The sequence below is a fragment of the Ziziphus jujuba genome, chromosome 9, assembly GCF_031755915.1.
Source record: "Ziziphus jujuba cultivar Dongzao chromosome 9, ASM3175591v1".
Classification (NCBI taxonomy): Eukaryota; Viridiplantae; Streptophyta; class Magnoliopsida; order Rosales; family Rhamnaceae; genus Ziziphus; species Ziziphus jujuba.
Genome location: NC_083387.1, coordinates 20,796,136 through 20,857,913, shown reverse-complemented (window position 1 = coordinate 20,857,913; position 61,778 = coordinate 20,796,136). Strand labels below are relative to the sequence as shown.

The window sequence follows — 61,778 nt, the reverse complement described above, 5'->3', positions numbered from 1 at the left end:
AATTTATTCCAATATTTTATAATAATCACGATAGATTATTTCATAAAATATTGCATCTAAATAAAGTGCCAAGCTTTATTTAATAACTATGAGACAATTCATTAATATGAGAACCTAGGATCATGTCTTCTATGAATGTATCCATATGATCATATACTACATAATTAATCTGGAGCTTATATGTAAAACAAAGTGTGCATAAGAATTTAAAAAATTCATACCATTAAATTAGAAAATGAAATTACAATTAGTCTTGCTCCCAGAGTATAAATGTAACCAACTCCCACTTACTCTAAAGTAAGCCTAGGATCCTTTTAAGACCCATACAATTTAAATGCTTCTCAAACACACATTCAAGAAGAGTCTTATAAAAGGATCTGCTAAATTTTTAGAGTTAGTATCCCCTTGGAAATCTAAATCTATATAACCAAGTGTTGTTCTAGACTCCCAGAGGAATATACAAGCATATAGTCCCTCATTCTCCTAAAATACTTGAGTATATACTTCACTGTAGTCTAGTATTATACTCTGGGATATGATTGACACCAGCTTAAGACTCTCACTACATAGCAAATATCTGACTTGGTACATAGCATGGCATATATGAGACTACCAATAGCTGAAGCATAAGGTTTGTTATTCATGAGTTCTTTCTCTTTGGGAGTTTTTGGTGATTGCTCCTTAGAAGATGAATTCCATGTCTGAAGGGTAGAAGTCAATTTTCAAATTGTTCATGCCAAACCTAGTCATTATTTTATCAATGTAGGAAGCTTGGGATAGAGCTAATACCTTATTCTTCCGATTTCATAAAAGTTTGATTCCTAAAATATAGTTAGCTTCACCTAAATCCTTCATATCAAACTACTCTTTCAAGTAACCCTTTACGTTTGACAATACATCCACACTGTTTCCAATTAACAGAATGTCATTTACGTAAAGAACCAGAAAGATTACCACTATACCTTGAATGTTACACATGGTTCATCAAGGCTTTTCTCAAAATAGTATGATTTGATAACTTGACCAAACCTGATGTTCCATGACCTAGATGCTTGCTTAAGTACATAAATTGACCTATGCAACTTGTAAACCATGGTTTCTTGACCATTTGTTATGAACCCTTCCGGTTGCTGTATATAGATGTCCTCTTTCAGCTCCCCATTTAGAAAAGCTGTTTTGACATTCATTTGCCAAATCTCATAATCAATAGCTGCTGCTACAGTTAAGAGAATCTGAACAAATTTAAGCATACCTATTGGCGAAAAGGTTTCATCATAATCTATGCCCTCTTTGTGGGTATAATCTTTTACCACCAATCTAGCTTTCTCTCTTTCTGTTGTAGATCCTTTTACACCCAATTGGTTTTATCCCTTTAGGTGCTTCTACAATAGATTAGACTGAGTTAGAATCCATAGATTCCATCTCACTTTCCATGACCTTTCTCTATTATTGCACGTCAATATCCTCCAGTGCCTCTTTGTATATGGTAAGGTCGTCATCAAGATTATCCAAAATGACTTCATAAGTCGCTCCTAATAAGGCATACCTTGTAGGTTTACACATCATTCTCCCACTAGGAGTTTGCTGCACTGGTTGTTTTACATGTACAGAAGGATCCAAGTTTTGTGGTTCAGGTGGATTACCAATCTCTTTATTATGTTCTTGTTCTTGAGTTTTTTGAATTTGGTCCTGAGCTGTTTCCTATGTTTGTTCACTTGTGGGTACATTTTATACGTTTTCTCCTCTTTGAACATTAACAGGAAATAGAGGTGGAAAACTAGGAGTTTCTGATGGATCTCGAATTGAGTCAAACTCTTCAAGAACCACTTTACTCTTAGGTTTAAATTGTTCATATAATCATCTTCTAAGAAAGTGGCATGAGTACTTATAATCACCTTCTTTTCCTTTAGATTATAAAATATTTCACCTCTCATTCCCTTGATGTAGCCAATAAACATACATATTTCTATATGAGATTCCAATTTTTGAGATTTCTGTGCTAAGACATATGCTGGGGCACCCCAAATCCGAATATGGTTTAAACTGGGTCTATGCCCTTTCCATAATTCTATAGGTGTCTTTGAAACAGATTTAGATGGAATCAAGTTTAGTATGTATACAGCTATTTCTAAGGCATAGCCCTAGAACAATTCAGGTAATGATGAATAACTAAGCATTGATCTCAACATATCTAAAAGGGTTCTATTTCTCCTTTAAGAGACTCTATTTTGCTGGGGCATTCCAAGAGATGATAATTGAGAAACTATCCCCTTTTTGGCCAAGTAAAACTTGAACTCTCCAGAAAAGTATTCACCGACTCAGTCAGATCGAAGCTGCTTGATTTGGACACCCAATTGCTTTTCTGCCTCAGCCTTATACTCTCAAAATTTATCGAAAACTTTAGACTAATGGCGCATTAGGTAAACACAATCATATCTTAAGTAGTCATCAGTAAATGTGATGAAATATTCATACCTACCCCTGGCTTGAATGCTCATTGGTCCACAAATATCAGTATGTACCAATTCTAATTGTATGGTGGCATGGTTTCCTTTGGTCTTGAAAAGCCTCATTATCATTTTACCTTCTAAACATGATTCACATATGGGTATAGGTTCAAAGATCAAGGAATCTAAAATTCCACCTTTAACCAAACCATGAATTCTGCTAAAATTAATATGACCTAACTGCAAATGCCATAGATAGGTTTTATTTGAAACCTTCCCTTTCTTAGATAAGGAAATTTTCTCATCATCAGTATTTTCAATGGAATTTATACTATAAGACAAAGAAGTTAAAAAATATAAACCATTCATCAATAATCCGGAACAAATAAAAGTATTATTACTTTTTATTAAAACTGAGGAATTAAACTATACTGTTAAACCATGTTCAACTAAATAACTAACAGAAACCAAATTCCTCTTAAAATCTGGAACAAACAAACAGACTAATGAACTTAAAATTTTGTTATTAAAATATAACTCCATTAGCCCTACTGTCATTACGGAGACATATTCCCCGTTTCCCAACTTGAAGCTTCTTTGTTCTTTACTGAGTGGGCTGCTTTGTTTGAACCACTGTAAAGAGTAACAAACATGGTTAGTGGCTCCTCAATCAATGATCCATTTATCATTGTAATTCTCCACTAAACAAGCCTCAACAACATTTAGATTATCCATACCTGATTTAGGACAATCCTTCTTCTAGTGACCTTTCTGTCTGCACTTGAAACACTTGCCTTTCAGCTTCTTCATTGTAGCTAGTTTGATAGCTGGACTTGTTCCCTTCTGCTTCTTGTTCTTCTTTCCACCCTTAAGTTTCCCTTTAGGTTTTGAGGAACTTTCAGCATGCTAAGCAATTCCTTACTTCTTGAGAGATCTTTCAGCACTGTCAAGCTCGTGCATCAGTTCAATAAGAGTAAGCTTTAGTTTGTTCATATTATAGTTCATTTTGAAATGACTAAAACTATCCGGTAGAGATTTCAAGATCATGTCTATCTTCATCTCTTGTTCCAGCTTAGCCCTCATCACTTTTGCAGTACTGATGTGCGTCATCATCTTTAGACAATGGTTCTGCACACTTCCTTTAGTCATATGAGTGTCCATTAGTGCCCCTATAGTTGCTTGTCTAATAGTACTGCTACTTTTAGCAAACATCCCATCTAGAGTCTGAATTATTTCTGATACACACTCTAGATTATCAAGTTGATTCTGCAGATGTTCTACAACGTTGGCAAGAATATAACAGCAACCTGTTGTATTCGTCCGTTGCCAGTTTGCAAATTGCTTCTTAGTTTCCTCTAAAGCATTAGTAGCGGGCTCCTGGGGTTTCAGAGTTGTTGTAATTAATTTTATTCTCTCAAAATCAAGGACAATGTAAAGATTGGTTTTCTATAGATTGTAGTTATTTCCATCCAATAATTTTTGATTCAAAATTGTAGTTAGAGGATTAAAGGATGCCATTTTCTGAAAATTAAAATGCATACATATTAACACGTAATCAACATAACAAACATACAAATATGTAGATACCTTAAACTACTTATTATTAATGTTTATTGCAACTATAATTTAATTTCCATTACAAATCCTTACGTTGGCCAAGACATTTGTAATAAATTAAACTTTGAACATGGTACGTTTTAATGTCCTACTAAGTTAGCTCCTAGGAAAGGTAAGGTAGGTCTCAGACTCCTTAAAAACTGACCTCTTTTGACAGAGCCTTCTTAGATAACATCAACACATACCACTTGAAATTAAAACTTTTTATACCCAATATGTATAGTGTCTTACCAAGTCAGCTCCTAAGAAAAAGTGAGGTGGGTCAAAGACTACTTAAAAACTTATCTCCATAGACAAAGTCTTCTCAGATAACACAAACACACATCATTTAAAATTAATTTTAGAAATCAACCATTGTTTCAATAATTTTTAGGCTTTTAATAACAATAGCAGAGCCTCGTTGGGAGGATTATTAATGTTATTAAAATTGAATGTAATAATCATTAATTTAATTTCAAAATTATCTTTAATATTTAACCATTGTCGACGTTGGGCCGTACAACCTCATTAAAATTTTGAAATTATTTTAGATTCAATCCAATAAAATCTAGTCAAGCTTATCCGTTGGGGCATCACATAATCATTTTATTATTGGACCCTTAATGGAGCCCGTAGGTTTCAAATTAATTGAATTAATTTTTAACCTTCACCCATTCAATATTTTAAATTAATTAATTAGGCTTTTCCATGATAATATTATCTAGATAAAACAAATATTATTATGCATTTGTATATATCAAATGATGCAATTATATGGCACCACCTATCCAAAATGGCATGTTAAGTACATAGCACATGTTATATCCATATAATTTAAACAATTATAAACATAGAATAATTAATAAGCCATAATCTATGGTTCCTAGAAAAGAAAATTACAAGCCCAAAAGAGCCAACAAGCCCAACTTGATATCTAGTCCATACTTCTACTTTTCTTTAGGTCTTGCAGTCTATAGGGTGTGGGCCAAGTTAGAATTGGTTTCTAGGGTTTTTAGCCCAAAAAACACAAAACCCTCACATGTCCCCTATTGATCGCGAACACCAAAACTGTCTCCAGCTGCTACACAAAACTCAGATCATCACGAAATTTTACAAGGAGGTAGATAGCAGCCAGAGGAACCAGCCCACCAAAAATTATCAAATTTCATCAATGCACATGCCTCCACGAGCTGGCTGAAGTGAGGCGCTGAAACTCACTCGCATCCACTTTAAGTGGCACATGTAAGAGCATGCAGCCGTCTCCGGCAGTGATCCTTATCCCACCGATCCTCCTCCATATCCTACATTTGATCCTGGTGTTGGTTTATCAAAAAGCGGCTTTAATCGGTACGAAAAATGATGAACAACAACATGTATACAATTTTTCTCAGGTAGTTTTACATATTTTTCCAATAAATCCAAATATATATATAAAAATTAAAATTAAAATTGTAGGAAAAATAAATAAACAAATCAATGAAGGAGGAAATCCAAATATTATAATTAGCCTTCTTGTTACATCCTAAAAAAAATACAAGCAAAAATCTACCATGGATTAAGGCCAAAACCAAGCATTCATTCATAATACAAAAATTATAAATAACATGAATAATAGAATTCTAGGTGGTATATATCTAACATACATCACATATACATGAAAAATAAAACAATGGATTTGATTTATCACACACCGATTCAATCAAGGCTCTAATACCAATTGTTGGAATCATATATATAGTGGAAGCCTGATCGAGATTGAATAAAGTATGTGATAAATTATGTCACTATCCATTATATTTTACTAGCCTTTTGCACAGGTCCTTCCAAACTATTCTCCAAGTGATAGATTTGAGTGTGAGCGTACTTGATCACAAAAGAAACAAGAAGGTTAATGTTTTTACACTCTGAAACGCACAATTTTTATTTTTCTCTCAAGGTGCTTTAACGTCTTCTGAGATTCATACTCTCTAGAAAATAATGCATAAAATCTTCTATCTAGAAGCTAGTAAGCAGTATATTTGTAGGCTACTAACCCTAATCCCCCCAAGGTTTCATAACACATTGGGCCCAATTAATGGGTTCCTTCTTGTATCTTAATAATTAGTTAAATAGGCTCTCTCATTTAATGAACTAGTTTGGAGATCCATGGCCCATTATTAATCAAGTTTCCTGATCATGAATTAGCTTGCTCCAAGAGCATAAATCCAACAAGTAACATGTTTTCAATTGATATGTTACTAAACACTATCGTCATGATGTTTATGCAATGCCTTCCCACTCCATTTTCGGATGAGTGGCATTGACAATGTCTCAGTCCAAAAAACAAACAAGCAGTGCCTCTCTGTTCATTCTGCATTGTCTTCCTGATTAATTTCCATTTTTCTGTTTTTTGAATTTGTAGTTTATGGTGCTAATCAATTTTGTAAACAAAATGAACTTGATGGTGTTTCTTGTTTCTTCTATTAAGTCAAAATTTTAGGCATGCTACCACTATTTAGAGTTATGCATTGCTCCAAAAAGTGTTAATATAAAAAGTCATAAAATGTTTGAACCCTGCCGTAAAAGTTAGTCATTCTGTCTACCAATCAGTGAGCAAGAGGCAAGACAATTTAATGCCAATTGTAATAAATTTTTCTTCTCATTATTTAGATCACCCTTTGATTGATTTCTTTGGGACATTTGAGAATCTTTATTGTTTGAACATTTAAATATTTAAATATTTAAATTAATTTTATCAAAAAAATATATTTGAATTAATGACACAAAAGTAAATATTTGCTCCAACAAATAATAACTCCTTTTAAAATCACTATAGTTCCACTGAAAGGACTCAATTTTAATTAATTAATTTATTTATTCTTTGGACTTCTAGCTTTTTACAAAAGGTCAAATAATAGTACAATCTTGAGATAGTCCAATATTAGTCAATTTGACTTTAAAATACTTTTTTAAGAACTTTTCTTGTTTATTATTGTAATTACTATTACCTTTTGCTACTTTAATGCCATGGATGTAGCGGTGATAGGTGATAGGTCCCAATAAGAAAGTTAAGCCCAAATCAACCGCATGAGAAGTGAAACTCTATTCTTTAGCATGTATACACCTAATCAACCAAGTTAAACCTAAGATTTCTTTATCTTTTGATTGATGAAGCAAGTGCAATGAATCCTTTGTGGTTGCAAATTCATTTAGATTTAGATTCTTCCTCTACTTTTCTAGTTGGCTGAATTATGTTTGGAATATCCTCTCTCAACAGGCTAACATTTGCAACTGCCTAATTATCCTTATTTATTTATTTCTTTTTTCCGTTTCCTTCACATTCTTTTACCATTGATTTAGGATAAAAATTTGACCACCTCGTCTTCTACGATTATAGCTCTTATGTGGACTCCTTGCATTCAAGATTATTTTTTCAATCCTGTTTAGAACTTGGCTATGCATACTGCTTGCATCTTCTTTGTTTATATTGAAAATGTGGTAGATAAGTGGAATCTCATCCTCTTCAAACTTCAATAGTTAAATCAGTAACATGTTTTTTATTTATAAAATAGCTAAAACAGTAAAAATTACTTTGATGCTATTTATGCTTTGTCTCCCTGCCACCATGCCCATATCACATTCATTAAAAAACATAGGACAAGTAAAAATAAAATAATAATAATAATAAGCAAGCATCTGTTTGCCATTGATAAATTGTCACCTAATAATTTATTCACTGAACTTGGTTACAATAAACAATATATATATATATATATATGTAGATGGTTGATGAGTTGGTATGCTGATGGAAGAGAGACAAGTGCCTTCATATTGTCAAGGGAAGATTTAGATCCAAATATAATTGCATTTAATTGAGTAATACAAAATATTTTCTACTTCTTACAATACAGAATTCGTCTGTATGCATATCAACAAGTGATATACATATATATACATACATATAAATATATATATCTATATATATATATATCTGTGTGTGTTTCCTTGTATATTACGTTTAAGCAAGCTGATATAGATTAAAATGTCCTTTACTTCTTCATTATTTTGATGTAGGTGGTGTCAACATTAGTGCACAACAAGCATATATTTTTAATGGAAATAAGATGCGTACCTAGGTGTTGGAGACACAAAAAATAACATCATAACAGAAATATTCATTTCCAAATTGAGAAGCAAGTTGCCTTCTTGAGTTTTGAAGTGGATGAGATTCTTTTTGTCTCCATTCTTCAGCAATATGTATTCAGAGTAGATGATGCCAAAGAAAGTAGGCAAATTTTAGATTGAATTTAATATTCAACAAGCTTTCTCCTTCTTTCTGTACAAAAATTAAACTAAAATGACATCTCACCATGCTCAATCTAATAGCTTTCCCTCTAAGCCACATCCATTTATTCCCAAATTTGATGAGGAATTGTTCAGACTTAGAGCTTCTGGATCTGCCTTTTCTTCTACCTCAACCTCAATAGCCTGCTAATTAAGCGGACTACAACCAGCAAGCTTAATGTCAAGAGAAGCATGAGAAATAGGCTGATCAAATTGTAGATGGATATCTCAGGTTATTGGATGTATGCAGTATAGTTAAGCATGCATCAGAGTATAATAATTGTGAGGATTTAGAACTAGTCATAAAAGAAATATAAAAAGGAAGCTTGTGAGCGTTATTACATTTGCATGGATTACAAATAAATTTTTTTGTTGATAAGACAGGTAAAGAAAATGAAGAAATTAAATGATCTAAAACTTTATTTGATGGATGACCCCAGGTGAAGATGCCAATCCTTGTAGGAAGTCTTGACACTATAAAAAGAGACAAATGATGGAGGAACATTAGAATGTGGAGGAGAAGGCCACTCATAGATACCTCCTTTATCTAGTTCTCGAAGCAGAGTCATTCCCATTGGTATATCCTTCACAATAAAACCAGTGGGTGAGAATTCAATTGTGGCATTATTATTATGGACAAGTTTAGAAACAAACACTGGATTCTGAGTCATTTTTGGCACACAGAGAACATTTAACAGTAGAAAAGATTTATTAGCAGCAGGAATATGAGCTGAACCAATATGAGTAATATGAGCTAAACCAATATGAGCATTACCATTGCCAACCATAATTGTATCAGTGTCATCATAGTCAGAATGAGCAGTTAGGTTGTGGAGATCATTGGTGACATAGTGATATGCACCTGAGTCAAGAAGCCAAGATGTTTAAGATGAGTTTTGGATAGGAATTGAGTGATCCTATTGACTTGAGTAATATTCTTGTGGCATTTTATTAATCTGAGGAGTGGGTAGAAGACTGCGTCAGGGGCTATAAGTCCACTGTTGCTTTAATTGTGGATAAAATCTAGTAGAGTGAACCTATTGACCACATAACTAATAGCACCCACGATAGCCACCAGAAGAAGAAAAAGAAGTAAGATTACGAGTGGAATGAAATTCGATACCAAATATTTTTCTGAGGATTGCAAGGGAGGGTGTTGTGTCCATTGTTTTTATTAGAAACATGAGCAATCATGGGAGAGTCTTCTAGAGTGTGAATATCATACTTGTGAATGTAGGCTTTATATTCTAGCAAACATTCATGAAGATCTTCAAATGAGATCTCAATATCCCTTGATCGCAAGGCAATAGAAATTTCTTTTAGATAAGGATTTAATCCATCGAGGACATCAATTGTTACCTATTCATCTTTGAGTGGTTCATTAAGCAAGGCTAACTCATCTACTGCTGCTTTAATTTCGAATGTATAAGTTATGATACTGCACAATCCTTGTGGTCGAACAAGCTTTTCTCAAAGTCTAATAATGCATGATCGAGCTTGGCATAGGTGAGACATAGTTTATTCCATAACTCACGTGATGTATTAGCTAAAGCTACCATGGATGCAAGGTCAGGAGACATGAAGCAAGGAAAGATCCAAATAGAAGCTGATCTTGTCGAGTCCAAAATAAATAGGGCAGGTTCGTAGATGGAGATGGACAAGGTAGAAAACCATTAACATAACTTGTAAGTGCATATCCATAAAGGATAGCATCCCACTATGCTTTCCATGTGAAGAAATTAATTAGAGTTAGACGAATCGGTGCCTATGTAGCAACATTTATGAATACTAGATTGGCAAAGTCATAGTTTTGAGTATCGGTTAAAAAAGAAGGAGCAGAGGAGATGGGTGTTTGTAAAGCCATATCAAAGAGAGAGAGAGAGAAAAAAAAAGGGGGGGGGGGCAAATATTGGATCAGGAAAACAAAGAACTCTATTAGAGTTTTAAATGCTCTGATACCATATGAAGAGTTGTTAATTGATCAGAAAAAGTTAACTTTATTGAATGAGAATAAACAAATAGTTATACATACGTAGAGTTGGTATGGATATCTATACAAGAGATTAATGATAAGAACTATTTACAATAGATATCAATAGAGAAACAAGATGCCATAACAGATTTCATAATTATAGATAGCCTTAAGTCAACTAATCTTTATCAGCCTTATCATAAATATAGAAGTCCACATAAGAACTTCAATCGATCATTCACAAAAGATGAGGTTGTGAAATGGTACTTTCAAGTGAGGTTAAGAAATTCTTATCCTCAAACAAAGTGGTTAAGAAGGCAATTCACAAGGTCATCAAGAATCTAAAGGAAATTAAAAACTGATGCACCTTCAATCCTCTCAACAAAGTCAATGAGACAGTTGCGATTGTTAACTTGCTGATAGAGATTGATCAAGAAATCACTCTTGTTGTTCTTGAATCATTGTTGCTGTTCATCTCCGAGACAAAGTCATAATCAAAGCCTAGTGCTTGGTCATTTATTTCTAACATAGTGCACCAAAAAAAAAAAAAAAAAAACAGAGGAAGAACGCAGAAGCTGCATTGTAGTTGCTCATCTGGCAAAAGATGAAGAAATCATATAACAACTTGAGGGTTGAGAATGCATAGAACCAGCTTGGAAAATTGGAGTTATGCATTTAAGATCTTAAAAGAGGTGTTGAAAGTCTTTTAAGATGTATGCTAAAAACCTGAGTTTCACTTCTTCACATTCTCAACCATTAGATATATAGTAAAAAGAATTATACAACCTCAGAATTAGATGTTTCATAGTTGTAAATGAATGAGATATACATGTATATTGTTTCCATGTACCAAATTAAAATACTTCTATTTTTTTTTTGTCCATAAATTTTGAATTTCTTCGATTACTTCGTTGTTTTTCATTAGACTTAAAAGCTGAAAAGTCTAATAAAAAGTTCAACATTAATGCTACCTGTATTTTGAGTTCACATACTAGACAATACAATTGAAGATGCAAATTGAAGCATTCGTATACCGAATTTAAAATGCTTTCTTTTTTTTTTTTTTTAGTCTATTACATTGTGCGACTATTTAATTACTTCAAAAAACAAAGGCTCAGGAAATTGGCGGCTTTGTTTATACTTGTGTACATGAATTATACCTGTAATTTGTTTTGGTATAAATTATATAAAGTACTTTTTTTTCTAAAAAATTTGCAACATTTAATCTATCTAGAGTTCTTTATAAAATGCTATAGCACACATAGACTGGGAGTTCATAATGTTTAATAGTACAAGCAACAAATGCGAAACTAAAACCGATATTTACTATGGTATGCCACCATTTATTACATAAAGGAGAATAAAAGATCCTCGAAAATCAATAAATATTAACAAAAGTTAAAAATTCCTAAAATTGGACTGTCTCAAGAGTACTAGTGCAAAATTATTTTACCTTTGTTCAGTTCTTAAAACAAGGGAAAGGTTTTTATATTTTAAAAAAGTTTGAGTCATATGGATAGAGGTAGATTGATTGGTGGATTACTAATGAGAACTTCATGTTAATGATTGATTAGCTAATAAGAATGAGTCATTTGATGAGCAACTTTTGTATTATGTCAACTGGTAAGGAACATTATTATAACATATAAAACATGTCTTTTACACGGAAAATAATAATTATCAATAAGTTGTGAGATCTATCAAGACTAACTCTCATTGTGGTTCAGCTAGCACAATAAAACTATGATCATACACACGATTTTATTAACAAAAGTAATCAAATTATGATCTAAATAATGAAACGCACAAGGTGGACTCAGCACAGATCGAACACATGCCTTCAATCTGGTCACAATCATAGTCATTTGCCCTTATAACATTCTATACATTTTGGACACTTTCTCAATATTTCAGGCCACCATATGGGGAGGCAGGCTGTATAGTACAGAATGGCACTGCCTCTTATATGTCTGGATCTTGATGGAGGCAATGCTACGTGCATCATAAATTTCGATATCGTCTTAATATGACAAGATGCAGATACTGTGGCGGCGAGATACAACATAAACATCAGTGTTTAATTATATCTAAATAAGGACCATGTTACTCTCATAAGTATTAAAGATGATAAGATTCCTCTTGTCTCCCTTACCTGTAATACATATAGAGTAGATGCCAGGGAAAAAATATGCAAATTCTAAAGTCCATAAAAAACACATCTGCAGGCACTATTCTTCTTGCCATAGTAGTAAAAAGAAATGGTATGTTACCATGTTTGCTCTAAAAGCTTACCTTCTAGGCCAAATCCAATCATTCCAAAATTAGATGAGCAACTATGTAAACTGAGGGCTTCTGAAGCTACCTCTTCATCTACATCAACCTCAATAAAATGCAAAATAAGTGGACTTGAAGATATGCTTGATTGTGTTGAAAGGTTGCTTTCACTACCAAATAACCAAAAAGCTTTTTCTCAAAAGTGGCATGAGAAATGGGTTGATCAAACCTTGGATGGATCTTTGAGAGCCTTGGAGTATGCAACATAGCTAAACATGCATTGTTGCAAACGAAGGAATCTACACAAGAACTTCAATCAATTATCCGAAGAAAAAGAGGTCGCAATATCGAGTTGTCAAGTGAGGTTGAGAAATTCTTAGCATCAAGGAAAGAGGTGAAGAAGTCAATTCACAAAGCTACTGAGCGACTAAAGGGTGTTGAAACTAATACCTTCAACAAGAACAATGAGACCATTGCAATTGTAAGCATGTTGAGGGAGGTTAAGGGAATCACTTTTGCCTTATTTGAATCATTGTTGTCCTTCATTTCAGAAGAAAAGTCACTATCAAAGCTCAGTGAATGGTCACTTATTTCCAACATAATACACCATAAAAGAGTCGAGGAAGAATCCCAATTGAATGATTTTCCAAGGGTGGAAACAATATTAAACCTTCTCATGAGTCCAAAAATGAAGAAATCTGATAGATTGGCTGTAGAGAATGCATAAGACCAGCTTGAAAATTTGGACTTGTGCATTCAAGATCTTCAAGATGGAGTTGAGAGTTTGTTTAGGCGTTTGATCAAAACTAGAGTTTCCCTTCTCAACATCTTCAGCCTTTAGTTACAAAGAAATTTTTTTGTAGATACAGCTGTTCATATTTGTATATCAAAGAGATATAAAACATGTATTAGTAGTTTTTTTAAAATACCAAATGAAATTACTTTTCACCATACAATTCTGCAATTTATTATTCCTCCTTAGTATTTAGATTTTTCTGCTTGACAATTAAAAGTTTATTATTTTCATTATGTTCTCCACATGATGCAAGTTTCCTTATTAAATTACAATTATACAAGAGATGGTGATGTATGAAGATAGTAATAATTGTTTGTTAATTCATTAATTTTGTAGTTTGATTCATTATAATATTTTTGTTCGACCAATTTTTGTTAAAAAGAGAATTAAATTGATGTTTGTTCCAGTTGTACCTTGGAGCTAGTTTCCCCATAGGTATTTATATGAAACTTCTTTACTATTTCATATAACCACGATAAAATATTTTCTTACCATCTAAGTAACCTATTTACCATAAAAAAAAAGTCACTTTAATTATCTTCTAGTAAACCTTTATACATTCCCCAAATATATCATTAATTATTCTAATTGCATATTTGTTTATTATTAATCAAACGAAAAAAAAAGTTTCTTAAGATATAAAATCTATATAATAAGTTTAAAGCTTCAGTGAAAAATAGGCATTTTATATATCATCAAGTGACCAAGAAGCAAGACTATGCCAATGCTAATTCCAATCATTCACTTTGTTGCTTATTTTTTGTCTATAAGTGGATTTTGGTTAAATACATTAGTTTGAAGGATTTCCCTGTTTACAAGGCTCATTTTTTTGTTTGTTTATTTATTTGTTTTTTATTTAGAAAAATACAAGGCTAGACGAATTATTGAGCCCCAGAGAAGCTGCACATTTTCCATTGTTGAATGCGTGTGTGAGATTGGAGCCAAGACCACCATGTGAGTTTTATTATTTAGATTAGACTTTGATTAGTTTTGTTGAGACAATTGGGATATTGACAGACCTATGTAGGATTTTTAAACAAAAAACACGGCAAAATGAAAAGGAAAGAAAAAGGAAGCGTGAACAGGTATGAAAACTTTTCTGCATTCATTCATGGATAGAACATATAAACACAAGCTTATAGAAATACTAAACCACCTAATTTTCACTAACTACAGTAATCATACTGCCAAAAGACAAGTCATACTTTGGCTACCTAATACAACAGTGTTTTAAGAAAAAAGGTGAATGTAAAGTAACTAAACATCAAAAAGCAACTAAGACAGCAACAAAAGTGTCATTACACTAACACTTCTCCTTGACATTTTTACTGGAAGCACTAAGATCATTTTTTAATGTTTCAAACGTATTTCTTGGCAATGCTTTTGTCAAAATATTAGTAAGCTGGACCTCAGACCTGCAATGAACCAACTTCACTTCACCATTTTTTTTAGCTTCCCTCACAATATGATATTTGACTGGAATATGCCTTGTTCTTTGATGCTGACTTGGATTTTCAGTAATGGAAATTGCAAACTTGTTGTCATAATATATAATGGTAGCTTCTTCTTGCCTCTCATTTAAATCAACAAGCAACTTCCTTAGCCATAAAGCTTGATTCGAAGCAGCTGTAGCAGCAATATATTCAGCTTCAACTGTAGATTGAGCAACTGAACTTTGTTTTTGTGAGCTCCATGAAATGGACCTAAACCAAGAGAACATAAGTACCCTGAAGTACTTTTTGAATCCTCCATGCTACCATCCCAATCACTATCAATATAACCTATCAACTTCCCTTCGTCTTGCTTCAAAAACCAAACAACTCAGTCTACAGTGCCTCTAATGTACCATATTTAGCTCTAAAATAGTGAATATGTGATGGAGCATGCATAAATCTAGAAAGTAAACTCACAAAAAACATAATGTTGAGTCTGGATGCACATAAATACAGCAAACTCCTTATAAGGCTTAGCAGTACCATCTTCGAGTTCAAATTTCTGATTGTAAACCATTGAAGTATCAACTGGATTACACTTCTCCGTGTTAAATTTTTTAAGTAGCTCCATACCATACTTCCTTTGGGATAAGAAAATGCAATGAATAGATTGATATATCTCCATGCCAAGAAAGTAGTTCATCACTCCTAAATCTGACATTTCAAACACTTTTTGCATTTCAGATTTAAACTCCATCACACTTTGTGAATCTCCTCCTGTAATAAGTAAGTCATCAACATATAGAGAAACAATTAATTTTTCATCAATTGAACCTGACTTCACGTACAATATAGGCTCATTCTCACTCCTTTTAAAACCCTTCTCACAAAGTGTGAGTCAATTCCGCTATACCAAGCTCCAGGAGCTTATTTTAGGCCACAAAGAGCTTTATGCAACTTATAAACTTTGTCTTCCTTTCCTTGAACAATAAAGCCTTCTAGTTGTTCAACGTACACTTTTTCTTGCAAGTAACCATTTAGAAATATAGATTTCACATCTAAATGGTAAACTTTCCAACCTTTTTTAGCAACAAAAGCTAGTAGAAATCTGATTGTCTCATGCCTTGCAACTGGTGCAAATGTATCTCCATAATCAATACCTGGTTGTTGTACATAACGCTTAACTACCAATCTTGCTTTATGCTTGTTTATTGTACCATCTGCATTGAGCTTGATCTTAAAGACCCACTTCACTCTAATTGCCTTTTTTCCTTGAGGTTTGTTCACCAATTCCTAAGTCTTGTTTTTGTTTATCATGCTAATTTTAGTTTCCATGGCCTCTCTCCATGTCTCAAACTGATTTGCATCATAGAAGGTAATTGGATCACCCAATGCTATGTTGTATCTCTCATATGCATCTGTCAATGGTCTTGTACCTCGGATGCATCTCTCATATACATCGATCAAGGTTATTATACCTCGAATGCATCTCTCATACATCAGTCAAGGGTATTGTACCTCGAATGCATCTCTCATATACATCGGTCAATGGCCTTGTACCTCGGATGCCAATATCATTTTCATATTTAAATCAGTCTCCTCCTAAATTTCATCTTGTTCTTGGATAAAATTCTCTTCTGAGGCTTGAGCTTCACTCTCTTCCCAATTCCAACAGTAGCTTCATCAACTTTAACATTCCTACTCACAATCAACTTGTTAGTTTTCAAATGATATACTTTGTACCATTTTATGTTGCTTAATAACCAACAAAAATTCACACATCAGCTTTCTGATCCAACTTGTCTCTTTTAATTTCAGGAATATGTGTATAACAAATGCTCCCAAATATCTTCAAATGCTTCATAGTAGGCTTGACTCCATACCATACCTCATATGGAGTCTTGAACTCCAATGCTTTTGTTGGTAGTTTATTTAGCAAATATACTGAGGTATTCACTGTTTCAGCCCAAAACTTCTTCGGTAATGGCTTGTCAAATAACAAGCATCTACACATCTCCATAATAATCCTATTCTTCCTCTCACTAATCCCATTTTGCTGAGGAGTATGTGGAAAAGTCAGCTGATGTTGAATTCCAGCTTTTTTTCATTGCAACTCAAACTTTTAAGCTGTATATTCAGTCCCATTATCTGATTTTATCACCTTGATGCTACACTTTGTTTGATTTTCAACCATGGCTTTAAAGCTGGTTAATACCTCAGCAACTTCAGATTTTTGTTTCAGAAAGTACACCCAACACATTCTAGAGAAATTGTCTATGAAGGTATAAAAGTACTTGCTACCATTGATAGAAATCTCACTCATAGGTCCACATACATCACTATGAATCAACTGAAGCTTTTTAGAGGCTTTCTAAGCACCTTTTGAAGGAAATGGCAGCCTTTGTTGCATACCAAGCTGACACACTTCATGCACTTCCTGATTTTTGCTAACAGTAAGCATATTCTCTATCAATTTCTTTTCATGCATTAGATTTAAGGAGTCATAGTTAAAATGACCAAGTTTTTTATGCCACAACTTAGATTCATCACTAGTTTTGGCATAAAAAAACATTATTTTGCTTCTTGTTCCACTCTACTACAAAGCTTTTATCTTTCATTCCAACATTTAGAATTTCACTTCCATGTTTATCATATATTGTGCAAGACTTATCTTGAAAATTCAAAGAATATCCATTTTCAAGCATTTTTCCCACACTCACATAGAGCACATTTAAAATGAGTTAAGTACCTATTGAAGTTTCCACAGCCACATCACCTTTGCCTTGAACTTGAATAAAGTCTCCATTTCCAATTTGGACTTTGGAAACAAAGCTTCTGTCCAAGCTTTTGAAGATATCAGCATCATGTGTCATATGTTGAGTGCAGCACTATCCACTAACCAAGCTTCTTCGCTGGCGTTCTCTACATAACATGTGACAACAAATAGCCATTCCACATGTTGCTATGCTTCATCAGCAACTTGTACCTGGTGTGCTTGTTGTATTGGTCCTCCTTTGTTTTTAAAAACTTTTTCAACATGTCCAAGTTGTTTGCAAGCTCTACATTGAACATTAGGCCTAAACTAGCAATATTTTTTAGAATGGTTATCCTTTTTGCAATGAGAGCACTTCACAAACTTCTTTCTTTCACCCTTTCTACTTGTACCAGCACCATGTCTTCCTTTGTCATTACTTCCTCAACCTTGCTGCTTCCTTTGGTTATTGTTTGCTAGAGCCTTGCCTTTTTGTAATGCTAGAAAAGCACTTTTTGAAGCCTCTTTTTCTTTGTTCAGTTGCTTGTAAAGCATTTACCAACTCTAACAAAGAAATCTGACTCAAGTCTCTTGACTCCTCCAAGGTTGAGATCTTTGCTTCAAACTTCTCCAGTAAGCTAACCAACAATTTCTTCACCACTCATCTGTCACTCAGCTCCTCTCCAAGAATTCTGATATGGTTTATTGCCTTCATGACTCCATTAATGAAGTCTTTCACCAACTCTGGAATGCTTCATTCTCAAAGTTTTGAACTCCCTCTTTAAGTTCAACACTTGCATCTATCTTATTCTTGCACTATCCTGGAACTCTTCTTTTAGCTTGTCCCAGACCTCTTTAGCTATAGTGCAGGCCATAATTCTAGTGAACATCACATCTGAAACACCAGCATATAAGGCAGATAATGCCTTAAACTTTTTAGCAACTTCCTCACTATGTTGCTTTATTTGAGCAATAGTGGGATTTGTTGTCAAAGGGGGAGGATTTCTATTGGTCTCTACAACTCCTCACAAGTCAAAAGCTTGAAGGTAAGCTTTCATCTTTATAGAACACATGTCATGATTTTCTCCAAAAAATATAGGAGGTGATGGAGCAGAAAAATGAGTTGAAGCCATTTAAGAAAGGAAGGAAAGGTAGAAGGAAGGTTTCTGTATTTTTTTTGCTATTTCACTCACAGCCCCACTAAGATCATTAGAGCTCTGATACCATTTGTAGGATTTTTAGACAAAAAAAGCGGCAAAACAAAAGGTAAGAAAAAGGAAGCTTGAACTGGTGTGAAAACTTTTCTGCATTCATTCATGGACATAACATATAAACACAAGCTTACAGAAATAATAAACCACCTAATTTTCACCTAACACTGCAGTATTCATACTGCCAAAAGACAAGCCATACTTTGCCTACCTAATACAACAGTATTTTAGCAAAAAGTTGAATGTAAAGTAACTATACATCAGGAAGCAACTAAGACAACAACAAAAGTGTCATTGCACTAACAACTTGCAATCTATATCTTAAACACATGTTGCACAAACACACTTTTGCTACAACAATTATTCATTAAGTAGCTCATTCTTATCCAGCTTAACTAGTGAAATTTAATTGCTTATTGCACAGCTCAATCTTTTACCTCTATTTTTAGGACTTTAAAAAGGTAAAGTCGCAAATGAAATAAAGATGATACATAGAATATATGTATCACTGTAAATATAACTTCAGACTTAAATTTGCAGCTGGCACAGCTAACTACGATTGCTAAATGAAAAGAGACATTTTTATTTTTTATTTTATTTTTCTATTTTTTATGTAAATGGTGTAGAAGATAGTTACAATATAGTATTTGGATGCAAAATACAAGTAGCATACATACATGTAGAAATTTGGCATTAAGACTTTCAGCTTTAAAGTATTGTCTAACCGACCTCCTCCTGACAAGATGTTTGTTTCCTTTCTTTTTCGCCACTTTGATTGGGTGAATTCATTTTACCTTTTTTTTTTTTCTCTGCTGGGGACGAGAGCCGAGTTTGCTAGTTGGATTATGTTGTCTCTGTGAGAGGGATAGTCAGGTGTTGTTCACATGCGCAATTCTTTTGAAGCCATGGAGGAAACTATTCGATCACTAAGCAGATGCACTGTTAGTGATTAAATGGAAATAAAGAAGAATTAAATGAAATTAAAATTCAATCCAGATAACTTTGCCTGAGCAATGAGACACACACACCCACTTACCGACACACACATACATACATATCTACATCTATACATATATATATATATATTTATTTATTTATAATATTCAGATGCACACAGAAAGAATTCAGTTTTGTAAGAAGCACATAATATTCTATATTACTCAATTAAATGCAAATGTATTTGAATCTAGATCTTTAAATTGTAATATGAAGGCAATGTCTCTCCTCCACCAGCATACCAACTCATCAACCATATATATATATATATATATATTATGTTAACTGAGTCTATTATTTATTAGGCCACGCACCATCTATCAATGACAAAAAGAGAAATCCTAAAGCTCATAACAATATTTATTATTAATTATTATTATTTTTTTCCAGGTAATCGGGCAAGTTTAAATAATTAGCATGATCGTTGTTGATGGAGCAGGCAAGATCAGCATAAACCACCATCTCTTGTATTTTAATAATTTAATAAGAAAACGTTGAATTTTGAGGCTTAAATTATTTGGTACCATTTAGTTGTCTCTATTTTTATTTTTAATACTTTTTTCAATTTGAATATTTTTTCTCAACTTGCTTAGTTAATTATTGGATATTCCCTTTAATTGTAGGCAGAGATATTAATTTTATCCTCAACTTCTAATTTATTAGAATAAAATATAAATGAAATGAAAACATACATTTTATCAACTTAAACTTTTTGAATAAGTGATAATTTAACTCAGTTATGCTTTCCACCAATCCATGTTGATGTGGATAGACAAAATTTAGAACATAATGATAACAGTAAAGGAAAAATAATATATAAAATTGCATAAATCGTATGGTGAAAAGTAATTTGATTTGGTATGTGAAAAAAAAACATCAGTACATGTTTATATCTCTTTGATATACAAGTATGAACATATACATCTCAAAAAATTTTCTATCTAGTGGTTGAGGATGTTGAGAAGGGAAACTCTGGTTTTGATCAAACGCCTAAACAGACTCTCAACTCCTTCTTCAAGATCTTGAATGCACAACTCTAAATTTGCAAGCTGGTTTTGTGCATTCTCTACGGCCAAGCTATCAGATTTCTTCATTTTTGGACTCACAAGAATGTTTAATGCTACGTCAACCTTAGCAAAATCATTCAATTGGGATTCTTCCCCGACTCTATTATGGAACATTATGTTGGAAATAAATGACCATCCACCGAGCTTTGATCGTGCCTTGGCTCCTGAAATGAAGGACAACAATGATTCGAATATGGCAAGAGTGATTCCTTGAACCTCCCTCAACATGCTTACGATTGCAATGGTCTCATTGTCCTTGTTGAAGGTATTGTTTGCAATACCCTTCAATTGCTCAATAGCCTTGTGAATTGCCTTCTTCACCACTTTCCTTGATGTTAAGAATTTCTTAACCTCACTTGACAACTCAATGTTACCACCTCTTTTTCTTCGGATAATTGATTGAAGTTCTTGTGTGGATTCCTTTGTTTGCAACAAGGCATCTTTAGCTATGTTGCATGCATCCAAGAGTCTCAGAGATCCATCCAAGATTTGATCAACCTGTTTCTCATGCTGCTCTTGGGATAAAGCCTTTTGGTTGTTTGGTAGTGAAAGCAACCTTTCAACACACTCAAGCAGATCTCCAAGTCCATTTAGTTTGCATCTTGTTGAGGTTGATGCTGATGAAGAGCTAGCATCAGAAGCCCTTAGCCTGTATAGTTGCTCATCGAATTCAGGAATGACTGGATGTGGCCTTGAAGGTAAGCTGTTGGAGCGAACATGGTAAGATGCCATTTTGTTTACTACCACAGGATGGAAAAGAGTGCTTGCAGATGAGTTTTCAATGGAGTTTACAATTTGCCTATATTTTCCCTTGCATCTACTCTATATATATTACAGGTAAGGGAGACAAGAGGAATCTCATCATCTTCAATACTTAATGAGAGTAACATGGTCCTTATTCAGATATAATTAAACATTTGTATTATGATGTTTATGCTGTGTCTCCCCACCACAATATCCGGATCTCATCATTTAAGGTGATATCAAAATTTATAATGCACGAGTGGCATTGACACCATCAAGATCCAAACAAGGAAGAGGCAGTGCCATTCTGTATTATGCAGCCTGCCCCCCCATATGGTGATGATGAAATATCAAGAAAGTGTCCAGAATGTATAGAAAATTATAAACCAGATGAATATGACTGTTAGAAGAGGAGCACGTTTTCCATAATTGAAGGCATATGTGTGAACTGTGCTGAGTCCACCATGTGAATTTCATTATCTAGATCAGCATTTGGTTAAGTTGCTAATAAACCGTGTGTGTGATCATATTTTCATTGTGTTTGCTGAGTCCACAATTGGAATTAGTCTTGACAGATCTCACATCTAGTTGATATTAATGATTTTCCGTGCATGTAAAACACATGTTGTAAATATTACAAAACTGGTTTTCCATTCTAGTTGACAAAAAAAAGTAACTTTCTCATCAAATGGCTCAGTCTATTTGACCTGTTAGACCTTCAGCTCTCATTTATAATCTTCTCAATCACTATAACTCCATAAAAGTATTTTTTTTTTTTTTAAAATACAAAGTAAGAAAAAAAATAAAAATTAAAAATTAAAAAAATCCCCCGGTTTTTAAGAATTCAACAAAGGTAAAACTAATTTGGTACTCGTGAGGGAGTCCAATTTTATAAAATTTGACATCTGTTAATTTCATTTTTTCTTCTTCTTTGGTTCGACAACTTCTTAAGCCAAAACTGATGGCGTATCATATTACAATTAAGCATTAAGAAATCTAGTCTATGTATGACAGCTAAAGGAAAAGATAAACAAAGTGTTGCAAATTTTGTTGAGAAGTATTATATAGTATCCGAAATTAATATACAAGTGTAATTCACGTGCATGAATATGGACAGCTAATTTCCTAAGTTTTTCTTCTGTGACAAAATTTTGGATTCCTATTATGCTGCATCATGATTCTCAACTGCTAGTAGTTGGGAATGTTGAGAAGGGAAACTCTGTTCTTGATCAAAACTTTCAAAAGTTTTTAATGTCCTTCTAGATCTTCTAGGCACATCTCCAAATTTTCTGGGAGGTTTTGGGCATTCACCAAGTGCTTGTTACACTTGCTTATTTTTTACCCAACAATTAATTGTAATGCTGCAGTGGCCTTTGAAAACTCATTATTTTTTCTTTCATCTTCCTCGGATTTTACTCCTTTCTGGTGCAACAACTTAGAGACTACTGACCACCCCTGAGTCTTTGAGTGCTTCTCACCTGAAATCAAGAACAGCAATTATTTGAACACTTCCGCTGTAAAAGTTACATGGTAAAACTTACTTGGTACTCTTGTCAACTGAATAAAGATGGAATGTAGATTCAGACTCGAATTTGCAGCTAGCACAGTTAAGCATTAAGAGTAACTTTTAAATATTATTGCTAAAGGATAAGACAGACACTTATTCGTGTAAATTGTGTAGAAAATATTTTTATAGTATTTGGAGGCTCTATACAAGTTGCATTCATGTTGAAATTTTGTACTAGACCTTTCAGCTCTAAAATTTAATGGAAATGAAGCTAAGTAATTGATAAATTGCACAACGTATGGATCGAAAAAAAAAAAAAAAAAAAAAAAAAAGTATTTTAATTTGGTATGTGAGAACATATACATGTATATCTCGTTCATTTACAACTATGAAACATCTAATTCTCAGGCAGTATCATTCTTTTCTACTAGCTAATGGTTGAGGATGTTGAGAAGTGAAACTCTGTTTTTTAACATACGTCTGAAAAGACTTTCGACACCTTCTTCAAGATCTTGAATGCATAGATCCATTTTTCCAAGCTGGTTCTGTGCATTCTCTACACTCAAGCTGTCAGAAGATTTCTTCATCTTCTGACAGATGAGCAAGTGCAATGCAGCTTCTGCATTTGCAAATTCGTTTGATTTAGATTCTTCCTCCATTCTTTTGGGCTGCAATATGTTGGAAATAAATGACCAACCACTATGCTTTGGTCCTGACTTTGGCTCGGAGAAAAACAACACCAATGATTCAAGAACACCAAGAGTGATTGCTTCAGCCTCTCTCAACAGGTTAACAATCGCAACTGTCTCAACGTCCTTGTTGAGGGGATTGAATGTGCATTTGTTTTCCTTTTCCTTGAGATTCTTGATGGCCTTGTTAATTGCCTTCTTGACCACTTTCCTCGAGGATAAGAATTTATTAACCTCAATCGAAAGTACCATTTCACCACCTCGTCTTCTGCGAATGATTGATTGAAGTTTTTGTGTGGATTCCTTTGTTTGTGACAAGGCATCCTTAACTATGCTGCATATATCCAAGAGTTTGAGAGATCCATCTACTATCTGATCAACCCATTTCTCATGCTTCTCTAGAGATAAAGCTTGCTGGTTGAGTGGTAGCAAAAGCAGCTTATCAACGCAATCATGCAGATTTCGAAGTCCGCTTAGTTTGCAGGCCATTGAGGTTGACGTAGAAGAAAAGGCAGATCCAGATGCTCTCAATCTGCATAATTGCTCATTGAATTCAGGAACAAGTGGATGTGGCCTAGAGGGAAAGCTATTAGACCGAACATGGTAAGCTGCCATTTTAGTTTAATTTTGGTATAGAAAGAAGGAGAAAGCTTGTTGAATATTGAATTCAGTCTAGAATTTGTCTGCTTTGTTTGACATCATCTACTCTGAATATATATTGCCGAAGAATGGAGACAAGCAGAATCTCATCCACTTCAAAACTCAATGAGGGTAACATGCTTTTCGATTTGGAAATGAACATTTCTATTATGATGTTTATTTTTTGTCTCCCCAACACCAGGTATGCATCTTATTTCCATTAAAATTTGGTTGCTTGCTGTGCACGAGTGACGTTGACGCCAGAAGTAAATGGAAATTCAATCCAGATCTGCTTGCCTGAACATAATATACAAGGACACAAATATATATATATATATATATGTATTTATATATCATACCAGTTGTTCATATGCTTGCAAACAGAATTCTGTTCTGTAAGAAGCACAGAGCATTTTATATTACTCAATTAAACGCAATTGTATTTGGATCTAAATCTTTCAATGGTAATGTCTCTTCTCCACCAGCATACCAACGCATCAACCACATTAATATTTTATTTATGTTAACCGAGTTCAGTACGCTATTATTTATTAGGCCACCAATTATTATTATTGATTAAATTTTTTCCAAGCAATCGTGCAATTAACCCTTTTTAATAATTAGCATGATTGTTGTTGATGGACAGGAAAGATTTGCATATACCACCATCTCTTGTATTTTAATAATTTAATAAGAAAAAGTTGAATCTTGAGGCTTGTATCATTTGTTTCCATTCTGTTGTCTCTATTTTTATTTTTATTTTTTACTTCTCTTTTGTTAATCTGGGAGTCTTTTTCTCTACTTGCTTAGTTAATTATTTGATTTTTCCTTTAATTGTAGACGGAGAAATTAGTTTTATCTCATCCAATGGTAAATCTTCAGAGGTTAATAATTCAAGTGTTCATTCCCAATTTCCAAACTTGCTGTTCTGCTTTCCACCAATCCAATTGGTTTGAATGGGCAAAACTTAGAACATAAAAGGTAAACATAAAAGGTAACTGTAAAATTTTAATTGATGATTCAGCTAAAAAATTTGAACGCAAAGGAAGAATAATAAAATTGCAGAAATTGTATGGTGAAAAGCAATTTTATTAGGTATTTGAAAATAAATATCAATGGTATACAAGTATTTACAGCTACATCTACAAAAATTTGTTTTTTCTATCTAGTGGTTGAGGATGTTGAGAAGAGAAACTCTGATTTTGATCAAATGCCTAAACAGACTCTCAAGTCCTTCTTCAAGATCTTGAATGCACAATTCCAAGTTTTCAAGCTGGTTTTGTGCATTCCTTACAGCCAAACTATCAGATTTCTTCATTTTTGGACTCATGAGAAGGTTTAGAGTTGCATCCATGCTTGCAAAATCATTCAATTGAGATTCTTCCTCTACTTTATTGTGGCGCATGATGTTGGAAATAAATGACCATCCACCAAGCTTTGATCGTGACTTAGCTCCTGAGATGAAGGACAAAAATGATTCAAATATGACAAGAATGACTCCTTGAACCTCCCACAACATGCAAACAATTGCAGTAGTCTCATTGTCCTTGTTAAAGGTGTTGTTTTCGATACCCTTCAATTGCTCATTAGCCTTGTGAATAGCCTTCTTCACCACTTTCCTTGAGGTCAAACATTTCTTAACCGTGCTTGACAACTCAATGTTGCCACCTCTTTTCCTTCGGATAATTGATTGAAGTTCTTGTGTGGATTCTTTTGTTTGCAACAAGGCATCTTTAGCTATGTTGCATACATCCAAGATTCTTAGAGATCCATCCAAGATTTGATCAACCTGTTTCTCATGCTGCTCTTGAGAAAAAGCTTTTTGGTTGTTTGGTAGTGAAAGCAACCTTTCAACATAATCAAGCAGATCTTCAAGTTCACTTAATTTGCATCTTATTGAGGTTGATGTAGATGAAGAGGTAGTTTCAGAAGCCCTCAGTCTGCATAGTAGCTGATCAAATTCAGGAATGACTGGATGTAGCCTGGAAGGCAAGCTGTTGGAGCGAACATGGTAAGATGCCATTTTGTTTCCTATGCAGGATGGAGAAGTAATTGCTGGTGAGTATTCAATGGAGTTTAGAATTTTGCTATATTTGCCCTGGCATTTACTCTATATATACTACGGGCAAGGGAGACAAGAGGAATCTCATCCTCTTCAACACTTAATGAGAGTAACATAGTTCTTATTTAGATATAATTAAACACTACTATTATGATGTTTATGCTGTGTCTCCCCACCATAATATCCGCATCTAATCATTTTTGTAATGCACAAGTGGCATTGACAGCATCAAGATCTAGTCAAAGAAGAAGCATTGCCATTCTGTACTATGCAGCCTGCTTCCCCATATGTTGGCATGAAATACTGAGAAAGTGTCCAAGAAGTAGAGAAATTCATAAGGCCAGAGGAATATGACTGTGATCAATGCAGCACATCTTCCATAATTGAAGGCATGTGTATGATCTGTGCTGAGTCCACCATGTGTGTTTCGTTAGTTAGATCAGCGTTGATTAATTTTGCTAATCCAACCGTGTGTATTATCGGAGTTTCTTTGTGCTAGTTGAGTCCACTATGGAAATTAATCTTGACAGATCTCACATTTAGTTGATAATATGATTTTCCCTGTAAAACGTATGTGCAAATTATAATCACGATATTCCTTATCAGTTGACAAAAACACAAGTTAAAAACATATGTGCAAATTATAATAAAGATATTCCTTACCAGTTAACAAAGACACAAGTTACTCATCAAATGACTCATTTTTATCTTATCATAGCGACCCCTGTCCTTCTCCTTAGTTTCTAAACTATCAGAATCGTGGGACATCAAAAGTGGGAAGTTTATTGTTGGTTTTTATTCCTCACTCTCGTATAGGTGAACTTGGTTCTTACTCATCAAATGACTCATTTTTATCTTATCAATCATTGACCTTCTCTTCTCATTTAATAATCTCTCCAAACATCCAAATAACTTGATTTTTTCTGGCACCAGTACCCTTGAGGCAGTCCAATTCTAGTAAATTTTACAATCTATTGATTTTTCTTGATCTTTAAGTTTCTTTTATTTTTCTCCATGTATATACGGGGTGCTAATTAGTTCTGCCAAAAATGGTGGCATGGCATAGTAAGTATCATTTTCATTCTTAAATAGCTATATGTGATTGCGAAAAAAAAGAGAAATAAAATGTTGGAAATTTTGTGGAGAATTTTATATATAGTATCCAAAGCCAAAATACAAGTATAATCCATGTACACGGCTATGAACACTTAATTTCCTAGACCTTTCTTTGTGACAAAAATTTGGATGCCTAATAATATGCTGCATTATCATTCTCATCACCTAGTGGTTGAGAATGTTGAGAAGGGAAACTCTGTTCTTGATCAGAATTCTAGAAAGTTTTTCAAGTCCTCCTTCTAGATCTTCTATGCACATCTCCAAATTTTCTAGTTGGTTTTGTGTATTCACCAAGAGCTCATTACAACTGCTCGTTTTGGGGATAACAATTAATTGCAATGCTGCAGCCACCTTCGAAAATTCGTTATCGTAGCTTTCATATTCCTTGGGTTCTACTCCTTTCTGGTGCATCAACTTAGAGACTAGCAACCATACCCGAGGCTTTGATTCTGGCTTCTGACCCAAGATGAAGAACAACAAAGATTCAAACACTCCCGCAGTCAATGCTTCTAGCTCCCTCATGTTTCTAACAATGGCTAAAGAATCCTGCTCGTCGTTCAAGGGACAAAAGTCATATCTATTTTGAGCATGTTTCAAATTTCCTAAAGCCATGCGAATGGTCTTTGTTATCGTATTTCTGATTGTCATGCATTTCTTGACCTCATTTGCAAGTCCACTTTCAACTCCCCGTCTTCTTCGTAGAATCGACTGAAGTTCGTGCATGCATTCTTTTGTTTGAAACAAGGCCTCCCTGGCCATGCCACAGACATCCAAGAAACTAAGAGATCCATCCCGCTGCTTGTCGATCCATTCACGTTGCTCTTTTGCCAACTTTTGTCGAATAAGTGGCAAAAGAAGCATTGCCATTTGTTGAACAATGTGTAGCGCCTGTTGCCATTTGTTGAACAATGTGTAGCGCCTGAAGATCTCAATCTGCATAAATGCTTTTCGAATTGTAATATGAGAGGGTGCGTTATTGAAGGCAGGCTGTGAGTGCGAGCATGGCAATGGAAGTTTGGGTTTACACGAAAGATAGCCATTTTTCCAGACTTAGAGATCTCCAAGAACGCTCTAGAATTGGATTTACAGACAGGTTAACCATTTTGGGTTTCCTCTGAGCATCTGCATAATATTTGGAGGATGCAGGAAGTCAGGAACAAGACAGTCTTGAAAACATTTTGAATAGATTGACTTATAACATGGTTTTGATTTAGAATCAATTGCTAACTCAGCAAATGTCTATGTAATGTTTCCCCACAGCGTTGTAGTTAAACCAAATATTTTTTTTGGATTGTCAAATCTCCAGGTATCTCAACCATATGATATAAACAAACATTATAATCCTGGTCTTTTGATAATGCCATATATTGTATTTTGAGAATCAAACATAATAAAAGGCAAACCCCACGAGTGCCTATCTCTTGCAACTTTTTTCCACAGATAATAAAACATTAAAAAATAAATAAATAAAAGGCAATAATCATTCTTTATTGTCCTTCCCATATGCATATACATACATTTTGTCCTTTTCTTGCTTAATCCAACATTTTTTTTTTTTTTATATTTTTTGGATTGTCAAATCTCCAAGTATCTGAACCATATGATATAAAAAAAAATATTATAATCCTATATGGTCTTTTGGTAATGCAAAATTATATTTAGAAAATCAAACACAAATTAAAGCAAAACCACGAGGGCCTCTTTTTTCCCACGGATACAAAGAAAAGAATGGTCTTTTCGTAATGCAATATTATATTTTGAGAATCACACATAAATTAAAGCAAAACCACGAGTGCCTATCTCTGACAAGTTTTTCCCATGGATACAAAAATCAAAAACAGCAATAATCATTTTCTTATTGTCCTTCCCACATGCATATATACATTTCGTCCTTTTCTTGCTTAATCTAATAATTATAATTTGTGTACCATTGGGTCCACACGTGAAAACTAATCTTATTGTAATGTTAAATGTTGTTGTACATTAAACTGGATAGATCTTCATTAGTCCACATAGAAGGCAAGCACGAAGTTAAGCACGAAGTTTCTTATTCAGCCATTTCTGGTAGGAGTTTTGGAGGCAAAGAAAAGTCATCATTTGTGTGTCACATTTGTCCACATTAACATGGGTTTGTTCTATTTTCACATGTCCAATTGTCCATCATCACCGTTAAAAGTTCTTAAGCAACGTAATTTATATTATTTTTTAATCAAAAATGAGTTTGATATAAATTGTTGGACAAACATCCTATCCATTTCAGCTTTTAATATAGATAATGATTTAACGTGGTATGAGAGTCTTGTTGACTGTAAAGTTTTGGTTAAAACAAAGTTTAAACCATGAGGATGCTTCTTTTTTATTTTAATATTCAATATATTGAGAATACTAGATTTCTTATTGCAATTGCTAATGAATAAAACAGAGAGAGAAAATAAAGTTTATATAAGCTAATAGCAAAGAGCTTTAAAAATTAATATCCACCCTTCCCACTAATATGATAAATATTATTAGAGAAAAATATAAATGAAATGAAAATCCATTTTCCATAAGTTTAAGCTTTTAGAAATAGTGGTAATTTAATATGGTATTAGAGCCAGAGATCTAAGAAGTCCTATGTTCAAAACTCAACAACTTCACCCAAAGAATTAAAAACACATATAAGGATTAAAAAAAAAAAATCAAAAAAGGCAGGCAGTACTCAAAGTTCATTTAAAAAGGTTTTGAAGTACTCTCAGGGCACAACTATTCCTCTCCCACTGCTGACATAACTGACACAACAAGGTCTTTTCTTTCTGCAAACCCTTCTTTAATCTGGGTGAACAAATCTTTATCGGTGGGAAGTTTTAAATTATCTTTGGTGTTACCACTGTCAGTCAAGATACTCACAACCCATCTTCAGATATGTCAATCAGCTGTGTTAACATCGCAGTTATCCGACGACGGAACAATATCTTCAAGTTTCTTGGTAGTGAAAATATCAATTGCCACAAAGTGGCACTTAGGATGTCTGTGCTTGCCTATTTTGGAGGTTGAAACCTTAACAACCTTGCAGGGACAGCCTTTGATGACAATGTAGCCATTCTTGCGGATGGTACCAGCTTGCCGAGGAAAGATCTTGGAGGCTCCAACGTCATCCTTTGATTCTAAACGGTGATCATCATCCGACATTTTTCTCTTTCTATAGCTTCCTCTCCTTTCCTCTATTTCGGCTTTTTGTCACAAACTTCTAGAGAGAGGAGGAGGAGGATGAGAAAAAGGGGTAAAGAGCCTTTAAAATGCGATCTCCCTTAAATCCTTACCTCTTCTTCTTCTTCATCCTCATCAATGTCTTCATCTTTGTCATCCTCATTTTCCAACTCTCCAAACTCATCTCTTTAAACCGCCTTTCCTGGAAACCATGAAACAGCATGGGGAATGATCTTGTTTCAAATTGTTGTAAGGACTCAGAAAGAAACTCAAAAGAGGCGAGCTTACATGTGAGGGGAAGTGTTAGAGAAAAATATAAATGAAATGAAAGTTCACATTCCATAAGCTTAAACTTTTGGAATTAGTGGTAATTCAATACGTTAGAGAAAAATATGAATAAAATGAAAATCCATTTTCCATAAGCTTAAACTTTTGGAATCAATGGTGATTCAATATGGTATCAGAATAAGAAATCTATGAGGTCCTAAGTTCAAAACTCAACAATTCCATACAAAAAATAAAATAAAATAAAAACATATGTAAAAGTCCAAAAGATGTGGGCCTACATGTGAGGAGAGTGTTAGAGAAAAATATAAATAAAGAAACTCACCTTCCATAAACTTAAACTTTTGGAATCAATGATAATTCAACAAATATACATATATATATATATATATAGCAATAATATTATACTTTTGTCCAATTTTAGAGGAGAGGGTGAAGAATAGGGGTTTTTGTTATCTCTTCCAAGTCTCATTCTCCATATTCAAAGTGGATCAATTAATTGATTTCTCAATTTTTTTATTAATATATGCAACCAATTAATCAAGTTGTAATGATTCACTTCCTCACACAAATGCGTTTGGTCAATGACATGCATGATTAGGTAGCATGAGAAGACCAGAATGATTGACATCTTCTTCAACACATTTACGTGGTATAAAATGACTTGAAGTATTATAAGAAATGAGAAATTCAAAACAATGTTGAAAAGTACTAACAGGTTAATTAAAAGCCAACATGCTAAATAATTCTTCTTTTCTCCCAACAAAACGACAACAAGCATGTGAGAGTGGAGTCAACGATATTTTTGCTGACTAGTTTTCTTCTTATCTCTTATATTGAGACAATTGGAATCTTGACAGCCTTGATATTAGATTCAATTTCAAATAATCCCATGTGACACAGTTTATTATTTGCAGATCCACTTGTATTAACTAACTAATCAATCAGTTTTATTACCTTTTGAATATTTCATAATTGAACAAGTAACTTTCTTTTGACTCACCAAGTAACTAACTTTTTCTCAGGTGTTTTCAGAATAAATAGATTTCTAGATATGTGGATGATTAAATAACTAAAATCATGCTGGGCTGTGAAACTAAAAGCTTTTAAAGAGAGTAAAAACATAATGTAATTAAATTGCACCAAAGAGTATAAAAGATTCATCATTAAAGGGAAAATACATGTACATGATCATCATTTACAAGAAATCTAATACAAAAAACTCGACTTTCTTGGACATCAAAATTTCTAACTCCCCTAGTTGTTGAGGATGTTGAGAAGGGAAACTCTGATTTTGATCAAACGCCTGAAGATGTACTCTAATCTTCCTTCGAGATCTTGAACACACAACTCGAGTTTCTGCAACTCACTTCTCACATTCTCAACTTGCGGGTTGTACTGCTCAGATTTTTCTGTATCATAACATAACAGGCTTTGCAATGCAGCATCAACCTTTGCAAATTCATTTGCATCTGTTTCTTCTTCGTCGCAACCAACTTTCTTGCTGTTCATCACTAGGTTGGAAACCAAAGACCATCCACTCAGCTTAGATCCTGCCTTTGTTCCAGAAGTGAAGGACAACAAGGACTCGAACACTGCAAGAGTAACAGCTTCTACCTCTCTCAAAACACCAACCAACGCCACAGTTTCGTTGTCTTTGCTCGAAACTGAGCATTTTGTTCGAACACCCTTCACATTCCCCAAGGCCTTAGAGACAGCCTTCTTCATCACCTTCCTTGAGGCTAAGTATTTCCTCACCTCACTTACAAGACCACCTTCACCTCCCCGTCTCGTACGAATAATGGATTGAACTTCTCGAGCACATTCCTTGGTGTGTAGAACAGCATCCTTGGCTGCACTACACGCATCCAAAAGCCTAAGAGATCCATCCAAAAGTTCGTCCACCCATTTCTCGTTGCGCCCTTGGACGAAGGCCTTCTGAGTGAGGGGCAAAAGCAGCAACTTATCAACACAATCATGCAAATCCTCAAGACCACTTAGCTTGTGGCTAATAGAGGAAGATGATGATGATGTTGAAGAAGTACCATCAGAAGCTCCCAATCTGCACAAATGGGTATTGCATAGTTGAATAAGTGGGTGTGGTCTGGTTGGCAAACTATTGGATCTGACATGGTATTGGGATTTTGGGTTAAAAGGTGATGAAGCAGCCATTTTAGCTATTTCTTTTCCTTCTCTCAGAAGAAGAAATGATTTTGAAGTTTTGGGATGTGAAAGCTAAAGATTACCGATTTGCCTTTGCTTTTCCTTCATCTGCTAAACATATATATAATGGGGTAGAATCAAGAAGGAGACAAGAAGAATCTCTTAAGAAGCATGATCAAGATTTGGATCTAAATATAACAAAAGGCTAAATATCAGCAATGTTTATGCAATGTTCCCTCCCCACCATTATCTCCAACTCATTTCCCTATTTTATTATATTTTGCAAATCTCATTGTATCTCCTCTTTTCATGATCTATTTGCTATAAACTAACACATGCAAACACATGAATGGTTTTGGCACTTTGCTTTCTATAATCTAAGAAAATCGCCATTGGCTCTATTTGATAATATTTGTTATATTTTATAGTCTTTTTTAATAATAAAATTTTAAGTCTCATATGGCATGCATGATTGGGATGCAATACAAGTGAGAGAGAGTAGTAACTACTTTAAACTGTGTGCAACTTGGTTTGTAAACGCTGTCTTGTAAAAAACAACACAAAGATGAATAGAGAAGCAGGGTTTGGATCTGTAGGAGACACAGAGACCTGGACCACTCGTGTGCAGCAATTATGTTTACAATTTTTAACTTCAATTTCTATGTACACTTATACAAGTAAAAGACACCATGGCTCGTCTTCATTGAAACTGTATATTTGTAACGTATATGCGCTGCCTCTCCGCTATACTATATATATATATATGGTCAAGCTGGCAATGATCCATTCCTTAAATTAAAGTCCTTTTTCAGTTAACAATAAATTTTATGGTGTCCAGGAAAATTGGAATTCCCAAGCGAGCCCCCTTCTTTTTCGTTTTCTTTTTGTGAAAAAAAAAAAAATTGTTAAAGTTTCACAAATTTTATATTAAAAAAAATTATGTCATATCACAAAATACCTAAAAGTTAAACAAAATATAGAGAAGATATTGATGGGGTTTTATTTAATATTTTGGAGTGGCAGAGGCTCAATTTTAATGTGTTAAAATAGAACAGACAGTACATATTTAAACCCAATTGGCCATTTCCTTGCATGTTTGAAATAGAAATATTATGACCTGTATTTCAAATATTTTGATATAGGCATCTTTATTATTGTTTGGAGATGTTCTTATTTATAGTTATAGAGTAATAGTCTAGTTGTACACTCTTGTACTAACTACCTATTATACAGCTCAAAACAACTAGTAATATTTTTCACATGAAATATATAAAGGAAGTTGTTAACTAAAAAATGGCATTAAGTTCATCAACTGCACAAATCATTCTTGGTGTACATCTAATTAGGATGGAAAAATTTTCACTGGCTATTTTTGTTATCATAATTTTTATTGGCTTTTAATTGTATTTACATATTACTATATATTTTTTATCTTTGATATTCCCATCTAAAATACTAAAACACAAAAAATCGAAGTTAGCTTCTGGGACATATACATATACAAGAGTATTACTACTATCACCAAATAGCTAGTTCATAAAAACAAATTCACCAAATAGCATGGTAATTGATGAACAGTATATTAATACTAACAAATTAATTTACCCAAATGCATGGATAAATGAACCTTAGATGCTGCCTAAATTTAGTAAATCTAAAAGGCTAGCCCTATTGTGCATACACATCACTTTGTTTTGTTTGCGTCCTAACTCTGATACAACTTGCTCGGTCCTAAGGTTTCCACCATAGTTAACCCTCTAGAAGAAGTAGCTCAAAACTCAAATATAATCTTTAGGATTCCCAAGGTTAGCCAATATGTGTTCCACCACAGTTGGCACACTCTAACAATATGCATAAATAAATATTCTATAATTTGTTCTCTGCATGGTACCCTTTCAAGGTAACAAACAAAATTGTATTTGCTTAAACTTAATGAGTATGTAAGAGCATGCAGTGCAAACATGTAGCCATGATAATCATAATAATAAGAACTAAAATAAAATGCCCTAAATGCGTATGCAAACACATATTATAAACATTATGTATATTAGCTACGTAACTGTACTATATATTGAAACCAGCTGTGACAGAGGCAGGCAAGATTTGCAAATATATGTGACCTGAACACATAGATGTTCCTCCTTGTACCCCCGAAAGATGGACAGCCAGAGTACCTTTTTCCATTCTTTCAAGGTTGAAGCATGTGAAAAGATTCAGTCTACCATCTGAAACATTTAATGCTTTGTTCACCCTTCTGGAGCGACCTGTGAAATTTTCAAGAAAAACATGGAGTAGTGTTTAATCAGTGATATTGTTCTATAGTTGAGACAATTAGAATCTTTCACAACTGTAATATAACAGTTCAAATTTCAAATGCATTTGCAGCCTCCTGACAGTTGAATTATTAGAAACTATAGAGAAATAATAATAATGGAAGATGAAGCTGAGTTGGTTTTAGAACGAGTTGTACCAACTTTGAGATAATTACCTTCAATACAGCACATAGACAGAATGACACAAATTATTCCAAACTAGTTAGTAAATGGAAAAGTTTTCCTTCAGTTTCTATGATAATTTATTTATTCATTGGAAATAAATTATTAAAGTGCTAAACAAGGACAATAGATAAGAGAAAAATATAAGAAGGAGATGATAGATATTCTGTAAGAGATTATATATCAATATTGAATTGGAAATTTGACAGATTCATATACAAAGTGTATAGCTAACCTAAACGGCCATTTTCCTTTTGTAATTATAGATACAATTATGGATGCTAGTGCTACAGCATCGTATATATGTGAAGCTAGCTAGTGATTAAATATGTTCAACAGCGTAACTCTGTTTTTTTATGAGGCGCCTAGACAGGAACTCAATTCCCTCTTCAAGATCTTGAATGTTTGATTCCAATTCACCAATCCAAGTTGGTGCATTTTCAAATTGAAAGTTGTAATCAGATATCTCATTTTGTGGCTAAGAAGAAAGACTAATGCAGCATCAACCCTCTCAAACTGATTTATATCTGCTTCTTCACCCAAACTTGGTACTCTTTTATGCTGCACAAGCTTGGAAACTATAGACCAATTCAAGGATTTTGATTGCAGCTGTGGCCCGGCTGTGAAAGATAGCAATGATTCAAAGACATTCATGGTGATTGCTTCCACCTCTCTCAAGGAGCAAACCATGGTTGGAGTTCCACGGCTTTTGTTGGCGGACTACTTCCAATAGTCTTCAAGGCCTTTTGGATTGCCTTTTTGACCTCCTTTCTTATGGCCAAGTATTTCCTAACCTCATTTGCAAAGCTAGTTTCACCTCCTCGTGTTCGATGTATAATTGATTGAAGTTCATGTGCGGATTCCTTAATTTGTTACAGGGCATCCTTGGCTGTGCCACACACATCCAAAAGCCTCAGAGATCCATCAAACAGTTCATCAATACATGTATTCCCACAGTCTTGAGATAAGGCTTTCCGATTGTATGGAAGCAGAAGTAAATTATCAACACAATCATGCAATCCTTAAGGCAAGATAGTCTGTGCCTTATTGATGATGAAGTTGATGAAGCTTCAGAAGACTTTAACCTGTCCCAATGCTCGTCAAATCCTGGAACCAATGGGGGTGATCTTGAAGGTAAGCTGCTAGACGGGGCATGACAATGTGAGTGAGCCATTTCTTGAAAAGAAAAGGCCTTGAGTCCGAATGTTCAATGCAGTCTAAGAGTTTGCCTTCCTTGCCTTTGCATACTTTCTCTCTATATATATTGTAAGGCAATGGAGACAAGAACAATTCGTTATCTTTTTCGTTGCTCAATTTATGTAAATACCAGCATGATTTCGATTTGGATCAAAATCCCTTTGATGGTGATGTTTATGCAGTGTCTCCCATCCACCATATCACCAACTCATAATCAAACTTATTTTACATACAAACTAAATGATTATCTTCAAATTAGGTGAGACCATGCATATGATACAATGCACCATGAAGAGTATAAAATATGTAGCGCACGAGCGCCATTGAACACCATCTTCTCTATTGTCCTTCCAACTGCCTGCTTCCCTAAGAGAGCAGTTTCAAATTTCAAGTTTTTCAGGAAAATATGATGTTATGATTCCTTCAATGTAAGCACTGCAGTCTGTCTCCCTATTGAGGTACATATCCCTCAATGCCATATACATATTATATATATATATATATATAGATAGAGAGAGAGAGAGAGAGAGAGAGAGAGCAATATTAATTTATTGAACAATTTTGCGTGCATACAATCAAATAATAATCAAGTTGAGCAAAAAATATTTCAAATTCATCAAATTGGAGACAGGGTATCAATGTGTGCCTCTCGTGCAATACAAAATACTAATGAGTTATTAACCATTTTATTGTATATATTAATTAACTGACCTACTCCACATGCAATGGCTCCAAATTAGCGAGATGGGGCTGATGGAAAACTAATAACATTAGAGCATTGTTAGGACGGACCAACTTGTTGTCTTGATGTTCCATTCTAAAAATTTAACCATCCAGGAATAGTGTCTCAAGCCTAATACATACTTTTTACGATTCCAAGTTTAACCAATAATAGAATTTTTAATTAGCGCAGTTGAACAATATTTATAATTTTATAAATATTCTACTAACTGTTTTCTGCATAAAATTATATTTGTTCAAACTTAATTTGTATGTATGAGCATATAAAACTGTGTAATTATACAGCCATGATAATCATAATCATAAGAATTAAAATAAAATGCCCTTAACGCCTATGCAAATACATGTTATAAATTAACATTATATTAACCATGGAAAACCACTGAAATTAGATGTGATAGAGGCAGGCAAGATCTGCAAACTGTATAGATATAGAGTCCCATTCTCCTAATCTCTAGCCAAGTAGAGTACTTTCATATATACCACTGAGCTATTGAGGAACAACAGATTAGATCTCACAGAGTTCAATTCCCGTTCGTTAAAGACATCATGATGATATACATCCCGCAACATGTCCTGCAACATATCATTTTCGATTGTATATCCATACCATATCTTTATATATATATATATATATATGCGACTTTGTTAATATGTTACAGAGAGATGTTCCTTAATGGATCCAGAACTCCAGAATAAAAGAGAGCCAGAGTACTTTTTCTACTGTTTCAATAATAAAGCATAAGAGGGTTCAAAGTCTACCATCAATCTGCAACATCTAATTCATCTTCTCCAGCTGGAGCAAGCAGTGAAATTTTCATCCCAAAAAAAAAAAAAAAAGAGGAACAGTGTTTCATCAACGATATTGTATGATAATTGAGAGATCAAGTTCAAATTAATTTCAACTCCATTCCAGCCTGCTGAGAGTGAGTTGTTAGAGACTAGAGCATAAATGAAAAATAAAAGAACAATGGAAGAAGAAGATGAGACGGTTTTACATCTTGAGTCAGACCAACTTCCCTTAAATTTCTTCGATAATTGATTTATTGAATGGAAACAGATTATGGAAGAGATAATTAAAAAAAAAAAAAAAAAAAAAAGGTCAATATGTTAAGTTGATGTACTGCAAAGTAGATAAGAGCAAAGCATAACAACGGAGACGGATATTCTCCAAGAGAGTATGTAATTATGCATTTAATTAGAAGTTTGATTAGTTGTATAGCTAATCTGAAGGCCTCTTCCTTATGTAGTCATAGGTAAAAAAATGGATGCTGCTATACAGAACCATTAAAGGTCGTCAAGCTAGCCAGTGGTTGAATATGTTCAAAAGGAAAACTCTGGTTTTTTATCAGGCGCCTAGCTAGTATTTTCTTCCTGCAATTCTTCAAGCCAAGTTTGAGCATTCTCAATTTGAATGTTGTAATCAGATTTGCACATTATGCCTCCTAGCATGATTTGGATTTAGATCCAAACACTTCCATGGTGATTTTTATGTAATGTCTCCCATCTACCAGATCAGCAACTCAAAATCAAACCTACTTCAGTAACAAAAACTAAATGATTACCTTCAATATTAGATGACACCATGATACTTTGCACCATGGAAGTATAAAATATGTTTGGCCCACCTGCTTCTCTATGAGACCGGATTCAAAATTAAATTACAAATTTGTCAGGAAATTTTGATATTATCTTCAACTATCATATCTTTAATTACAATGAACCAAACACCTATGCTACGCCTTGAAAAAATTGCCACTTGAAGCCTTTGTAATGGCCATTGAGGCACACAGTTTGCTTTCTATTCTATACATACACAAATATATATATATATATATATATATGTGTAAAGTTGAAATCTCGTTATATATATGTGTAAAGTTGAAATCTCGTAGCTATTTTAATGGGTAATATTCCCACATCCATTCTTTATCAAATAAGCATATTATTTATATAACTCTAGTTTAGTAGCCGTGATGGTCGGGCCAAGTTAGCGTTGGCTTGTAACTAAGCAGGGCAATAAAATGTTTGGCTGTGTTTGAGAGCGTGTCAAGATCTGTGTGGATGGCCTCTCTGACTCTGCCTGGTATCCTCGTTAAGGCGGCCGCCACGCCCCACACCCCCCCCCCCCCCCCCCCCCCCGCCTACCATCTCTTGCCAGGGTATACAGGGCCCAAACCTCCGGGGCCCAACCTATCGCCCAGTGTAAAAGGGTCAACCCATCCATCATGAATGGAAAGCAAACAAGCTAAAATTTTGAATTTGATATCAAGGAATTGGGTTGAACATATGGACAGAGAAGTTCCATCCCATTTGTGTACTTGCATGGCCACAGCCCACAACACATACAAACATTTTTTTGAAAATAAAATATATTATATATTAAGTTAACCTTAATTGTAGAAGAGGAAAATAGAAACATATATTGTGCATCATATAACAAAAACCTGAAAATTCAATACAATTACCAAGAATTAAAGTTGATGGAGGTTTTATTTAATCGGTTAAAATCAGCCACACACTATGAGGTTGCTTCCTTCAATTTTCTCTTCTTCTTTTTTTTTTTTTTTTCCTATTATTTCTAACTGACAAGGAATAAAACTGCAATTGCAAATTTAGAACCTGTTTTAGAGAGTGAATTTTAAAAGTCTAAAAGTAAAAGTACTATAGAAAAGGTAAAAACACTTCCTATAGTGTTTTGGAAGAGGAATATAAAAGCACTTTTGGTGATTTTGTTTTAAAAAAATCACCTATTTGATGATTTTCAAAAAACATCAATTAGATGATTATTTAAAAGTGATTATTAGGAATCACTTCAAACCGACCTTTAAAACATGAGATAATATTATCAAGTTAAAATTTTCCATTTCTTTCTTCTTCCTTTTTTTTTTTAATTTTTTTAGAGAGAAACACTTTTTTTAGACAGAAACACCCCTTAAAGTGTGATAATATGTTTGCTAACTCTCAAAATTTACACTTATTGTGTAAGATTATAATTATTTTTATTTTATTTTTGCAAATTTTGATGTGTCTTAAATTCTTAAAAAATAAAAGGAGTAAAAATTGTGTCTGATTACATCAATTATATTTCTTTCACAATTTTCAAAACCTTTTCTGTAGAAATCTTCTCATTTGTGTAATAATTAATATCACAAAAGTTAAACTTAAAATAAAGCATCGCAATAATAAAATTATACACTTAAAGTTATAATTAATTAATTAAAAACAATTATAGTGGGTCCTTCATAATATATGTTGTTTTTAAAAAAAATTCAAATACTCCTGCAGTAAGATTCAAAATTTCGATATTGATAAAAATATCGAAAATCTAAAATATGAAAATTTCTATGAAAATATTGCAAAACATCGAATATCAATAAAAATTCAAAAAAATGATAGAAATTCATTTTAAAAAATAAAATTTTTTGTTGAAATTTTACCATGAACTTATTTAAATAATCAATTATCAAATTGATTATAAAAATTACAAAAATATTAAATATATAATACATTTTTATTAATTAATTTGATTTATAATAAGTGATAACGATTATAAATAAATTATTATTGATACAAATATGCAAAAAAAAAAATATATATATATATATATATATTTGATAAATTGTTTATTAATTAAAATAAAACAATTATTACAATTACATTATATTTAATAAATAATCTCAATACTCATAAAACTTTTAAATATTTGAAAATTATTAGTATTTTTCTCGTTTTCATTTTGAGATGTGAAATGAAAAAAATAATTATTAAAATATATATTTTTTTAATAATTTTTATGTAATTATTAATATGTCAGCCATAAAAATCTTATATTAAATATAGTTGTACTTGATATTTAATATAATATATTGTATCGTCTTTTCATTTTTATTTGCTTAATGTTATTAATTTAAATGTTATCAATATCAATTTTACATAATATTATATTTCTATATTAGTATTTTATGTTATTATTTTTTATTCTTATATAATTAATTATTAACTTGTAATTATGAGATTATAATGAATCCATCTTATACAAAATATATAGCAAGTATATATATTTTATCAATGAATAAAACTTATTAAGATTATTAAATTCAATTCACTTTATTTTATTTATATCATTAAATACTTAAAAATAATTAAAAGGTTAAAAAAACTATCACTAAAGTTAATTTGGTAAAATAACTTAAAACATCAATAATATTTTTGAATTTTTTATTAAAAAATTTAAAAAAATTATAGATATTTTAAAAATTTCCATGGAAATTTTTAGAAATTTACATAGATATTATGAATTTTTTAACCAAATTGTTAAGGATTTAATGTAGATATTTTGATAAAATATTTTATGAAAATTTTAATAAAATTTCAAAAATTTTGATAAATATTATAAAAATTCTATCTATTTTCATTTAAAAACTAAATTTAATTTTGATCTTTGAAAATTTAAAATAAAAAAATTACCTTCTTTTCTAAAGAGGTTGGGCCGATCAACCTACTACTGTCGAAAGCACTGAAAATTTGCTCGTAGTATTTTTTATTAGGTATATCCAAATTATTTATTAGATATTTTCAAAAGTTGTATTTAATTTATTGAATATTTTAAAAGTTTTCTTCACTAAATCAATCATGTTATTTAAACTCTCAGTTTTTTTTTTTTTCTTGAATTGATGGTTGTTGGATTTGAATTAATTGGGAATTTCTTCTTTTTCGTAAACTGATTAGTAGATTAGCTGGTTGTTTAGGCTGCTTTAATTTTGAAATTTACCATGAGAATTATCTGTATATTTGATGTACAGAGGTCAACTTTAATTTATTGAATTAATGAGAATAATAGGTTTTTTCTCGTTTTGCGATTCTTGTGGTTTTTATGATTCCCTAGGAGTGTATGCAGTGGCTGACCCAGAAAAATAGCATATAGTTTGTTGGTTTTTTTTTTTTTTTTTTTTCTTCAATACAAAACTTTATATATAAAAAATGCAATATTTTCATTATATGTAATTAACGTAATAAGAATATTTGTTAAACTAAAGAAAGACTAAAAAAATTCTTTTTTTATTTTTTCTCAAATTTTTTAAGGAAAAATATGCTTCCAACGCTTTAGTTAAATATGATGAGGTAATTATAATTGACTAGTTACTAATTTATATATATATATATATATATATTAAAAAAAAACTCAAATATATATCATACTCCTTAAAAATAAAAAAATAATAAATAGAGTAAATTGAAAATTAGAAAAAAAAAAGGAATAAAAGAATTGTAAGAGAAGTGACACCTCAACATTTTTTTAGTTAAAACAAAATAAAATAAATAAACATTATAATAAGCATATTTTTTATTTAAACTGTTACTAACTAATTACACGTATTAAACTAATTATAATTGTAATGAAATATTATATTGAAAATTGTAATAAAAAAGTATTGAATGAATCAAATTATAGATAAATATTGAATTAAAAACAATTTTGAGTGAAGATAAGTACGAGATGAAAATAAAAAATGGATAAGTGTGGAAAATATTTAGAAAATTGCAGAATGAAATTTCAAATATGCCCTTGGATAGAGAAATGGAGAGGGGAAAAAGTTACTCATTTAAAGGTAAAATTTTTAAGGGGCTTACTGTCAAAAGGGATTGGAGGAATTTAGTGTTTTTTAATCTTTTTAATGAAATTTTAATAAAGTAAAATCATGATTACTTATAATTTAGAATATTTTCTCAAACATTTCAAATAATATAATGTGTAGTCATTTTTTATATATAAAAATTGTAATTTAATTATCAAATCTAAGATCCCATATACATTGAAAAAATAATTAAAAATAAAAATAAAAAAGCACAAAATGTGTAAGAAATTTATTGTATACATATTAATACATGTACAACTAAAATTATGCGAGTCTGACATTATACAATATAAAATATTTTATATGAATAGATTTTAAATTTTATTTGGTTATATAATTGATACAACAAATTTTTATTTAACCAAAATATTTTATTAGATATTTTATTACTCTTTTATATTATTCTTCTATTTTAAAATTTTTTAGAATTTTTCTTTAATAAATCAAATATGTTCTATCAAATTGTAATATTTTAATATTTATTATTTTAAAATTATAAGGTTTAAAGGAATGAGTACATGATAATTTCAATTTATAGAACTTCTTATTCCTATAAATGTTAAGGGTATATTTGTCTTTTCAATTTGTTAAATAGGAGATAAAGTAACCTTAGCCCGGATGTGGAAGTTTAGCATTTTCAAAACTGGGAGGGATATATGGGTTAAGCCAATACCTCATTAGGCTCAACAGTAATTTTCCCTTTATTTAATATTTGCAGTAAGAAAGGCTTAATTTTAATGTGTTAAACTAGAATAGACTATATGTACTTAATTGGCCATTTCCTTGCATGCTCAAATAGAAATTATGTTATGAATGATATGTATGATCAAGTAGTTGATAAGAGCATATTAACTATTGAGCGGGATGCTTATTATTTTAGATAGGATTAAGAGCCACTTTGGGATTGACTTTTGATTTTCTAAATGGATTATCAAATAATCAAAAGTCAATTTAGATGTTCAGTAAAATTTAAAATTTTTAATTATACAATAATTTATGTCCTCTAAAAGCTCATTTAAAAAGTAGTAAAATGCTAGCAGTTCAAATTTCGATTTTCACTTTTTTAATTACCAAAAGTTAAGATATAAATTTTAACCATTATTAATAAAGTTAATTTTATTCTTGAGTCTCTCTAAGGATTTCCGAACCAATTATTAAATCCTTTGTATGTGGATTGGAGTGAGATTGGGTATTAAAACTTGTTGGAAATTCTATCACGATTTCTACTCTTACAAAATTTCGAATACTTAATCCATCAAAACATAACCTCCATGAGCTTAAAAAACAAAAGATATCTCAAAAGGATCCAATTCCCTTTTAACATAAAAAAAAAAAAAAAAAAAGGTGTTCAGTTAAAATCAGTAAGAACTTGGCCTTGATAATTATGTAAGACACATAATTTGGAAGAAAACTCTTATAGAGCTGTCGTTCATTTACTAATTTGTCATTTTACAATTAGTCTCGGGTGCATTTACCTTATCAAATCAACTTTTCAAATGATAAAGACTACAATCGACAATTGATGTGATTTTATTTAATATTTTGGAGTGGCAAAGGCTTAACTTTGATGTGCTAAAATATATCAGTGTAATATTTGAACCCAAGTCATCATTTCCTTGCATGTTTGAAATGGACAATTTATGAGCTATATTTCAAGTATTTTAATATGAACAACGTAATTATTGTCTAGGACTGTCAGGAACCACCTTACTTTTGGATGTATCGCTGAAAGTAATAATCTGCTCTTCCTCTTTCCTTTAAGATTATAAGTTACTTACTTAGATGTGTTGCAAGAAATTTATCCATTTGAAAAGCAACCTCTTTTCATTGTTAGAAATTAAAGTTTTGGTATTTTTGAGAGTATTAGTAACCTCTTTACTTTTGCAAGTATTCTTGGAAGTGGTTCTCTCCTTTTCCTCTTCCTCTTCCCTTCACAATTGGAATCTACTTGTTCAGATGTATTGCTGGAAACTAGTCCCATTGGAACACAACAGTCTTCCATGTCAAAAATAAAGGTCTTAGTATTTATAGGAGTGTTAGCATCCTCTTCTTTCAAGTATTCTGGGATTAGTTCTCTCATCTTCCTTTATAAAACTGCTAAGTATTTATTTAAATGTACCCTCTTATCTTTTGGAAGTATCATTTTCAAAATTATAGAGGCTGACATTCAAAAACCAGAGTGCTCAAACTTGTTCAATATAGCCATAACCTTTCTCAAGGTCAAATGTAGAGATACAACTATGAACTTTCTTTTTCATGATACTTTTGAAAGTATCCCTAGAAGTAGTACTCTTCTATTACGTCTACTTGTTCAGATGTGTTGGAAAGTTGTCACTGTGGAACACAACCTTTTTCTATGTTAGAAATTTAGGTTCAACTATTTCTAGAAATGTCAATAACCACCTTACTTTTGGACCTGTCTGTGAAAGTAATACTCACCTCTTCCATTCCATTTCAAAATTGGAAGCTACTTTGTCAAACGTATTGTTAGGAACTTGTCCATATGAAATAAATACTTTTTATCATTATTCGAAATTAAGGTCTTGGTATTTCAAGGAATTTTAGTTACCTCTACACTTTTGGAAGTATCCTTGGAAGTAGCACTTTCATTTTGCTATTCACTTTAAAGAATGGAAAGTTACTTGCATGTTAAAATGTGTTGATGGAAACTTGTTCACATAAAACGTAATCTTTTTCAATGTTAGAATTGAGGTCTTAGTATTTTTGGGAATGTTAGTACCCTCTCTTTTACAAATATCTTGCAAATTAGTACTCATATTCTTTTATAGAACAATTACCTGCTTGTTCATGTGTACTCTTTTATCCTTTGGAAGTATCATTTTCATAACTGCGGAGGCAAACATTCAAAAACCAGAGTGCTCAAACTTGTTCATCATAATAACAATATTTCTTAAGGTCAAAAGTAGAGACACTACCACGCACTTTTCTCTTTATAATACTTTTGAAATATCCTTAGAAGTAATTCTCTTCTGTTCCGTTCCAAAACTACAAGCTACTTGTTTAGAAGTGTTGGAAACTTGTCCATCTTGAGCATAACCTTTTTCAATTTCATATATTTAAGGCATTAGTATTTTTGGGAATGTTAGTACCATCGTTACATTCGAAAGTATCACTGGATGTTGGATGTAGTACATATTCTTCTCTACCTCTTCTCTTTCAGAATTGGAAGCTACTTGTTCTAAGTGTCGTTGGAAACTTTTCCAATTGAAACACAACCTTTTTCAATGTCAAAAATTGAGGTCTTAGTATTTTTAGAGTTGTTAGTAACCTCTCCTTTGCGAGTATCCTAGGAATTAGTTCTCTTATCTTCCTTTTTGTAATAATTAATGTTTTTTCATGTGTACCTTCCTCTTCCCGGAAGTATCCTTTCCACAACTATGGAGACACACATTCAAAAACTAGAGTGCTAAAACTTGTTCATCATAGTTACAACCTTCCTCAAGGTCAAATATAGAGAAACAACTATGCATTTCTTCTTTGTGACTCATTTAAAAGTATCCCTAGAAATAGTTCTCTTCCTTTCCATTTCAGAGCTAGAAACTACTTGTTCATATGTATTGGAAACTGGACTATCTGGGACACAACCTTTTTCAATGTCAGAGATTAAGGTATCAATATTTCTGGGGGTTACATTTGAAAGTTTCCCTAAAAGTTAGTACTCTCTTTATTGAAACTTAATTCAATACTATTCTAACTCACAGCAGCAATAAAAAAAAAAAAAAAGAACACCCAAATTTTACGAGGTTCGATCTTGAAATTACCTACATCTTCGGTGAACTCCATCCAAGAAATTCTTGCACTATGAACATAGATCAAATACACCATTGTAGCAACTTCTCTTGGTTTATACAGATTAGCTATACCCAATAACCAACCCAAAAACCCTTTTACAACCTCTCTCTTTTTCATAAATCACTCACCCAGAATGATCCTAATCAATACCAAGAGAAAGAGCAAAACAATGAGCAAGAGGTTATAAGAAGAAAGAGAAGAACAAGAAGAACAATGACCTTTGATCGAAAGCTGATAGCTTGTGTTTCTACTCCTCTGTTTTTGTAGTCATGCCTTTTTTATAAGCTTTCAAAAACGAAAAACTAACTCTTTCTGAGTCATATATCCAGCTCTTTAAGTATAGCGACACTGTTTAATGGCTAAAGCTTATATATAATAGCTATTGACTTTGACTTTAGCCTCTCAATTGAATCACAGTGGTAGCATACTCCACCTTGATTCAAATGAGAGGAAAAACTTTGTGCAAGATTTCTTGGACTTCTCAGTTCACTACCTTTATCCAGGTTCAACTTTTAGTAAACATTTGGAAGTTTCAAGTTTGCTAACTGGAAGAACTTTGGTTCCCATATCTACTGGGTTGTATGCTGTTGCAATCTTCTCCAAGCCAATAATTCCATCATTCACAACATCCCTTGTGAAATGGTAATTCACATCAATATGTTTTGTTTGATCATGATATACTCAATTTTTACATAGGTGAATTGAGGTTCGACTGTCTGAATATACTATAACTTCTTCCTCTAAAAGCTTCAATTCTTGCAGTAGACCCTTTAACCATAAAGCTTCTTTCATAGCTTCTGCAGTTGCTATATATTTTGCTTCGGTTAAAGATAAGGTTACTCTTGATTGCAGTAGAGACTTCTAATTGATACAATTGTTGCAAAGTGTAAACATATAAAAACTAGTTGATCTTCTTCTATCTTTGTCACCTGCATAATCAAAATCTACATAACCTTTTAGAACGACACCTTTTTTACAGTGATTAAACATCAAACCAACTTTAAAAGTTCCCTTAAGATATTTGAGAAGCCATTGAAAAGCTTTCCAATGCTTTCTTCCAGAATTTGCCATATGCCTACTAAGAACACTGATTGCATGAGCAAGATCTGGTCTTGTACAGATCATAGTATGCATGACAAACCCTATTGCATTTACATATGGTACATTACTCATAGCTTCTTTTTCTTCTTCAGTTTAAGAACACAAACTAGCAAATAAGTTGTAGTGTTTCCCAAGTGGTACATTTGCTGGATTTGCAGTACTCATTGAAAATTTAGATAATATTTTCTGTACTTAACCCTTCTTATTTAAGAAAAGTTGATTCTTCAATCTATCCCTTTCAATGTTCATGCCTAAAATCTTTTTCACTGGTCCATATAAAATTCTGCCTTCAATACATCCTTTATGATTTTGATATTTTTCATGTTTTGACTAGTTAATAACATATAATCTACATATAAGAGTAAGTAGACTGACTCATGATAGTTTTCACCTTTCTAATATAAACAACTGTCATATATACTTCTCTTAAATCCAACTCTTAACACATAAGTGTCAAATCTCTTTTACCACTACCTTAGAGATTGCTTCAAACCATATAATGAACTTTTCAACAAGCAAACCACACCAAAACCATAGAGGATTGACTATACATTCTTACAGGGGTGTTAGACTTCCAAATTGGTTTCCCTACCTTACAAGTCTCACCACATTGTACTTAGATGGATGAGAGAAAATCCAAAATTTATTGCCACTGAATCAACTCCCATGTCTTAAATCACTGCAGTTGATTAGGATGCATTCTCTGCAGTATATTTCAATTGATGTAGATTCTCCACCCCAACACCGCTGCTCTTAACCTTACAAAGCCCTTGTGCTTCAACACTTGCCCAACCTAAAGGGATGGTGAAAGGATAATCATGTTAAAGAAGAAGAAGAAGAAGAAGAAAAAGATGATAGAAATTGTTGTTGTTTACCTTCATTCACCTGTCTTTTAACCATATGGAGTTGCCCCAAACTGACTTCCATGCCACTTTACCCCTACCTTAAAGAACTTGAGTTGCGAGATTCTAGCTTGAAGACTTTCCAACGAACACAACAGATGATGATTATGAAGAACAAAGCAACAGCTTCGTCTTCGTCAATCTCTCCTCTCTCAAATTTGTCTAAATTGTTTATTTCTCTGATTGAGAATCTACAATCTCTCCCAGATGAGCCAACAGGCCTCACTTCTCTCAAGACTCTTTATATCCATGGGTGTCTACGATTGAAGTACTTGTCTACTGCTATTCGACATCTCAGCTCTCTTCAAGAGCTAAAGATTAGCACCAGCTATGAGGCACTTGACATATTCCACAACCACGAGGGTGATCATGATGAGAACTTTTAGATGTGGCAAGCTCTTAAAAGCCTTCGTTCTTTCTCGCTTATTGATTTTCCACGACTAGAAACTCTCCCTGATGGGATACAACAACTTACCTCTCTCCAAGAACTTAAAATTGTACTACTAGAAGAGTTTGGTGGGTGTTCCAGAATGGATTGGCAACCTCAAATCACTTCAGTCGCTTACCATTTCTGGATGCGACAATTTGACATCACTACCTCAAGGAATGCGTCAGCTCATCTCTTTGCAATCACTCTATTGAGGATTGCCCTATTTTAAAGCATAGATGTGAAAGGGAAACAGGGGAGGATTGACATAAGGTTGCTCACATCCCACATTTATCTAGATGATTTAAATTCGCAGCCCCCTCCACTCCACTTCTTCATGGTACGTAAATCGATCATTCAATAATACTATCATCATGCATGATTGCCTTCTTTTTGAAACTTTTTAAGGATTATTTGTGCCTTAATTTTTTCTTCTTCTTCTTGTTCTTATATTTCACTTTTGTTTGCAGGCAAAATATTTTAAGAGTTTCGGGCTACTGCAATTGAGCAATAAATTAATGTCTAATGGTGATAATAATTAACAATTCTCCCGATGATTTTTATTTTCCTCTTTCAGAGTCTGCAATTTCAAGAACAATATTTCTAAATTTAGTTTTATGTTTCAGATCCCAAATAGATTGACAAACTTGAGCTGTAATGGAGAATTAATGATTGGATCTTATTCAAAACTATGGGTTTTGCAAATTTGCAACAAATTCAAGCATTATAAGGGCAAGCATTACCCCCATTTCTTGCTTGTTCTTGTGTAAATTTCGTTTTTGTTTGTTATTGTGTTCTTCAATATAATAATTTATATTTTTGTACTTTTGAATTAAAACCAGGTTGGTGAGGTTTTCCAGCCTGTTACTACATCAAAAATTGCACAAAAGGAGAGAAAACAAAACTCAATGATACCGAACTAATGTTATGATGGTGGATTCAAGCTTGTAGATGGTAACCATACACACTCAGCTTTCATTAGCTTTTATTGCGTTCTGCTCATAATTCTTTCTGACATATAAGCTCTGAGCATGTTTTTCATATGCAACCAAAAATCACTATAAAAACTTGCTTATTTAATGTGATGCATGCTCCAAATTTCATCATTCCATGGAAGAATGCCAAGGTAAACAGATGGTGATTGGCTTAGGATTGCTCCTAGCTTTTCGGTTGCTTTCCTCAGAGAATGTTCATATTCATCTCATTTGTTTAGTTATGCAATTCTAACGTCAATTTCTAATCAAAATATATAAACAATCACTTGTCAATGGTATTCCAATACTGTTGGAGAATTTAACAAAGACATACTATTGTGATGCAGATTAGTTGAGCACAGACCACTCCAAGGCTTAAGAGTTAGAACATGCTGAGAGAAATTTTCTTATGAAAAATCGTGCGTGTCAACAGTATCATAATGGTATTGATCTTGCCTACTGCAATTTAATAATATAATTAGGGTTGTAAATAGGCTGGAACAGTTAGATATCGTCTCAAACTCAGCTTGATTTTTGCTCGCTCAAACTCAGTTTATCAAAAGGCCTACTTTACAAAGGGAATGTCGTTTGTAAAGAATTAATCACATGTGAATGCTACCATGAGAAGATTGGCCAATTCTCTATTTCATTTAGGCACATATGTCAATTATCAAAACCAGGCTATTTTATATACAGAATCAAATGTCAATTCCATCAATCATTATGATCATTTTTTTCCCATAGTACATTTTAAAAGTTGAGCTTATTAGAATACTTCAGGGTTCAAAAGTTAGAATATTCTCTTAAATGTCTCTTAACATCAGGATTACTGGTAGTTTTCATGTTTCATAAAATTTGACAATACAACATAGCTGCTGACCAAAGCTTTGTGTTAATACACTGCGGGCAGAAGCCCCAGCCGATTGTATATATGCAGGACCATATTGGAAAGAAATCAAAACCATGAGAAGATTGGCCAACAGTTGCTCACATCCCAGTGTTTGACTTGCAATAACTTCCAAAAAAAAATCTTTCACGATCATCTAGTTCTTCTTTAGGTACAAAAGATATCTTATTACCTACTTTAAATCTCATTTGAAATTTAGAATGACTCCAGAGCTTTTGAAATTGCAAATGATTCCTGATATTTTTCCAAATGTTGTATGCAGCACCTGATTTGAAAAAATTCAAGTGCTTTACTGTTCAAAAAATGAATGCCTTATGGTGACGATGAATTGGTAATCATCATAAATTTTTTAAGTTATTTTCACTGTTCAAGATAGCTATTTGAGTTTTTGGCATTAGTTATTAGCAATCTTCCCACAATATGCTTATGTCCACTTTTCAGTGGTTTCTATTTGGAGACAGATCTAATTAGTTATGTTTTGCAGATGCAATTTAAGCATGTCCTGCTTTGTATGGAGATTCAAAACTTTGTATGTAGGGTCAAGCACAAAACTTTAGCTTCCCAGTTAGAAAATTCTGCGCATAATTCTTTTATTATATATAAGCTTTGAGCATATTTTTGATACACAACTATATTAACAACTACAACTTTGTTGTGCTGCATGCCACAAATTTACATCACTCCATGAAAGAAAGCCAAAGGCAAAACGGAACATAGGATGATTGGCTGAAGATTACTCATAGCTATTTGGTTGGTTCGGCTTTGATATGTTTTGATGGGTAAGTCAATTATCATTCCTCGATCATTTCATATCACATGTCAGTTTTATTCAATATCATCAACTCCTTTTATGGAGGAATCCATATTTGGAGAATTTGACTAAATTTTCAATGATATGTTGCGGAAGTTGAGCGAATAACACTCCAAAGGCTTAAGATTTAAAACATTCTCAGACACATCTCCATATCAAAAATTGTGAAACAAGTCAGCACGATAGACAGCCAGAGGAAATTGCTCATTTATGAGATCCACATTCAGGACTTTCCTTTCAATGAAAGGACTGGTTTTGGTTTGTGCCTATATCAAGTCGGAGTTCAATAACAGTAACATGGAAAGGTAAATTATGCTAGTAACAGCTCTTGAGTTTATATTGTCAAAATGGGAAGAAAAAAAACTCAACCACTAGTCTTGTGGTTTTGCTAATGTGAAACGATACCAATGTCTGATTTAGTACTTGTTATTAGAGAATGATTACCTCATCTTTTATCTTTTATTTTCTGTCCTTACAATTACTGAAATAAATATGAATTGTGTTTCACTTTTAATATCTGAGACATATTTGACACATAAAAATTGTCAAATAAGTCAACAATAATATTAAAATTTATTGGCTAAAGAGATTGCTCTTGTCTTTTGGTTTGCTCAGAAAACGTTCATGTTCCGATATTCTTGGTCTTTTTGACGAATTCAATATTTCCTAATCGAAATCGTGAGTTCGAACATGCTGAGAAACATTTCCTAATCGAAATCGTGAAACAATTTTACAGATGATGGTTGTGAAATTAAGAGTTAGATGATAGGCTTTAAGTCAATTATCATTCCCTGATCATTAGATATATATATATATATATATATATATATATATAGAGAGAGAGAGAGAGAGAGAGAGAGAATGACAGCTCAAATTTTACTGATAATAATCATCTCCTTCTTTTGGAGGAATCCGAAATTTAGATGAATTTAACTAAATATTCAATAACGTGTTGCAGAAGTTAAAAGCAAGGAACACTCCCAGGCTTAAGACCTGGAACATGCTCAGACAGCTAGTCAGCAACGTCTCCAAAGCAAAGTCGTGAAACAAGTAAGCATCATATTGGTAATCATGATGTCTCCTGTAATTTGATGACCTACCAAATTTCTTAAAACCCCTCTGTTAATATATAAACAGCAGGGAATGATCTCAGCTGTATACAATTCACTGTGGCATGAAAGCAGATGATAATCGACTTAAAGATTTTATCTGCAGAAGATTTTTTATGATCCAGATAATAGAGGACTGTAATCTTTTCCTGACCTCAACCATTACATTTGAAGTTGTTTGATAGTTAGTAGAATCAAGATAAGAAGGTGGGAAAATCTTCATCTCACAATACAGTAATTACCAAATATCTCAAGATATATGTTTTGCCTGCACATTACTTCTCAAGCCCCCAGCAAAGGGGGAGAATTTACTTCTGAAGCAAACTGTCGGCCCCCACAACCCACCCACCCAAAGCAACAAGAACTACAACCTTCAAAAATACAAACTTCAGAAATTTCTTTGAAAAGGTCAACATTTCAAGTGCACATATTATTAGGTCATCTAGTTCATTAAAAAAAAAAAAAATTGTAAGTTCCAAAAATAGCATTGAAAAAGAAAAGGCTCAGACATTACTTTCTGCGCTTCAGGGGTCCAGTCTTGAATCCAGACTTGGTTGGCTTGCCCCAAGGTGTTCGAGAACCTTTCCCCCATGCCCCACTACTCTTGCTCCGTCCCTCACCTCCACCGTGGGGATGATCCACTGGATTCATTGCCACACCACGAACCACCGGTCTTCGTCCCAGCCACCTGCTTTGTCCAGCCTTCCTGAGCTTCTTCGTTCCATGGCTTGCATTAGACACCGTACCAATTGTGGCACGGCACTGAGAATCAATCCACTTTTCAGCACCAGAAGGCAGCATCACAAGACACTTTGTTGAGGAGGGCTCTTTCAGAATCTTTGCACAAGTTCCTGCCGCTCGAACTAGCTTGGCACCTTGACCCGGGTTCACCTCAATGTTGTGGATGATGGTTCCAATTCGCATAGAAGATAGAGGCATGCAACTGCCTATTAGAGAATTGATATCCACATGAAGCAACTGGTTCTTCATGCTATTACGCAGTGAACCATCAGCTACATCTGCGGGAAATGAACAAGAAAAGATCTCCATGACTTGATTCACAGGCTGACCAGCAAAGAGAATAAAGGAAATAAATCAAAATCCAAACTATCGAAAATTTAATGCTACTACCCTTCATCAGACACTTTGCACACTAAAAATAAAAGAACAAATTCATATTTGTAAAGCAATTGAGGCATAATCTTCTCAATAATATACTATTTAAAAGCTGAAATCTCTTTTACCAAGCAACCAAAGAGTTCTGGTGAGCTTATAACATTGTAATTTGGACAAATAAATTACAGTTTTCGATTGCTTCCCCTAATAAACATAGCATATAAAACAAAACAAAACAACAGCGTTAGCCTTTATATTTGTTTCTTTTTTCTTTTGTCGCTTTTTCTTAATTGTTGGGCATACACTGAAATTAAGGTTAGCTCAGCTGCACTTCAATGAGCTCAAAATGCAATATATTGGTAAAAGTTGCCAGTTTGCCTAGCTCCCCTTTGGAAAAGAACCAAAAATTATAAAAGCAAAGAAGAAAAAGAAAAAGAAAAGGACAAAAAGAGAAGTAATAGTAAAGAATAGAAAAGAAAAAGAGGTTAGAATAGTACCGGTAGAAAGATGGCGAGAGGCGGTGAAGAGGTAAGATGGACGGACGAAGGTGTTGAAGAGGGTTGTCGAAGCAGCGCCTGCTCTCCATAGAGCCATTGAATCCAAAAAGCCCTCACCGAGTTCTCAGCTCACAATTTCCAGGGTTTCCTTTTTTCTCTCACTATCCACTGCCAAAAATACCCAAAATAATAAGAATAAGAATAAGAATAATAATAAAAGAAGTGATCTTTTGTACTTTTTAAACATTTTATTTAATTATGACAGAATAAATTTCAATTTTAGTAAAAAGCCAGGATTGGGCAGGTTGAGAGGTTTGGAAAGAAAGTAGTACCGGCCTGAAGATTGGAAAATCCATCAGCTGAGGCATGAGGTGCATGAACAGGACATAACAAGAAGAACCCTGTTTGGTTGCTACTGTAGTGGAACTGGACTCATGACCCAAGGGAAGGGGATGAACAAAGACGCCTACTTTCTATTTTGGGGTTTTTTGCAGCAATACCTCTTGAGGATTTGTCGTTTTCACAATTCAAACTTTTTCTCAAAAACCCTGTTTAAGGGCATGAATCTTAGGTTGGAGCAGTGGGGCATTTTTTTCCAACTAACCATGTTCACAAAATACTTATTATGCAAAGAAAGTACATGAAAACAGAATAAGAAAGTACTGTATGATACATTTGAAGGCAGCCAAAAAAGTGATGAAATGCAAAATGAAAAATGCGAAAGGAATTCCTACCTATTATTTACTTACTTCTGATGATGAAGTTCTTGTAACATTAGCTAAGTGAAAATATGAACTAGTATAAAAAAAAGGGGCAGCATTGAGAAATTGAAATCAGGACAATTCTGTAGCAACTCAACAAGGGCAGAACCTGACAAGGTATGAATTCTGGCAAAAACAAAACCTAAACTAAAGCCCAAAAAAAAAAAAAAAAAAAAACACACTATCTTTTTAAATTTTGAACTCTTTTGGTTATATGCTGTATCCGCTTCTTAACATGAATGAATATTTTGAAAACCATTTCATCAGTTTAAAACATACATGTAGGTAGATGTTGGTGTGTGCCTATAATGATGTGCTTTAAACAAAATCTGGTAAATTCCAAATGAATTGGTTCTAATGTAAACAAAAGCATTGCATGAAATTGCAATAAGTGATCATTGCTATTTCAACATTTTCTCAGCTTTCCTTGTCCATTTGAGCTTTCACAATTCTGAGATAAATGAAAAATCCTCATATCCATTTCCAATTTCCACCGGAACTGAGCTTATTCATATTGGCCAGGACAATGAGTATTTTCGAATAAACTAGCATTATTAAATATGTTTACCTTATGTCCAATGATTCAACAGGAAAAACAATTGAAATTAATTGCTAACCCACAAAATGCCCCAACTTATAATGGAAGTAAATAACCTATCATGAGGAACAAAAATTTGCATTACTTATGCTTGGTATTTGGTTCAACCAAAGCAAGAAACAGTTCAGTATTCATAGTAACCAGACAAAAATATCACCAATTCAGAAGTGAACCTACCACTTTCAGAAGAATGCCGTCTGACTTGAAGTTTCTGTATGCCAGTTGAGCTTCTGAGAATTACTGAACGCCGATAACACCCCCGTTGCAATTGCCTGCTCACATAACCAAAATCATTTCAAAAAAAGAAAAAAAAAATTGTGGATTTCTTGAGTGAAAGAAGGGCAGAGCTCAAATAGGCAGAGCTATGAGGAGTCGAAGAAGCTTTTGGTATTGTGATTGAAACCTCCAAGAAAATAACATTCCCAAAACAGAGTAAAAATAAATAAGAATAAAAATCCGAGCTACCCAGTTGGGAAAAAACCGAGATGTTTCACCTACAGCTGCCGAGGGGTCGCGCCGGACTGCAGAGAAAGAAGGAGATGGACCTGCTTGGAAGAGAAGAAGAAGAGGGTTTAGGAGGCCTCTTTAAAAACCCTTTTAGTAAGGAACTTAAAATTTTCCTTCTGTAAAACTCAAAACATTTTTTATAATATTTATTAATTTTGTTCTATTAATTTGTAACACCCGGAATTTTTGTTTCTCTAAATCGGGTATTTGCTTGTATATTTTTTTATTTCCTTTGTTAATTTAATTTTTGAGGTAAATTTTACTACTTTGGCAAATTTCTTTTGGTTTTGAAATACGTTTTCTTTTGCTTTCTAAGTCTTTTTTCTCATGAACTTTGTCAAATTTTTCCACTTTGTATAACACCTAGAAATTTTTAGCCTACTTTTGCGTCATCATAATTTTTGTAAAAATACTAATTAAAATAAATATTGAGAATGAAACAGTTGTCAAATTTATTTTTTTTGGGGGCATTTTTGAATAGTTGTCGCTTAAATACATAATTAAACTAAAAATATGAATTAGTATATATAATTAAATATTTAAATTAATTAAATCTCAAATTTAGATTATGATTTTACAACAAATAGTAACATTTGTAGATAAGTTAACTTAGGGGGGACATAATCCATCTAAATAAATCAAATTAGTTATTTTAACTTAATCTTTTAAAATATAATAGATAAACTCAAAAAAAATCAAAAAGCTAGAGGCACATGTGAGTGTGGAACCAAGAATTTTTTCAAAATCTTTGCTATCCAACTGATTAAACCAAAACTTTACAAGGTTTTTTGAGTTTTAGAATCCCATGGTGAGCTTATTTTAGGCTAAAATGATCTCTTAAAATCACCTTTGAAATTCAACTAAATCAGCCTCACCCTTTCCTCACCGGAGTTCATAAATTCCGGCCGTGGATCGGCCAACTACATTAACGTTTATTTGGAGGCTAGCTTCCATATAGTGTATCTGCGGGGAAATAGAAACAATGGGATATTGAAGACTGAAAAGAATGGCTAACACTTTCTTTAAATAAGAAAATTTTGATGAAGGAAAAGACTACAGAAGACTCCAAACGCCCTTAAATGCCCCACACGTGCTTGTTGAGGAGCGAAACTGCCTAAAAAATAAAAACTTTGAGACCAAAATGCAATGGCTGATAGAGTTTAGGGACCATTGATGCAATATTTCCAACTGTTTAGGAACAAAATTACCAAAAAAAAAAAAAAAAAAAAAAAAGAAGGAAGTTTGGCACTAAAATACAATAACTAATATAGTTTTAGAGACTAGCAGTGCAAATATGCCAAAAAAAAAATTGGGCTATTTAGATCATTTTATTTTTGTACTTTAGTCATTTTTTAATATTTTGATTCTTAAACTTCCTTTTTATTAAACTTTGATCCTTTAACCAATTTTTATCTATTCTTAATTTTTATCTATTCTTTGATAATTTTGAAACGTACAACATTTAATGTATCAATCTTTTGAAATTGTCTAATTTCATAATTTTATTATTTTATTATTTAAGTAAACGCATTAGATGTCTCAGAATTGTTAAAAAGCAGATAAAAAAAATATATAGTTCAAGAATTAAAATTTAAAAAATTTTAAAGTTCAAGGACAAAAATGGTAAAATATAAAAAGTAAAAAATTAGGGACCAAAGTATAAAAATTTAATAATTAAGGGGATAGCTGCTAAAATTCAAAAATTTCATTTCTTTTTGCTATCATGAGAAAAATAGAAAAGAATATATATATATATATATATAATACTATAAGTCTCGATAAATGGTTGGATGGCAATTATGGAATCTTTTCAATTTTTGTGGTTTTTATTAAGCTTGTAATGTTACAATTTCTTGTTTGTTTTCCAATTAATTTGTATTAATTTTATAAATTTATGATTCTAAATGGATAGATGTAGTTTTTAGATAATTTTATATTGTTGCTGTACAATTTATCAATGTTGCTTTTGCATATGTATCATTTATATTTGTAGTTATAAATTAAATGTAATATGGTTTTCAAGTTTTTTTATTTAAACTTATCTCCTGTATATATGAATGCTTATATTAAGGTTGGTATATATTAAGAAAGAATTTGTTTATGCTTTCAATCCTCTTCATTTTTCTAGTAATTCTCCTTTTCCATTGCTCATTTTCATTTTGTAACTTTCTATACAAAAATAATAATACGATGAATTTTTAATAAAATTTTATTTACTATTTGCTTGTAAATTACATTTTTTTAGTTCATAAAATAAAAGAGATGTGTGTGTGTGTGTATATATAACAAAATACTTTAATAAAATAAGAAAAGGTTGTGGAGAACCCACAATTTATTAAAGAAAGACAAATTAAATAAACAACGAGTAACAAAACAAAAATAATATGTACAAAACTTATAATTTGTTATAATTATAAATTAAAATAATAATTATTATGATAATGACAACATAGAAATAATAATTATTAATACAAGTAGAACTATATTATGCTACTATTGTATTATGCTACCACGTACAAGTTACAAAATCCATAATATATATATATATATATATTATGTGGATTTTTATTTGAGTGCAATGATATGAGCATTCAAACATATATGAGTGTATATATGTTTGGTGAATAAAAAAGGTTAAAGGGGTAGAAGTTGGTATATCTGAGAATCTCAAATGGTGGATGTACCCAGATGAATCTATCAAGTAATCTGCATACATCTATATTAATTTTTTCGTAGATATAATCGAATTTCCACCATATAATGATAGGACTTTAGCCTTTATCCTTTTGGTTAGAATAAGTCATATATATCTTATTATGTAAGAAATTTGCATTTTTATATGTTATGAAAAAGTTAAAACACAAAAAATCCAAGATACATGACAGCTAATCTTGAAATGTATATAATTTTTCCCCAATAATAATACAAAAGATATATAATTATAGTGGATCCCTGTTATCAGCGTCGTAATACATGAGAAAGTGAACTTGATCCAATTAAAGTTAAATCAGCATAGGAGTATGCAGGTTATATTGGCACCGATTACTTTTTCTTTTTATGACATTTTGCATACGAGATAGATAGAACTTATGTATATATATATAGCTAACCTCTCATCAAAATATTTTGATAGAATTTGGTATAAAGTCTAACATTATGCAATACATTACAGAAAAAAATATTTCCACAAATATATCGTATGATATTAGAATTTGCATGAATTTCATCAGAATATCCTAATAAGAGATGAACTGTATATACATATCTATATATATGAGGCCTTTTTTTATTAAGAAATCTCTAATTTAATAAAATTCATGATACTTACATGGTAAATGTTATTGGTTAATTGCATTATCAGTTATTAAGTAAAGTTAAATTTAAAAACCTAAAATGAAATGTAACAACTCTCAGCACTTGCTACCTGAGATGAATGAGTTAAATTACCATATAAAATGTCCTTATCATAATATCCTAATAGTATTCTTACTATATCAAAACTATATATATAAGGGCAGGTTTTTTATGTACAAAAATATTAGACAAATATTATTTTTAGCAGTTGTAAGTATCATTTTGTTCATTAATATATAGATTTAATAATGTATAAATCATAACCAAGATGATTTGTCAAATATATTAGTTCACTTAACACTTATATAGCAAAACTATATATAGATATAGACATGCATTTATATAAGCTTTTATGTTGGACACCTAGTGACGCAATAAGTGCTAAGAGTTTGCTACTTTCATAATTAGAGTTTTGGTATTAATTTATTAATTGAAATGGCATATTCAACATTTAGCATATCAACACATTCCCATTCTATATTGGAAATATATTTCCAACAGAATATTACTATATATATGTATATATACAGTAGTGCTATACACACCAAATAGTTTATCAAATCATGTAGCAAAAATGATATGTCATTTTTTTATTGGTTGACAAATATATATAACCTAAGTATTGATGAGTGGATTCTTTAAAGGATAATTATAACTAAATACCCAAAAACAACACGTCATTTTGCCACATTATTTGATAAATTATTTAATGAACTTTTTAGTACCTTTAACATTATTTATGTATATATATATATATACATATATGAGAATTTTCCAACGTGGATATCCACATCTTGTTAGAATGTGAACGTCACTTTAGATGATGAGTTTTAGAAAGACCATCATCAATAATAAAACTTTAGACAATAGTTTCTAAAAACCACCATCTAAAGCCATATCTTGATTTTATGGAATGCGAATGTTTCCACTAGAAACGAACCAAGATAAATGACTTAAATTGCCACATAAAACGTCCTTACTATAAGATCCTAACAATGTCTTTACTATATTAAAACTGTATATATATAAGGGTGGGTTTTATATGTACCAAAATATTTTACAACTTTTTTTGGCAATTAGTAAATATCATCTTATTCATTGGATATATAGATCTAAAGGTACATAATAATAGGCATAACTACTTATAACTTTTTAATGTACCCATTCAAAAGCCAAGATGATTTATCAAATATATTGGTACGTTGAACAATTTTATAGAAAAACTCAACTCTTATGTTGGATACCTAGAGATGCAGTAAGTGCCAAGGGGTCACCACTTTTTCAATTAAGGTTTTCTTATTAATTTATTAATTAAAATAATATTTTTAATATTTAATACATCAAAACATTCTTATTCTATATTGGAAACATGTTTCCAATAGAACATTAATATATATATATATATATATACAGTAGTGCTATGGGTGCCAAAAAGTTTACCAAATAGTTTGCCAAATAATATAACAAAGATGATGTATCATTTTTTTTATTGATTGATAAATATATATAACCTAAATATGGATAAGTTAATTTTTTTATATAACAAGTATAATTAAATATTCAAAACCAAT

At 32.5% G+C, this 61,778-nt stretch overlaps 7 protein-coding genes and 1 pseudogene across 16 annotated transcripts; 1 reads left to right on the top strand and 7 right to left on the bottom strand.

The window, feature by feature from the left end:
• Positions 1–20,741: 20,741 nt before the first annotated feature.
• Positions 20,742–21,599, bottom strand: LOC107427260 (uncharacterized). The gene has a single exon (XM_016037638.3). It carries the CDS (start codon positions 21,597–21,599, stop codon positions 20,742–20,744), a length of 858 nt encoding a protein of 285 aa, XP_015893124.2.
• A 1,350-nt stretch (positions 21,600–22,949) lies between these two features.
• LOC107427258 (uncharacterized) lies at positions 22,950–24,422 on the bottom strand. Its single transcript, XM_016037636.3, has 2 exons — positions 23,597–24,422; positions 22,950–23,089 (listed from the first exon to the last, which is right to left on the bottom strand). The coding sequence occupies exons 1-2, from the start codon at positions 24,420–24,422 to the stop codon at positions 22,950–22,952; spliced, it is 966 nt and encodes a 321-aa protein (XP_015893122.3).
• A 1,189-nt stretch (positions 24,423–25,611) lies between these two features.
• Positions 25,612–26,469, bottom strand: LOC107427257 (uncharacterized). The gene has a single exon (XM_016037635.3). It carries the CDS (start codon positions 26,467–26,469, stop codon positions 25,612–25,614), a length of 858 nt encoding a protein of 285 aa, XP_015893121.3.
• A 1,320-nt stretch (positions 26,470–27,789) lies between these two features.
• On the bottom strand, positions 27,790–28,563 carry LOC107427256 (uncharacterized). The gene has a single exon (XM_048481005.2). The coding sequence runs from the start codon at positions 28,561–28,563 to the stop codon at positions 27,790–27,792; it is 774 nt and encodes a 257-aa protein (XP_048336962.2).
• A 1,803-nt stretch (positions 28,564–30,366) lies between these two features.
• On the bottom strand, positions 30,367–30,792 carry LOC107427266 (eukaryotic translation initiation factor 5A-3-like; annotated as a pseudogene).
• Positions 30,793–32,352: 1,560 nt separating this feature from the next.
• On the bottom strand, positions 32,353–33,337 carry LOC107427255 (uncharacterized). The gene has a single exon (XM_016037633.3). It carries the CDS (start codon positions 33,265–33,267, stop codon positions 32,353–32,355), a length of 915 nt encoding a protein of 304 aa, XP_015893119.3. The 5' UTR covers positions 33,268–33,337.
• A 15,832-nt stretch (positions 33,338–49,169) lies between these two features.
• LOC132799418 (uncharacterized) lies at positions 49,170–49,532 on the top strand. Its single transcript, XM_060811224.1, has one exon. It carries the CDS (start codon positions 49,170–49,172, stop codon positions 49,530–49,532), a length of 363 nt encoding a protein of 120 aa, XP_060667207.1.
• A 4,220-nt stretch (positions 49,533–53,752) lies between these two features.
• On the bottom strand, positions 53,753–56,987 carry LOC107427264 (large ribosomal subunit protein uL2m). 10 transcript variants are annotated; one of them, XM_060811514.1, is made up of 6 exons: positions 56,812–56,969; positions 56,524–56,618; positions 56,317–56,402; positions 55,320–55,535; positions 54,988–55,155; positions 53,753–54,393 (listed from the first exon to the last, which is right to left on the bottom strand). In XM_060811514.1, exons 5-6 carry the CDS (start codon positions 55,082–55,084, stop codon positions 53,885–53,887), a joined length of 606 nt encoding a protein of 201 aa, XP_060667497.1. In that variant the 5' UTR covers positions 55,085–55,155; positions 55,320–55,535; positions 56,317–56,402; positions 56,524–56,618; positions 56,812–56,969; the 3' UTR covers positions 53,753–53,884. The 10 variants fall into 10 exon arrangements, with proteins under 10 accessions (XP_060667497.1, XP_024933551.3, XP_060667498.1 ...); XM_025077783.3 differs by lacking the exon at positions 56,317–56,402 and having other exon boundaries at positions 56,841–56,987; XM_060811515.1 differs by lacking the exon at positions 56,317–56,402 and having other exon boundaries at positions 56,845–56,987.
• Between the last annotated feature and the right edge of the window lie 4,791 nt (positions 56,988–61,778).

Coding starts and splice junctions, on each gene's coding strand:
- LOC107427264 (XM_025077783.3), bottom strand. CDS start 55,084: ATGGCTCTATGGAGAGCAGGCGCTGCTTCGACAACCCTCTTCAACACC. Junction 54,394..54,987: donor CTCTCGCCATCTTTCTACCG/GTACTATTCTAA, acceptor CATTTCCCGCAG/ATGTAGCTGATGGTTCACTG.
- LOC107427257 (XM_016037635.3), bottom strand. CDS start 26,469: ATGGCATCTTACCATGTTCGCTCCAACAGCTTGCCTTCCAGGCTACAT.
- LOC107427255 (XM_016037633.3), bottom strand. CDS start 33,267: ATGGCTGCTTCATCACCTTTTAACCCAAAATCCCAATACCATGTCAGA.
- LOC107427258 (XM_016037636.3), bottom strand. CDS start 24,422: ATGGCAGCTTACCATGTTCGGTCTAATAGCTTTCCCTCTAGGCCACAT. Junction 23,090..23,596: donor TGTCGAAAGTCTTTTCAGAC/GTATGTTAAAAA, acceptor TCTTGATTTCAG/GTGAGAAGCACTCAAAGACT.
- LOC107427256 (XM_048481005.2), bottom strand. CDS start 28,563: ATGCAGATTGAGATCTTCAGGCGCTACACATTGTTCAACAAATGGCAA.
- LOC132799418 (XM_060811224.1), top strand. CDS start 49,170: ATGCCACTTTACCCCTACCTTAAAGAACTTGAGTTGCGAGATTCTAGC.
- LOC107427260 (XM_016037638.3), bottom strand. CDS start 21,599: ATGGCATCTTACCATGTTCGCTCCAACAGCTTACCTTCAAGGCCACAT.